The sequence below is a fragment of the Desmodus rotundus genome, chromosome 8 (assembly GCF_022682495.2).
Source record: "Desmodus rotundus isolate HL8 chromosome 8, HLdesRot8A.1, whole genome shotgun sequence".
Classification (NCBI taxonomy): domain Eukaryota; kingdom Metazoa; phylum Chordata; class Mammalia; order Chiroptera; family Phyllostomidae; genus Desmodus; species Desmodus rotundus.
This window is the reverse complement of record NC_071394.1, coordinates 37952767-38024855: the sequence shown is the minus strand read 5'-3', so window position 1 is coordinate 38024855 and position 72089 is coordinate 37952767. Positions and strand designations below refer to the sequence as shown.

The window sequence follows — 72089 nt, the reverse complement described above, 5'->3', positions numbered from 1 at the left end:
ATGTTTGTTCTATATCTGTGAAATATGTCATTGGTACTTTAATAGGGATTGCATTGAATCTATAAATTGCTTTGGGTAATATGGCCATTTTGATGATGTTAATTCTCCCAATCCATGAGCATGGTACATGCTTCCATTTGTTTGTGTCTTCCTTAATTTCTTTCTTCAGTGTTGTGTAGTTTTCTGAGTACAGGTCTTTTACCTCCTTGGTTAGGTTTATTCCTAGGTACTTGATTTTTCTTGTTGCTATATCAAATGGGGTTTTTTTCCTGATTTCTCTTTCCGATATTTCATTGTTGGTGTACAGGAATGCCTATGATTTCTGAGTATTGATTTTGTATCTGGCTGTTGTGCCAAATTCATTTTTATTAAGTCAAGTAGTTTTTTGGTGGAGTCTATAGGACTTTCCATGTACACTATCATGTCATCTGCAAATAATGACAGTTTCATTTCCTCCTTTCCAATTTGGATATCTTTTATTTCTTTTTCTTGTCTGATTGCTGTGGCCAGGACTTCCAATACTATGTTGAATAGGAGTGGTGAGAGAGGGGATCCTTGTCTTGTTCCTGATCTTAGTGGGAAAGCTCTAAGTTTTTGTCCATTGAGTATGATATTGGCTGTAGGTCTCTCATATATGGCATTTATTATGCTGAGGAATGCTCCCTCTATTCCCACTTTGCTGAGTGTTTTTATCATAAGTGGGTGCTGTACCTTATCAAATGCTTTTTCCACATCTATTGATATGATCATGTGATTTTTGTCTTTGCTTTTGTTTATGTGGTGTATTATTGCAGTATTCTTTCATAGGGAACTAAAGGTCCCCTTCCAAAATACTTTTACACCTTTGTATGTTAAACAATTTAACACACTGGTATTTGGAGGTCACTTTCCAAATGAAACCTACTAAATGACAAGTCCTTCACAAACACCCAGAGCTTCTGGTCAATATTTCATTGCCTCCTTTTTAAGCAAGAATGAACAGCCAAAGATTTAAAACACTTAAGGAAAGTTTGCAACATGAGAGAAAACCCAAAGCAAACAAAAGGGAAAAGGAGACTGGAGAAAACACAGCAATAGGAAAATGAAACAAATGCTTTTAAATCTTATAATCATTTTCAAAACAATAAGAGCATCCATCACGGTCATAAAGCAAAACTGAAATGTTCTAGAAAAGGAAGCATCAGAGAATAAGAAAGTTCTGCTAGAAGTCAGTATTATAACCAAAGGGAAATTTTAGTTGAAGTGTCAAAAGAAGAAAATCTCCAAAAATAATTAAAAATGGACTAAAAGAGAATGAATTGTAAATAAAGACTAAAAAAAAGAAAAGAAGAAGAACCAGGGAATCAGTCCAGAAAGTCCACAACCAATAGATGTTTCCAAAAAGAAAATGATGGGAAGGAAATTGTCAAAGAAAGAATATAAGACAAATGTCCAGTATTGGATATAGATTTACCAGAGAGTATATAGCACAATGAATTTGTAAAATCTATAAAACAGCTCATCATCATGAAATTTTCAGAACATCAAGAATAGATAGGGGGAGGGAGGGGGGTTCGGCTGGGGTGGGGTGGAGGGATGGGGAGAAAAGGCATACAACTGCAATTAAATAACAATAAATCTTTTAAACCCAAAGAATAGATAATAGTTCTACACAAAGTCACATTCAGAGTAATGGAATCATCAACATTTCATTAGAATCTCAATATCAACACTGGATGTTAGAAGAAAATGGGGGGAAATAATTCAGAGTTCTGAGAGACAATCATTTCTAATCTAGAAGTATATATCCAGGCCAACCACAATATAAATGTAAGGTTAAAGACATTTTAAAGTAAATACTCAAAAACATTATGTCTCATGGATCCTTTCTTGGGAAGCAAGAGAAGTAGGGGCTTCTGCAGCTTAAGGGAGATCCAAAATTAAAAATTAAAAAATGCGGATATGGTGTCTAATGCAGGAAAATTGCAATGGAAGTCCCAGGCTGACTGGTACACCAGTCAGATCTGGTAGACCAGATCTAGAGAACATCAGTCCTAGTCAGAGCAAGAGGCCAGAGGACTGAACCACCTGGCCTGGGCCAAAAATAATTTCTTAAAGAACTAGGATGGTATCCAACCAAAGGAAAAGAAAGAAGGGGGGAGAAAAACAACAGCAGATGAGAGATTTCAACATTTATGGAAGACAGAAATCAGGCAGAAAGTAACTCTTAAAAGAGTAGATGATGAGGCCTTGAGGGAGAGATGGAACTAGTATATTATCTGATATGTTGGAGATTTTAGAAAATCTATTGCTTAGTCAGATACATATAATACTTGGAGGAGAAGAGGCAGAAAGAGCCATAAGAAAACTAAGCAAGTGAAAGACTTTAAAAAATATATTAGAGAAACAAAACCATCATTGTTTAAGAAAAGAAAAACAATTGGAGAACTTTTCTTGGCTTAACAGTAAATAATTTTACATAATAATAATAATGTAAAACTGAATCTTTAATCCAAAAATATGATATTGAGAGGTTAGGGGCAGGGAAATTAAGTGATCATAGTATAAGACAGCTAAGTACTCAGCCACCAAAACAAGAAACCAATAAATCAATAAATAACATGATAAATGTATTATTTTAAAATATGAAGGAAAAAAAACAAGATATAACAAAGTAAAAGACTGAAAATGGTTGACTCTGGAAAGTAGACTAGGGAATTGAGGAAGAAAGAACAAAAGACTTCATAAAGAAGTATGTCTTTTAGTTTTATTTCATGTTTTAATTATTCATGGACTATTTTAATAAAATAAAATTTAACATTATACAAATAAATAATATGATCCTTCAGTCAATAGGCTTATTTTATGCTTTGTGGATAAAAATTACAAAAATACATTTTGTGCTCATTCCATATGTCCTCTGTCAATTCAGGACTTTGTCTGATGAAACAACCATCATCTTGAATGCTTCTGATCCCCATACCAGAAGCAAAGAGAGAGGAGGGTCTAGTATCAACAATGAAATGTTCCTGTTTTAAAGTGGCACAGATCATTTTTGCTCGCAGCTTACTGGCAAGAGCCACTAAAAGGCCAGTGATGGCAATTCTACCATGTAATCAGAAAGGAGGAAGAACTCATAGACTTGATGAATTGTACCAATCTCAGTCAAACAGAGTGATGGAGATGGTCTAAATCAGTGGTTTCCACACTTGCTTATGCATCTGGATCACCTGGGGAGTTTTGGTTCTAGTACAAATTCCCAGATCCCACCCCATATCCACAAAATTGAAATATCCAGAGCAAAGACTGGGAATAGGTAAACCTGTTGCAGCCAGCCTGAAACCAACCAACCTAAAGCTGTGTACCTGCAAATCACAATACTAGAATACCTCAGGATTCCTTCAAAAAATGTATGCTATAAAACAGAACACAGATTGTGGTGGAGCAAATTGTTTTGCATATGTGAATTTTATTTTATTAATAAAACTTTAAGTGTTTTAGTCTCTTTTATTAAATCCTTCTAAAACATATTTGGCCTTTATATAAACTAAACCTTTCCTTGTTGACCCTCAATGATCATTCAGTTGGCCAAAAATTCCTATCTTCACTCCAGCACTTTACTAATGGTATTGGGATGCCAGAATTTAGATCTTAAGTGATGAGCCAAGAACAACAAGAGATGAAAGTTTATAAATATAACTATAAATTTCTACACTCACATCCAAAAAAGAAACCATACAAGTATAATTTGGAAGGCATATCCTAATAAGAGCATATATTTTAAGAACCAAGGGTTTGATTGTCATCAGCATAATGTTCTTGTCAAAGGACTAATGAGATCTTGTCTACATTCTCAGAAGCAAATTCTCCAACATAAAGGGAGAATTTGGAGCAAAGCAAATGGACACATGGACAAAACCAAGGCGGGGGTGGAATCAGGGGGGGAAAGTGGGGATGGCTGGATTGGGGGGGGAGATGGGGGGAAAGGCAGACAACTGTACTTGAACAACAATAAAATTTAAAAAATGAAAATAAAAATAATAGAATCCCTTAAAAAAAAAGAACTAGGACCAAAAAGTCCAAGTTATAGGTAGACAAATGGTTTTTAACTCAACACAGGAAGAACTGTTCAATGAACAGTTGAAAAGCTGCTGCCACACAAAGTGGTAAGCTTCGCAGCAGCTAAAAGTTCTACAACCACCTTGAGAATGTATGACTCTGTAAAAATCTCCTACTGCTCCTCTACTGTGTGGAGCCTCTCTCTGGATATCTCATCAACTTACCATCCACTTCAAGGTTGCAAAAGTCTAACGTCCAAGGCCCTGTATGTATTTCTAAGTTCTAGGATCAACTCAGTTTTGATCTCTTGCCCTATCTTCCCTGTGCCAATTGCTCTTTTCTCTTCTCAATGGAAACTAACCCAAACTGAAATAATCAAAGATGCTCCACATTTGAGCAAAGACTGAGAAGAAGCCATACTCACAAAATAAGATGATCACCTCCTCCAATATCTAGCCCAAACAAAGCCCAGTTTCCTTCCAGATGAATTTCATCCCATTCTATACAAACCTTTAACCTCCAGCCCAGTCGCACTTAAATAATTCATAGGAAGCCTATCATTTTTACTGTTGTCAGCATATTATACTTTCATTTATCCAGAGAGTGAAGTAGGAATCAGAAAATAGAACTTTTATGGTATCAATTTTTAATTTAACAAAAGAAAGAATTTTTTTAACCATTATTGCTGTATAGTAATGAGGTGGCTGTCTCTAGAGACAGTGATGGTCTTGTCGGTAAAGTTGTTAGATCTGAGGTTACATAAGTATGGGGTGAGGAGTGAGGAGGGGTGAAACTAGACTACCTTTAAAGTCCATTCCAAACATAAGAATCTATACTTCTAAGCATATAATGTTGTGGTAATTTCAAATGCAATCAAGGAAGAATAATCACCTAAGTATACAAATAAATGAATCCAGGTTGAAATGGCACACTGACACACCTGTACTTGCTATAAACATTTTAATTTTAAAAATAAAACACATACTCTGGTTTCCCTTCAGAACGCACAAATCTTTCACCTTTTAAAAATAAAACAAAATCTCCCATTTCAAATACCTTTGTTGCTATTTTTTCACCAAAGGTTAGTATGTTTTAGTGATTAATGCTTGTAGTACATTGCAATGAAATAAGGAATTTACTAAGAATAGACACATAAATGACAAACAAAAAGCTTAGTCCATAAAACTTGAAGTGATATCCCAACATGGCAATTATATAAGGTCCTCTGAAAGTGTGTAACAAGGTTTTTGACCTTGGTTCCTGATTCCCCTTTCAGATCATGAAAAGAAATCACTCAGGAGGGTATGAAATTAATGCATAGAACATAGGTGAACACAAAAACATAGGTAGAAAAGAACCTACCACCAGATCATCCCAAAACTGTTCTTATAGTTAAAACTCTGCCTTTCTGACTCTTACAAGGTCACTGAATAATTCACTCTTTCAATGTCCTCAGGCACTTATGTGAAGATGAATGTGGAGGCTTTTGACACACTTCCTTCATATTGCTAAGAGTATACACCACCTCCAGAGAATATTCATTCTCTTTCTTAACAAAGACTGTAAGAGTCTCAACCTCTGGCATTTCCTCTTAAATAAACAGGGGACTGGTAAATGGGCTGAAAAATGTCATTAAACATGCTCCCTTTACTCATTCAGTAATTTAGTTGCCATGGTAATCTTTGATAACTTGAAAAGAGTACTTTGGAGTGGTCATTTCTAATGCTTGTTTTTAAAATTTCTAGAACTTCTAAAAGTCCTAGAGGATAAAGAAGCCGAAAATGCTTTTTTCTTCAATTTCTAACCATGGACTCATTAAATGGAGCACAGCTATTCACAATATGACATCCATTACACCTCTGACAATGATCACTTCATCATTTTCCACCTCAAGACATTCTTAGAGACTGCCCATATCTTCCCAACTGAATGAAAAGCATTAATCCAGGTCTCTGTGGCAGTGAAGAGAATTAATTCATGAAATAAGCACTTTCCCATAATAGTCCTCAAAGCTCACAACTGAGCACTGTCATTTTGGCCTTCTATCAATAACAGGGTGGCAAAGTACATTTTGAAGCAGTTTAACAAAGAACCATCAGATAACTTGGGACTTGAACACATCCAGGCTGCTACCCAAGGAAACGTTATCGGACAGGAGGCTCTGATGATTCACATCTGTAACCCACTCTGTTCATCAACTATGTCAGGGCTCAAAAGGTTGCAGGAAACACTGTCTGGAAGACTTTTTTTTGGCTAATAGCTACATTTGACAACTGACCTTTAATCTTTATTTCACACTATCATCCTCTCATTAACCAAGGATAATACACGAACATTTTTCAAATATGATTTCATGGACTGAAGATGTTCTAAAGACTTTTCATCCAAAGAAAGACACTATTAATAGTTTTACCTGACTCTGACTACATCCTGAATTTTTCCAAAGAACCTGAAAAAGAAAAAATAATGGTTTCATTAAAGTTAAATAAGCAGTCACACACAATTTGTTTCATTCTTTTCTACAGGGCTCTCTTGGTCATGTTAGAATAGGATACAACTCATGAACTAAAGCAGTGTAGGCTGTTATGGTAGAAGGAGTAGTGACCTGGAAGATAAGAGCCTGCTTTGCTCTTAAGCAAACCTACATGCTATCCCTGAGTCTATTGCCTCATCTGTAATCTATGAGGATTGAGCTAAATAGAGCATGTGTTCCATTCAGTGTGTAGGTGGAACCCAGAGAGAAAAGTAATGCATAGATAAGGAAAAATGAGGTGTGGTCAGGGTAGGCATGGGCCAGGCTCTGCCTTGTAGGTCTTCTCAAAGAGTCTGGTATTTACCCCAAGAGCAGTAAACTAAAATCCACTGAATTTAAATGAGGGGGTAAAGTGATCAGAAATGTATTTTGGAAATCTCACTGCAGAGTTTGGATTGGAGATCAGAGCAGAGACATGGAAATCGGTAAGCAAACTACTTCAGTAGCCCAAGTGTTTGATAGTGAGTGCTTAGAGTGATGGCAATGAACATGAAAATAAGGGGATAAATTTGAGAGATGCTTGGGAGGTAAAATCACCAGGATTTTGTAGTGGATGGTAGGAAAAAGCACTTGTCAAGAATGGCTTGGGGGAGGCCCCCCCAGCATCAAAAGTTCAGGGGTTTGATTCCCATTCAGGGCACATACCTAGGTTGTAGCTCAGTCCCCATCGGGGTGCATATGAGAGGAAAACTATTGATGTTTTCTCTCTTATATTGATGTCTGTCTCTTTCTCTCTCACATAAATCAATAAATGTAAAAAAAAAAAAGAATGGTTCAAGCAGGAACACCTTGTATTCAGTATATAATTGGCTAACTATTATGCTGTGCAACTGAAACTAATAAAAAATAACATTGAATATAAACTGTAATTTTTTTAATTAAAAAAATGTATTGGAATTTACTGAATTAACAATATTTTTTTTAATGGCTTGGAAGAAGCAGTTGGTTTGTGATGCCATTGGCTTCACCTGAAGAGAACCAGCTTGAGAGAAACCACTCAATTTTTACAAGTTCAATTTTGGACAAATTGAGTTAGAGGTTCTTTAAAATATCCTCTAAAATATTCTCTAAAATATCCAAATGGGGATGTCAAAGCAGTAGATGAGTCTAGAGCTTAGAGAAGGGACCTGAGCTGGAGATTTACATTTGAAAGTTGTCACCCTATGGGTGTCAATTGAAGCCATAATATGGAGTAAATACAGAGCTAGGAAAGAAGAGGCCCTAGGGCCAAACTCTCAGAATCTCCAACAATTTGACCTCAGAGTATAGAAGTAAGAATTATGAACAAGACTGGGAAGGGAGAAGCCATGTAACTAAGAGGAAAACCATAACGTAGCATTACCGAAGACAAGGGAAACAGTATTTTTTTGGAGGCACTGTTCAATACTAAATTTAGTGACTGGACATCAGCTGATCCCAGTGAAATTGTGATGAGTTCAGAAGCAAGATTACAATGAGGGTTTATGTCTTTAAAACTTTATTTACACATAACAATTTATCCTAAAAGAATGTTAGATAAAGAAGAGTAACAAAAAGCATACTTGAATGAATCATGTTTAAAAAGAAAAAAACTTTGGATTTTGAGCAGAGTTGTTCTATTAAAGACCCAAATACTCTGTAAATAAAGCTACAGTGCATTTCTGCACCACCAGGTACAGTACCCTCAGTGGAGAATTCATATTCCATTTGAGTACAGGACAGGCATCCATGACTTACAGTCCCAACAAACCCTAAAGGCTTACTACATCAGGTTCTCAGGAGTCTGGGTAAGGAAACTAATTACATGAAATTGCCTTACTGCAAGGACTCTTGGCACTTAGTCACCATCACAGACATTTGTAGAACATATTCTATGTCCAAGGAACTAAGCTGGGTGTTAAAGCAGAAAGAAAATGTCTGTAGATCAGTTAAAACCTCTGGAGGGACTATCCTGGGGGCCTTTCCTAGGTATGACTATACAATTATTCCCTCCCAATTCATAGTACAGGCCCAATGGGAGATAATTATGGTGGTGGGGGGTTTTTTGGTTTGTTTCTTTGGGTTTTTTTGGAGGCATTGAATTTTGGTTCAGTCAGCTCCTTGAATAGCATTAAATGATCTTGGAGATAACACCACCTTTCTCTCTCAAGTCTTCTTTGGCAACTATGCTCATTCATTAATCACTCTCCATGATTCCACTATGTATCATACTCTAGAACCAGCACTGGTGATTCAGTGGTGAGCAAGGTGGGCATGATCCTTGGCCCTGTGAAAGTTACTGGATAGAGGACGTCCCTGTTCTGGATGTATTGGCCTGAACAAAGCTGAGTGGTCAGCACTTAGGACAGATGGGATGAGGCTATCAGCCTTTTATAGATGGCTATGTTTAGGAGCAGGGTCCCTCTCCAGCCATTAGGGGAACTGTTTGGGAGGAGACTGAGAAAGCCTCTGAGGATCCATGGGGTGATTGGGGGTGGAGGGGGGTGGTGAGCTGTATGGTACAATACCTGTAGATGTCCAGTGAACCCCTGATAAACATCTTACCAGTAGCACTTTATTTTCAGACTTATAGATGCTGTGATTTGGAAGGGACCTTTGATGTCATGTAATCCACAATTCCCCCAACACAGGGCTCCTCTCTTCTTTGTACTCTGTACCCACCTTGGTTTACAAGGCAGCAGGTGTCTTGCTGAACATTAGTGTTAGGATGTCTAGCACTCACCTCCACCACTCTCCTTGGTCCTGGGATAATCTTCTTATGTCCCTGCCCCTGTGGCAGAGGCCACTTTGTACGTAGTAGATCCAGCCCTGCCCTCAATGCTCAACTAATTCTTCTAAATAAAGATCATAATCCCACCTTCACTGGCTTGTTAAAAATTGCCCAGAACAGTGCTTTGTCAAGCTGCCTGCTGTCTTGTTCCCCATTCTCCCTGCCCTGGCACCAGGGTCTTCTGGATATGGGATCTTGGGGTGTATGTTTGCTACCAGGGTCCTTATAAAGACTCAAGACCCATCACCAAATCCTAGTTTCCTCTGCTTGTTCCAATAGAGCTTCTCCCCCACCCCCCCGGCCCCAAAGCAGGGCAATGCTCTGCATCCCTGTTAGAACGTGCACCTGTTTGGTCTTAAGAGTCAGGAGTCCTAAACCCCCAGTCCCCATTTTCATACTTCCTGGCTATGTGAGCTCCAACAGGTTGCTTACTGTTCTGTCCTCATCTGTAAAAAGTAAGGTAATAATGCCTATCTCATACTGGGGGCAGGATGGTCAAATGAGATCACTTATTGAAAGCACTTTGGAAATCATGAAGCATTCTGCATATCCTAGAACTCCTTGCATTCTCCATTCCTGAGCCAATCATACTGCAGGCTCTGGACCTTCCAGCCTATTCTCCTGTGGATGGACTCTGGTATGGTATGGACCCTGTTCTACCCTTAGGAGCACACTGAGTAAATCGCCCCCTTCTTCTACTACACAAAACCACCATATCACCATCAGATGATGGCCCCGCTTGAAGGCCCTCCTTTGCTTCTCTGAAATACTCTTCCCCCCGCCCCCAGTAATGTCATTTTCTCTCACTACGAACTTCAGTTTTCATCAGATTGCTCCCTTTAATCCTCCTCTACAATTTTTCAGTTAACTATTCTAGTCTAGACTTCTAAGAAATGTGAGAGTAGGAAGGCAGGAGTCCCATAACAGTTCCCTGAACCCATGTGCCATGAGGAGAGTAGCTGCTGCTTGAACAAATCAGTTTTCCAGATGCCTCTGTGTGTGTGCCTTTCTATTGACAGTGATCGTGCAAGTGTGACATTTGTTTTAATGAGCATGTCAGGTGTGCTTTGCTGTTATATAGGATAGACTGTGGCATTTTGGTGACAACTGTTTAAGAATATGTGGAATTGTCTTTGCTTTTTTTATGTGGTGTATTATGTTTATTGATTTACAAATATTGTACCATCCTTTCATCCCTGGGATGAATCCCACTTGATCATGGTGTATGATCCTTTTAATGTATTGCTGGATGTGGTTTGCCAATATTTTGTTGAGGATGTATGGTACATTTACACAATGGAATTCTACGCAGCAGAGAGAAAGAAGGTGCTTATACCCTTAGCAATGGCATGGATGGAACTGGAGAGCATTATGCTAAGTGAAATAAGCCAGGCGGTGAGGGACAAATACCATATGATCTCACCTTTAACTGGAACATAATCAACAAAAGAAAAAAGCAAACAAAATTTAACCAGAGACATTGAAGTTAAGAACATTGTAACAATAGCCACAGGGGAGTGGGGAGGGGATAGTGGGGAGAGGGGTCTATAGGAGCTACTATAAAGGACACAAGGACAAAATCAAGGGGGAGGGTAGAGTTGGGGGAGGGAGGTGGGACTGGCTGAGGTGGGGTAGAGGGAAGGGGAGAAAATACAGACAATTGTAACTGAATAAAAATAAATAAATAAATTTTAAAAGAAAAAAAAGAATATGTGGAACTGTAAAAACAGAGGTCTGTTAAACTTCTAACAGTGGCACAATCTCTGCAGGACAATAGGAGCTTAAATTTCCTGTAAATCTATTCCCACTACGTGTCAAAATTTCAGATGTTCAGGGCCCTTAACTAGTGATCTTTTCTGCCAAACTCCTTTGGGGGCACAAAAGTGGCCTGGGACTACAGCCAGACCGTCAGTAATCTCAGTCTGTTTTCAGACCGTATGTGGACTTTTTCAAGAGCTGTCAGGATTAGAGGAAGAGCACACTTTATTCTGGAGACGCGCAATGGCAGAATGCTTTTACAGTCAGATCACACCTGAGTATGAATTCAGGTTTCTGCCTTTTTTGCCACATAATCTTAGCAAAGTAACTCTCTGTGGATTTTGGTTTTCTTATTTGTAGAGCTACAGGATAATGCCTACTTCGTGGGGTATTTTAAGAATTGAATGAGGTGCTAGCTGCAAAGCACTTAGCATAGTATATATGCCTGTGATAATATTTTTAAAGGCTAAGACTGCCAAGGCATTAGCCTCCTATTCACTGTCCTAATGTTGATGTTACTTGACCCTGGATTTGTCCTTACATATTTTTCTCCCACTTCTAGCCCCAATTCCCTGACTGCCTCTCTACCTTCTTCAGAGGGATACATGTACATGACGAGAACAATGGGAACTACTGATTCCTCCTCTCACTGGGCTCTGGCCGTTGTCTGGCAGGATCAGGAGAGGAAGAGGTCACTGACAAGAAGGTTCTCCTACTTCAGCTTCTGCTCTTTCATTACACATGGTTGGATAGGGAGAAAAGGTGGCCCACTTGCTACAGAAAGAGCCCCCATCATTCACTGGGACACAAACAGGGAAATCAGCACATCAAAACCGAGTCAGTCACCAAGACAACTTTTAACCAAAATCTATTGTTAGGTCTTTGATTTCACCAAATTACCTATAATTATTGCTCTGGTCCTTACTATCACAACAAACACTTGAACATATTTCACCCAAATCAGTAAGGCTGGTAGTGAAGGGCCAAACATAATGGACCACAACTTGGTTATTTTATCTTCATACTCCTGAATCTAGATAAGTGTGTGATGGGAAATACCCAAACAACAACAACAAAATTGATGAAATATTTCCATAATTGTGACAAATTGTGGCAACTATGAAGACTTCTGAATTTCCTGTTATCATAAAGGCAAAAACTTATTTTATTATCTAGAAAATATGCACATCAACAAATGTAACAACCACTTATCTGATACGTGGTTTGCAAATATTTTCTCCCATTCCATAGGTTTTCTTTTCATCTTGTTGATGGTTTCCTTTGCTGTGCAAAAGCTTTTTAGTTTGATGGAGTTCCACTTGCTTATTTTTGCTTTTGTTGCTTGTGCTTTTGGTATCATATCCAAAACAATCATTGCAAAGACCCATGCCAAGGAGCTTCTTCACTATGTTTTTTTCCTAGGAGTTAGGAAAATAGGATATTGAAGAAATATGTGCACTCCCATGTTCATCGCAGCATTATTCACAATAGCCAAGATATGGAAACAACCTAAGTGTCCACCAGCAGATGAATGGATAAAGATTTGATACATACATACATATACAGCGAAATATTATGCAACCATGAGAAGGAAGAAAACCCCGCCATTTGCAACAATATAGATGGACCTTAAGGGCATTATGCTATGTGAAATAAGTCAGACAGAGACAAATGAATACTATATGATACCACACGTATGGGGAATCCAAAAAGGCTAAACTTGTAAAAACAGAGAGTGGAACAGTGGTAACCAGGGGCTGAGAGATGGGGGAATTGGGGTGATGTTTAAGTGTACAAACTTACAACTAATAAATAAATATTGGAGATTTAGCACATGACATAGTGATTATAGTCAACAATTCTATATTATAAACTTCAAAGTTGCTAAGACACTAGATCTTAATTGTTGTCACCATAAAAAAGAAATAATAATTAATTTTAAAATAAGGGCAACAAGTCTGACCTTTAGGCTTTTTCGCTTTCCGACAGTACCCAAGTCCTTTTTAACTTTGGGACAGTAATGGTAACACTCTGTTCTCTTCAACTTCTTCTAGATAATTCCTGCTCACTTCACTCTTCTTAAAATGTCAAATTCTTCATTCACACACACACACAATGGTTTTGCCTTATGAACTAAGGTCCTCTATTTCCTGTGCCATCAGTGGACCTACACAGTTTCAGGACTTAATCAGCTACAGCTGGGTATGAATTTAATCTGTACTGTCCTTAGGTTTCCAAACTATATTCTTAAGTTTTATTATAAAACAAATTTACTCATTTCAAATATTGGAGGCATTTGGGAAATTGAAATATCTGAAATTTTTAGAATAACTTGGCTTTAAGATACACAAATAATCCAAAACCCTTTTAATAATTAAAGACCTCAACTTTCTCCCTCATGAAAAATTTAACCAGAATTCCTAATGAACTAAAGTGATTTGAACTTTAATTCAAGTAACTTAGGATTAAATGTTTCCTAACTAGGTTGCTCAAAAAGCCCCAGAAGGCCTAAATAATTCATTGATAGTCAAGAATTGGGTATCATTTCCAAACTCCAAGAATGGGGTCAAGCTGAATGAACAGAGAAATGGTGTATAAAATTAGGCAGCTTTGTAAGGCCTCCCCAAACAGGCAACACAGTGATACCTCACACCTCACAGCTCAAATAGCAATTCATCATCATATGCTACTATCTTTTTAATTTAAGAATAGCATTTAACAAGCTCATTTTAGAATCTGATTCATTATCATTTTTAGGAAATTTAAAAGCCTTAAATCTTCTCTATACTGTGTGTGATTACACCTAATTAAAGTTCACATCTTTCGCAGAAAGGTGGAACATCAGTTCTAATTTTATACACTAGTGTGATCAAGAGCATAAAGCATCAGATTGCAAGTCAGGAGACCCAGGTTCTATTTCTGACTTGGTCACTGCTTTTCTTAAATGCCTCAGCTTTTCCATTCATGATACATGGGCGGAGTTCATCAGAACTTGTCAGAGTTCATTAGAACGAATTATGTCATCAACATTCAGTTTTGAACTATTGAGCCCATACTGTGGGCTGGATACCATGCTATTTGCTAGTATATGTGTGAACAAGAAAGGCATGATTCCTAATTTCATAGAGATTCCATTTATTCCAAATATTTTTACTACTACTGACACTAATATGATACTCCCAGGATCCACTGAGGATACAGGAAGTCAGTAAGTCATAAGTGAACAAATATTTGTTGAATATTTACAATGCACAAGGCATTGTTCTAGATGAATGAAGGAAAATGTCCCTCATTAGACCTACACTAATAGCAAGAGGCTAGAGGTCATGTTCATCATTGTACTCTGTGTCCCCAAAGTCTATCATAGAGTCTGTCTGGTACTCAGTAGGGCTCAATATATAACTGTTGTGTGACCAAATGAGTGAGTTTTTGAGTGAAAAACATATAATTCCTGTCAAGGGATTAGAATCTAACAAAGAATTTAAAGCATCTGTGCATCTGTGTATCAACTACAATAAATCACAGCTTGTTATAAAAAGACATAGAGGATACAAAAGAATTAAAACCAGGAACTCAGATACTTATATCAAAGGTCATAGCAACATTATTCACAATAGCAGAAAGGTAGAAACAACCCAAATGTTCAACAAATGAATGAATAAACTAAATGTGGTATATCCATACAATGGATATTTTTCAGCCTTAAAAAGGAAGAAAATTTTGACACATGCCATGATATGGATTAATCTTGAAGACTTTATGCTAACTGAAATAAGCGAGACACAAAAGGACAAATATTGTATGATTCCACTGACATGAGGTACTTAGAATAGGCAAATTTATAGAGAGAGAAAGTAGAGTGGTGGTTACGAGACTAGGGGAGCAAGAAATGAGGAGCTAGCATTTAACAGGTACAGAGTTTCTGTTTGGGATGAGGAAAAAGTTCTGGAAATGGCTATGATGGTTGCACAACAATGTGAACGTACCTAATGCCACTGAGCAGTGTACCCTAAAAATAATTAAAATGGCAAATATGTTATATATGTTTTGCCACAATAAAAATAATGATAGTTATAAAAATACGTGAAAGAAGTTGAGAGGCAGTAACGTTGTTCCTGGCTTAATCTAGGTGGGGGATCCTGGAAATGGTATCATTGGAGCTTGCACGTCTATAAATGCCTAAAAAGTTTTCACTGTTAACAATGAGAAGCACACATTTGTCTTCATATGGTTCACCAGCTTCATATGACTCCTTCTACAAGAAACTGATAAACGTGGTTGCTTCTAGGGGAGGCACTGGAATTCTACTGGTTTGGGGATCTAATGGCCTAGGATACAAAATGACTTCTCACTGTACTTTTATTCCTTTTTATTTAAAATACCAATATTCAAATAAATTTAGAAACAAAGGACTCCTGATCCTCTTTATAAAGATTCTCTAAATGTGATCTGAAAGACAGACCAATTATCTTCGTTTCCTACACTCCTTTTATTCAAAGGACATAAAAATAGTCAATATTCCATGTCAGAAGCATTAATCAGACAACTACCAAAGCACCTTTTCGATTTGAAATGCTAACCATCTCTTCTAAGGACATTGGTTTTATAATTTTGAAATCTCCCTCCCTGCTAATCACCCCTGAACACATAAATATAAGGAACTAATGATATCAAAGTAACATTTTAACCACCAACCCTTTCCCCCAGGCCTGGTCTGACTCTTTAATGCTCTGTGTTTTAATCTTGGGCCCTCTTCTAACAAATTCCAATTTGTTCCTTTATTCCTATGGCAGAGTAATTTCAGTGGCAATGTCTTAGGTTAAAAGACCCATTTCCTTAGACTGCTTTGCAGCTAGGTATGGCCAGGCAACTAAGTTCCAGCCCATGAGAAGTACTGTATCCTTTTCTGAGAGATTCCTCAACCAGGAGATGCACTCTTTGTCCTTCTTGGAAGTGACTTTTGAGGATGGAAGGCATATGCCGGAGATGGTAGAACAGAGAGAGAGGATGCTGGGTCTCTGATGGGATCCTGAAGTCGCCATCCAACACCTGGCTCCCTCCTGTGGATTTTTCATTTGGGAGAATAAACCACCGTGTGGTTAAGCCATTATTATTCGGAGCTGCTGTTATACGCTGTTTACATAACTTTCTTTCTCTCCCCCACCCCACATTCTTTCTTCTTCATGCTCACTTTTCTGTAATCCCTGTACTTTGGTACATTGTAATATACTCTCTCTGTTTCGGAAGTGTTAGCTTCCCTGCACACCACTGCGCGTTTTGCCTAGAGCCACTGCCGGGTTCTCCTCTGTCAGCCCCCTGTGCTGTCCTCCACACAAAGTGCCGCACACTCTGCAGTTCTGCTCTCTTGCAGTTTGCTCCCGCTAGGAACATCAGCTTCAAGGAGGGGCTGTCCTGTCTATTCACAACTGTATTCCTAGAACTTAAAATAGCATTTGCCTTGTAATAACTACTCCAGAAATATTGCATTGAGTTTATTGAGCACCCTTCTAAGCATGGAAAACAACTCAGTTAACAAAATAGATTAAAACCCCTTTTCGGTGACACTCAAACTCTAGTGTGGAAAAAAGAAAAATAAACAATAAACATTAAATCAATGAATCATTCAATGAAAAGATGATAAACTAATCCGGTATGTTACCAGGGGAGAGGTGCTGTGGAAAACCAGAGCAGAGCAAAGCAGGTTGGGGGGATCATGGTAGAGAAAATGTGCAGAAGGGGGAAATGGTCACAGTGTTAAATAAATAAATGAGGAAGAGTTGGCCCTTGGTGAAGGCAACATTTTAGTGAAGATTTAAAGGTGGTGAGGAAGGGAGCCATTCAGGTATCTCGGGGAAGAGCATTTTAAGCAACTAGTACAATGAGGGAACAGCTAGTGCAAAGGCCCTGTGGCTTCAAGGAATATTGCTGAAGATACTGAGCCTAGAGAAAAGTGAGCAGGTGGGAGAGAGGTGTAAGAAGAGGTCAGAGATCTTGTACCTTGTAGGTCAATCTTAGTTCTTTGGCTATTACTCTGAGTGACACGGGGAACCGTGTCAGAAGAGGGACAGGATGTTTAATTTTAGAAGAACACTCTGGCTGCTGTGTTGAGGACAGGTGGTAAAGGAAGAAGAATGGACGCAGGGAGACCAGTAAAGAGACCTGAAATAATTCAGGCGAGAGATGGTTAAAACCGTGGATGAGGATGTAGCAAGAAGTAGGGGGAAATGATCAGATTCTAAATATACTTTGAATGCCTCTAGAGGCTAGGGGATTTGTCAGGCAATTGGATATGGGGAATGACAGAAATAATAAAAGAATTCCTTGAATGACTCCAAGATTTTTGGCAAAGGCAACTGGAAGAATGATGTTGTATTAACTGAAATAGAACTGGATGTGGAGCAGGCTCAGGGGTGATTTGAGTGTGGCTGTGTGAGGTGGGAGAAGTCTATCAAACAGTCGAGTAGAGGTGTCCACCAGACAGTTGGATCTATTCACTTGCAGGTCAAAGAAAAGTTCTGGGTTAGGGGTATAAACTTTGGAGTCATCATGAATATATGAAAAAAGGGCCCTGAACAATGATAAAACATATTTACCTTTACTTAAGGAACGTTAACATTATGTAGCTGAAGAAATGGCTTCCAGAGAGTGAACAAGACCATTTATCAAGAAAACAGGTCAAAACCTCTATGATGCTTCCAAAACTTTCTCAAAACATGGTCTGCATATCCCCTGAATCAGGTTAAACCCATCCTTTGTCATTAAGTACTGTTAGTGATTCTCACACATATTCAAATCTGAAAATCATCCACTCTGTGTGTGTAACTCTGTGGCACAGAGTGTCATTTGCGAGTTTCTACTTTCATACTTACAATCGCATCTGAGTGTGGGTTACACATCATGGGCACAGCCTAAGGGCAGAGTCACTAGAAGTCATTGATATCCAATTTGTTTTATAATTGCTACAGACTGACACATGTTGCATGGGATTTATCAATATTCAAGGAAATATACTTCTGGGCAATCTTCTGAATGATTGCCTGCATCATCTCCATAGCAACCCTGATAATTTGTCTTTAAGATGGATCTCTGTTGCTATGAGTAATAACAACTTGGGTTCAGATGGGCGTGATATTTCAGGAAAGAGGCCGCTGTTTCTCAGCCATATATGATTCTCTGGGGTCAACATTTAAAAACCCACAACTTCAGTTCTTTGTAATCTTTACTTTTGTTCTTTTACTATTTTTTGCTTCTGGTGGAAGTTTAAGAGCACAAGAGATTATATTATAGTCTGATGAACTGGAAAATCCTTACAAAGTAATTGATTACTCAGAGAAACACAGCAGACATGTGAAAGGATTACCCAGGTACCCTTTCGGGGAAATGCTAGTTTCAGAAGACTATGCAAACACACTTAACAGGTTTCTTGAGTAATCATTTTTACTCAAAGAAGACAGGATCCAGATTAACCCATAGTAACTAAGTAATATTTTCAAGTTTTCTAGACCAGGGAAGCTATAGATCAAATATCTCTTCAAATAGTTTTTCAGAATGTGTGGAAGTTGTGGGCTTCATTCATACATTTCCTTCTTGGTCCTTTTGCGTACTGGCGTTACCATCCTTAACATAGATATTGTTCTCATGGGTTCAAGATCCTGAAGCTACTTTTTTGATCTACTATATCAAAAAGAAACAGAAAAAGCCACTTGGTTCAGTATGCTATGGAGAAGCTGGTATTAAAGAATCTTTAGAAAGCACTTGGGTCATTTTTAAATCATAAAACACAAACTTGTGATATCTCAAAGTTTTGTTTTCCAAAATTCTAGGTATTTCTGACTTCAGGTCTGCTGGACAAAAGGTTTACATTTTGAATTATAGTTGTCACTTTCATTTGTGTCAATTTTAAAATAATATATTTTTATAATTTTGTTGCATAAAACAGTAATAAATTTGATTGATATGTTGCACCTAAATTCAGTAACAGTGCCCGAGGACTGAGTCTGGAACATAAATTAGAGACCATAAGGAATCACATTCATGTGGTTCTGAGAAAGCCTAAGTTGGTGGTCACTAGCCCACAGCATCTCAGAACTGACATTTGAAACCCGAAGAAGACAGGACTCGGGAGGGGGGAGGGCAAATGGTGCAGTTGGACAGTGATGACTCTCTGGCACCATCCTAAGCACCCGTTCTGGCCTGGACTCTGAAAGTGGAAGGACAAGAGCAGGATGGAAGCCCCAATCCAGAGACAGTAGTGGGAGGACAGGGTTCCCTGGGGAAGTCACCCTGCCTCTCTGAATATAAACCAGAAGGAGCAGCAGCATCCAATAAAGAACCATTGACTTTTCCTCATTAAACTCATGAGCTATGACTTGGCAGACAGCAAGTCTGTAAGTTATATTTACATTATTTTTTCATTTACCAATGATTACTAGTAAACAACTCAGAAAGGACTTCATGAATATTAAGATATTCCTTCAAACTTTTATCCTCCACTTTACTCAGATGACACTTCATTCAAATCTTGTTTCCTCCTGGGAGGCACTGGATCTTATTCCAAAATATTAAGCTACATGACTTCCCTTCTCTTTCTGCACATGGTAAGTAGGAAAGCACATGGCTAAGAAAAGCACTGGGACTGGTACTAAGGTATGATGGGAAGGGAGCAAATACCTGTGCCAGGGTACATTACAATGTCTGGGAAGTTCTGCCACACTTTGTATATGCCTTCCCAGGATGGCATTTTCGCCTCAGTTACACTAACAGTCCTTGCAGTACAGGCATCCTGTTGTCTTTCTATAGCACTTGGAGTCTGTTGCATTAGGCATACACCAAGTATTGGCTGACTCATGATCTATGCAAACTTAAAAGAAAAAAATTAAAGTATCCTATCATGTGTCCATTTTCAAGACTGCAAATAGCATGAGATGCTGCCACAAAGGCTTAGTAGCAAAGCTGTAGTGTACTTATGTATCTGGCTAACCTGGGAGCTGTAAACAGGAAGAAAAATATAATGTAACAAAATGTTCTCATCATGCACTTGCTTAGAAGAAATTACCATTAGGAAGATATCAATAGTGCCTGCTAAATCATCTGTTATTGAATATATTGTCAAGAGAATAAATCCTTTTGTTGTGTATTGTAAGAAAACAGCTTTATACAAGATTCCAATAGGAAATAAAGAAAAGGGAAAGAACATTTGGTAAAATATCCTTTGTTCAAGTAGCAGTTCCCATTTCCCCTTTATTTTTATAGCTGTTAGAGATGATGACAACAAAAACTAATAGTCTCTAAATATTTCAATTTATATATATATATATATATACTATACATAAAATTATACATTGTCTATACAGCAATACAATGATAATCTAGCAATTATTTTTACAACAGCTATATGAGATAATTCACAGAACTGTCTCAAAGGGATCTCTAAATGCTCTAGTAAAAACTTAGAAAATAATTGAATTCCTTCACAGGAGTGTTTCCAATAAATCAATTATGATGAACTAGGATGTTAGTGAGACTTAGTGTGGCCATCGTTTTATAATATATACAAATATTTTTTGTATGACTGAAATTAGTATAATATTATATATCAATTATATCTCAATTTAAAAAAAGAAAGAAAACTCAATCAAGCTAATACAATGCAGTAGCAGAGAAAAATAGGTATAGAAAAGACTAGGTAAATGGAAAGCATAAAATAAGATAGAAATAAAATATCAGTAACCAAAACAACTATAGTCTAAATGTATTCATTAAAAGTTATAGATTGTCAGATTTGACTTAAAAAAACAAACCACCAACAAATCCAGCTGTACACTCTTATATGAGACATATCTAAGGCAAAAGAACAGATGCAGTTTGGAAATGAAAAATGGAAAAATATAAACCAAATACTAATTAAAAGTGGCAATATAGCTACAGTACTATGAAAGAATGATTAAGGATATGATCACTATGTTATGATAAAAAATAAAAAAAATTCACCAGGAGGATTTAGTAAATCATTCATTTTCTTTAATAACATAATATCAAAATATGTAATGAAAATTTGGTATAATTATACAATGATAAATCTATTATCAAAGTAGAAGACCTCAACACACCTCTCAATAATTGATAGATTAAAAAGAAAATTTTAGTTAGAATATGGAAGATGTAAATAATATAATTAAGAAAATACCATTTTGGTTACGTCTTCACTGGTTTAAAATCTTCCTCTGGCATCAAATCCTAAAAGTATTCCACATTTGGTACTGGCCTACCAATCTAGCCAAGCTTATGTCCTACCTCCCAATACAAACCATCTATCCTGAGCAAACCAAACCAGTAATGGACCAAGGAGAGGAAGCTCTGGGGTATAGTGCTCATGTGCCTGTGTTGGTGTACTACGAAGGTGCAAATCCCTGTTCTACCATTTACTAACTTGATGACCTTAGACAAGTTACTTAACCCTTATGATTTTCAGTCTTCCCATTTATAAAATGAAGATGCTGGTAATATCAACCTCCTAGGCCTATTTTGAGGATTCATAAAGAAAATCAGTGCCTGATACATTGTATTTCCTCCATAAATACTGGCTACAGGTCTTTATCCATATTGTTACTATCCTGGAACACCTCTCTTCCTCCTCCCATCTACACAAACTCTATCCAAGGCCATTTTTCAGATGGGATAATGATCCCTTGGGGAATTTTTCCCAGGGGAATCAGGCCAGAAATCACCAAGACTCATTCTCAGAATGTTAATTACTAAACATACCAGAAATGCTATTATATTTTATTCTACTTTACCTTCTGTGTCTTGAAATTCTCTCATTAGTTTTCTCCAAAGCAACACCAAACTAGGGAAACACAAAACTGCCCCAATTTTATAATCTGAGGGAAGTTAACTTTGAAGCTTTCTTTAATACTTTACTATAAATGTAATAATCAAAGAATATCATCAGTTCTACATCTTGGTCCAGGAAAGACACAGATAAAGCCAATTCACAATCTTTCATTCTCAGACCTAACCTTGTAAAATATAAATATTTCATAAATATCTTTTACCTTTTCCCCTATAAGACACTTTTCCAGAACCACTAATAGTAAAATGAAAGCTCATTCTCTACCTACCTTCCAATTCTCAAAGTAGTTTAATGGTTCAGCAAAGAAAAAAGAAAAGCATCATGAATAACCCACAAAACACAATAATCAGCCTCCATGTTATTGAAAGCTGATTAGCACTGTGACTATACTGTGTGCAGGAAGCTGTTTCACTATGCAGAGTCAAATAGCCAGCCTTGGAATGAGATAAATGGCTCAGGAAGAGGGAGAGGTTTGTAAAATGAGATATAGCAGCCAAAACCTTTAATCAACAACCAGGAGCCCTGGCCAGGTAACTCAGTTGGTTAGAATGCCATCCCAATACACCAAGGTTGTGGGTTTGATCCCCAGTCAGGGCACATACAAGAATAAACCAATGAGTGCATCAATAAGTGGAACAACAATCAATGTTTCTCTCTCTCCTTTCCTCTCTCTCTCCCTCAAATAAGTAAATTTTTTTAAAAAACCCAGAAAAGAAAGCACTTTATAAGAAAACAGTATTGGAACACCTGAAGAGCTTAGATTTTTAACAAAAGGATCACAGAGATGAATCACAAAGGCCACCTTGTCAAAACCTTTTATTTTCCAGATAATAAACTGAAGCCTGAGACCTAAACTGTATTTCCTTTGCAAACCATAGGCTTTCCAGAGAAGGGAACTCAAGACCTACCATAATTAAGTCAGCTTCCCCAACTGAAATTCAACACTATCTTAGATAATGAGGCAAGTGAAATAAATACTGGAAAATACAAGGAACATTACTTATACATTCTAAATAACAAGTTCTACTGAGACCTTGCAGGAAAGTACACACTCCTCAAGCACCTAGATCTTGGTCATTACCAAGTGGCTCGAGGAGCTGGATGAGACTTCAGTGCACTCTTGGATGCCAACAAGGACACAATGACACACACCCTTGCCACTAAGAGGCGCTTTTTTCTGCTGTCTTCCTTTGGCAAGTAAAAATACCTAGGAAAAAAAGTGGTTTTGCTACAGAATTTACCAGATATGCAGTCATATTTTTAGTATTTCTATTCATATTTTTCATAGATGTGTTCTAAAAAATAATGGATCAATAATGTTTAGAAACAATTTTGGTTAAGAGAGGCCAAGAATTAATGTTTATTTGGCACAGTAGTAACTTACTGCATATTATTAATATTGCTTATTTGAGAAGTTTAGAAGAAAAACAACATATATTTACACATGGTCTATGATTACAAAGATAAATTAGACAAATTGATGGCTGTGTGACAATAAAGTTGCTTTCCTGAGGGGAAAGGCATTTATGACTCAGTTGCCTAATCTAGAATAAATCACTCTAAAGTTATTTGTAAAAACTGTTTATAATTTATTGACTAAGAATACACAAATAATTTCTTATTCATTGGAATTTTACTTTCAAAAACCAAAATATAATAGAAAAGGATAATCTAAGAAATAGATCTACATTTTCTGTTATTAGATTCTTTGAGTACAAATATCCCTTAAATTCTGAAACTTCAGTTTTCCTTTTTATATCAATCTTTCATTCTTAATTGAATTCCTTATAGAAGTAAAATCGGAAGCCTAACATCAATCTCATTCCCTTGGGATTTGGTGATAAACTTTTATGAATGAAAACAATCAGCCAGTGGTGCTTACCACTAGTGACAACATTTTGGCACATAAAGATAACTGCCTTTGCCCTGGCCGGTGTGGCTCAGTAGGTTGAAGTGTTGTCTCGTAAACCAAAAGATCACGGGTTTGATTCCTAGTCAGGGCATATGCCTGAGTTACAGGTTCAATCCCCAGTACAAGAGGGCAACCAATCAATGTTTCTCTGTCTCTTTCTCTCCTTCCCTCTGTCCCTCCCTCCCTCTCTTACGCTCTCTCTAAAAGCAATGAAAAAAATGTCCTGAGGTAACATTAAAAAAATAAAAACTAAAGAAAACTGCATTTGCCAATTTTCAAAAATCATTGTGTATTTTACAGCGAGCAAAACAAGTTGTTGACTCCAAAATGCTACCATTATTTTTACTATCCTAAAATCCAAAGTACTTTGTAGGCAAATTAGACTGTTTGGTAGGCTTTTTTTAATATGCTTCTATACTAACTGCACAAAATTTTAATACTATAACGTTTTTGTTCCTTTTTAAATTAAGGACATTTTTGTACAGGTTTCTGACTAAACTGAGGCACATTAATACACAGATTTTTGTCTATAAGAAATTTTCAAAATTAAATTTTCCCCTCAAGTACTTCTAAATTAAAATTATAAATCAGTAAAGATGAACTATGAGTAACATAAGCATTTTAAGGACCCTTTTCTACTATTTAATCAAATTACTGGCACATTGAATTTCCTACATAAAAATACTCAAAATAACTATGTTCAAAGAATGGTTGAATCATCCTTAAAAATTTCCACTAACAAAAAGGAGCAGCTCAAAAACATTTAGAAAGTAAATCTAAGTTAATACTGTATCAAAAGAATGAGGACATTGCTTACAAAAAATGTTTTACTGGCCAATGATGTTATGTTTTAAGGGAAGGTAAAAGGTGTTACTTTCATGTCTTTAAACTTCTTGTCCCTGGTTGAAGGTAAGGGGGGGGGTAAAATCTCCCCATAGTTTACCTTAGTTAATGAAAACCTTCTTAATAGTTGCTACAAAAATGTAATTGTTGCTTCTTCTTTCCTGCACCTCATTTTTGTCCTTTTTTGAGGACTGTTCTTAAGGTTGTAGAAAGACAGCTAAGATGAAAAATAAGAATGGGGAAGAAATATTTGGAAAATAATCATAAGGAGCACTATCATCCATGTGAATAAAGAGTTGGTTGGGGCCCAATAATGAACATTCAACACCAAAAACAACCGTATTTTATTGGGTAGAGAAAGGAATTTTTGGATAGAGTGATTTGGCAAAATCTGTGGTACATGAATCTTCAGGACTGACCTGTAGAGAGACCAGAGGCAGAAAACTGTAAGGATGCTTCTGGGATAGCTCCCTGGGTATCAGTCAGGGTCCTGGAAGGAAAAACATAGAAGTCAAGCTGGGTAATTTAAGAAAAACTCACTAAGGGAATATTACAAAGATGTGGGCATAGCTTAAGAAAACTCAAAATAGAAGACTGCTACAACGACAAGAGCCATAACCACTCCCAGGCCTACAGGAGCAGAGGAGCAGTCACAGGAGCCAAGAGAGGGTGGCTGCATAGAGACAGCTGCCTGATTGGAGCTATGGCCATTTAGAAGAATCCTCCAAAACTTCCAGTCAAGATATAGCATAGGTAAATGCGGTATTCGCACCCTCCCACAACCACATCAAAATTACAACTAAACAACCATCATTCAGAACCACCTGAAATCTGGCTGAATGGGAGTCCTACAATTATGCAATTAAAGAAGACATATTGAGACTAGTAGGAGGGGCAGAGACGTGGATAGGGCTGGTCCCACACCCACGTGTGGTGGATAAAAATCCAGAGGCATATCTCAACTGCAGAGGTCCAAGCCCCACACCTGGCCCCCCAGCCCAGGGTTCCAGTGCCAGGAAGATAAATCCACATAACTTACGGCTATAAAGACCAGCAGGGATTGAGGCTGAGGGAGATGAAGTGTTTCTGGAGTCCCAGGCAGCTCCTCTTACAGTGCTGGCACAGGGACTTACTTGGACTTACTCCTTCTGAGTTCCAGTGCAGAGGTAGTAGCTTCAAAGGCACCAGAGCCATACAAGGAAGAATTAAATTGTCTGGCATCAGGGTGAGAGCTACAGGGGAGCTTTCTCCCAGATAGAAGTACTGGCGTGGGCCATTGCTCCTTTTCTGAGCCCTCCCCTCTCAGAACCCGTAGGCATATCTGAGTCTCCATCAACCTGCCTCACACTGATTGCCCCATGCTGTTGATTCCCTGAGGCCCAGCCCCACCCAAATTTCAGGCCCATGCAAGCTGTCTCCAGTGGCTTTTCTATATGAATGGCCTATCTTGGCTCATGCTTCAGACTTTCCTAAAATCTCTCAAACAAGCAGCATCTGGCTTCAGCAGGCTCTCTCATCAAGTGGTCCCAGGCTTGGCACTAGAGGCAGTGGGCCTTGGTTCACCACTTGGTCTCTCCTGGGCACCTCCAAGCCTAGCACAAGTAGCAGCCATCTCAGATTGCTTTGTAGCTCATGCTGGTGGCCCCACATAGGACACATGTGGCAGCTGACCTAGGCCTGCACCTCCCCAGTGCACCCAGTGGACAGCTTCAGACCACATCTAAGTGCTATCTCCACAAGTGGCACACTCAAGGGGTGGAATCAGCAGGCACCAGAACCCTGCCAAAGTAAGTCCTGCTCTGTGGGGTGGGCCTCTGTACAGCTGATCTTCCACAGAGGTCAGAGGTCAGTGATTAGTGGTCACATCCAGTCCTTGCAGCTGACCAGTGTGGGGGTAAATCCCTCCCATTGACATGCCAATGACTATGAAGGCTCAATAAGAAGAGGGTATACACAGCCCACACAGGAGGCTCACCTCAAGTGCCCAGCTTGGGTGACTGGAGAGGCTGTGCCACTGGAATCTATATAACAACAACTACATTAGGCCACTCTACCAAGCCAGAGAGATGTAGCAGCTTTACCTAATACACAGAAAAAAACACAGTGAGACTACCAAAATGAGAAGACAAAGAAACATGTCCCAAATGAAAGAACAAAACAAAACTCCAGAAAAAGAATGAAACATAACAGAGACAAGCAATCTACTAGTGCAGAACTCAAAACAATGGTTATAAGGATGCTCAATGAACTTCGGGAGAGAGTAGGTGAACTTGGTAAGAAGTTCAACAAAGAGACATGAAACAAAAATGGAGATAGAACATCATAAGTCAGAAATGAAGAATACATTAATTGAAATGAAGAATACATTATAGGGCATCAACACTGAAGTAGATGAAGCTGAGGATCAAACCAGAGATTTGGAAGATAAGGAAGCAAAAAACACCCAATCACAACAGCAAAAAGAAAAAAAAAATTTAAAAATGGGGATAGTGTAAGAAGCCTCAGGAATGACTTCAAGTATGCTAACATTTGCATCATGGGAGTGCCAGAAGGAGGAGAGAGAACAAGAAATTGAAAACCTATTTGAAAAAATAATGACACAAAACTTCCTTAACTTGGTGAAGGAAATAGACATACAAGTCCAGGAAACACAGAGAGTCCCCAACAAGATGAACCCAAAGAGGCCCACACCAAGACACATCATAATTAAAATGCTAAAGGTTAAAGGCAATCTTAAAACAGCAAGAGAAAAGCAGTTAATTACCTACAAGGGAGCTCCCATAAGACTGTCAGCTGATATCTCAGAAGAAACTTTGCAGGCCAGAAGGAAGGAGCAAGAAATATTCAAAGTAATGAAAAGCAAGGACTACACCCAAGATTACTCTAGCCTGCAATGCTATCATTAAGATCAAAGGACATATAAAGAGCTTCCCAGGCAAGAAAAAGCTAAAGGAGTTCATCACCACCAAACCAGTATTATATGAAATGTTAAAGGGAAGAAGAAGGAGGAGGAGGAGGGGCAGGAGAAAGAAGAGGGAGAGGGGAGAGGAGGAAGTAGGAAGGAGGAGAAGAAGAAGAAGAAGATCCCTGACCGGTGTGGTTAAGTGGGTTGAGCATGGTCCCACAAACTGAAAGGTCCACTGGTTCAATTCCCAGTCAAGGAACATCGCTTGGGTTGTGGGCCATATCTCTGCTTGCGGGCATGCAAGGGGCAACTGGTTGATGTTTTTCTCGCACATCAGTGTTTCTCTCCCTCTCTTCCTCCCTCCCTACCCCTCTCTCTAAAAATAAACAAATAAAATCTTTTTCTAAAAAAGACCAAAAATAGGAACAATAAAATGGCAATAAATACATATCTACTAACAATTAAATCTAAAAAACAAACAAGCAGAACAGAAACAGACTCATAGATACAGAGAACATTTTGATGATTGCCAGATGGGAGGGGGTTTGAGAAGATGGTGAAAAAGGTAAAGGGATTAAGAAGTACAAATTTGTTGTTACAGAATAGTCATGGGGATGTAAATTACAGCATAGAGAATATAATCAATAACATTCTAATAACTATGTATGGTGTCACATGGGTGTGAGATTTATCAGGATGATCTCTTAGTAAGTTATGTAATGTCTAGTCACTGGGGTGTACACCTGAAACATATAATAATGTATGTCAACTGCAATTGAAAAATTAAAAAAATGTATTAAAAGTTAAAAAGAAAAAGAAGAAAAGCCAGCCAACCCACAGCAATCTGCAGAGGACTAGAGGCATACATACCTTCACCTTACTCTCTTCACACCCTCTGACCTTCTGTCATCACCCCCTGCTAGCTGCACCCAGCTGGATGCCAGGGGCATAGAGCGAAGTGGAGGGAGGATCTAGAGAAGCAAATGGAAGAGACCCTGTCCAGGGGTAAGGTCATGGCAGTGGAAATGGAAAGGGTAAAACGCAAGACAAATTTAACAGGATTTTCTGCCTGAGTGGATTTGGAGATGGAAAGAGAAAAATCAAGGATGACATCATAGTTTCAAGCCTGAGTTACTAGACTAAAATGAGAATAACATCAACTGAGCCTATTTTTACCAAACATTGTATTCCCAATGCATAGCATTGTACCTTGGGCATAAAAGGCCTTCTGTAAACATTGTTGGAGAAAAAAAAGTGTATGGATGGATAGATGTATGTATGTATGGATGGATGGATGGATGGATGGATGATGGAAAAAACAAATTTGAGAGAAGATGATGTGTTATGTCACCTTACACATACTGAGTTTAGAGTATGGTGAAAGAACCCAGCAGGAGATTTGAGCCTAAAGCTCTGAAAAGGAAAGAAATAAAGACATACTCTACAAACCACCTGCACAGTACATTAACACAATGAAATACTATGTAGCTGTAAACAAGAAGGAACTCTTATCCTTTGTGACGGCATGGATAGACCTGGAGATTATTATGCTAAGCAAAATAAACCAGTCAGAGAAATACAAATACCATATGATCTCACTCATATGTATAATCTAAAAACAGAATAAAATGACAAACAAAATAAAACCAGAGGCATGGATACATGGAACAGAATGACAGATCTCCAAGGGGAGGTGGTTGGGGGGACTGGAAGACATTAGCCAAAGAACACATGTGGGAGTATGCATAGCCCATGGACACAGACAACAATGTGGTGAAGGCTGGAGCAGGGGATCTGGGTGGAAGGAGGCAAAAGTGGGGGAAATTGGGGACATCTCTAATAGTGTTGACAGTTAAAAAAAAGAACCATCTGCACGAATATCAGCTGACACCACAAGAGTGGGTGAAATTCATAAAAAGCAAGTATAAAGAGAAAAGGAGGAGGGCCTAATGACCAAACTTGAGAGCTCTGTCTTATGAGACAAAGGGAAGAAGGGAAACCAACATAGAGAAAAGACAAAGGGAAAAGATAACATATGCAATCATTTGTTGTACTGTTAAAATAATTTCACATCTATCTGCACATCACTAGCAGGTTTTCTTCTTCTTGACACTGCAGCCTTGCCTAACATATATATGACACAAATGCAAGCTGGAGACCACCACTCACCGCCTTGCCTCAATCGGATGCTCTAATACCCCATCTTCCCAGTTTTGCTCACCTAGAATCTAACAGAGTCAACATTAATCCTTTTATAATTAAGAAAAGTCTCAGGACTTCCAGGAAAGATGGCAGCCTAGGTAAACACAACTTGCCTCCTCACACAACAACGTCAAATTACAACTAAAATACAGAACCACCACCACTCAGAACTGTCAGAAATTGAGTTGAATGGAAAACTGAAAACTACAGAATTACAGAAACCACATCCATCCAGGCTGGTGGGAGGGGCACAGATGCAGAATGGGCTGGCGAAACATTCCCATATGTGGTGGATAAAAATTTGGGAGGGGTATCTCAGGAGCAAGGAGTCCCAGCCTCACACCAGGCCCCCCAGCCCAGGGTCCCAGTGCCAGGGAAGTTAAGTCCCCATAACTTCTGGCTGCAAAAACCAGCAGAGATTGAATTGGTGGAAGAAACTTCTGGAGTCCCAAGAAGTTCCCCTCAAAGAACCAAGACTTAGACTCACTCCAAGTTCCAGCACTAGGGTAGCAGCTTGAAAGGCAGGCACCGTGGCACACAGGGAGAAACTGAAGTGTCTGGAAAAAAAGCAAGAGCTGAGACAGAGGGGCAGGCAGAGGCCATTGTCCCTTTTCTGAGCCCTTCCCCTACAGAGCCACAGAGCTGGCAGGCTGGTGCCATACCTGAGTCTCCATCAGCCTGGCTAACACTGTTTGCCCCACCCTGGAGATCCCCAGAGCCTCCATCCCACCCAACTTACAGGCTTTTCCACATGAATGTCTGCTCTTGTCTCATGCTTCACAACTTCATAAATTCTCTCAAACAAGCAACAGCCAGCCTCAGTGAGCCCCCATCCCCTGTACCTCTGATGGCTGCCAGATGGGAGTGGGGTGGGTGAGAATGGGTGAAGAAGTGAGGGTGTTAAGAAGTACAAATAGGTAGTTACAGAATAGCCATGGGGATATAAAATACAGTATAGGGAATGGAGAAGCCAAAGAACTTACACACATGACCCATGGACATGAACAAAGGTGTGGGGATTGCCTGTAGGACTGGAGGGGGGGTGATGGGTAGAGGGGGACCAAGGGGGGAAAACTGGGACAACTGTAATAGCATAATCAATAAAATATAATTTTAAAAAAGAAAAGTCTGTTTACTAGGCTTATTCTTTCAAGCCTCATGTATTTAATACCTATTTTGCATTCAGCACTACACTCAACAACATGGAAGTAAAAATAAGTCTCCAGCCATCGTGGAAATTAAAATCCACTTGGACTACAAAACCATTGAGCATAAAACAACTAGAATTCAATTAGAAGTTGACTTGTACGATTCAAACCAAATACCATTTTCAACCAGTGAGACTGCATACCACTCAGCACCTGTTCACAACTCCCCCCTGCCCCCACTAACTCAGGTTGATAGAGGAGATGGATCCTACATAGTTGTGCTTCCTATTAAATGCCTAATCATGCCCTATGGTAAATTTCTCTTTACCTTTCTTTCTTCTCCACTGTTCCATAAGGTCTCAATTATCTTTGCAGCTATTGTCTAAAACATGGAAAGCATTCAAATGTTTGTTAAATGTATGTATGAATCAGAAGCTAAGCCAATTCCAGAGCAGCTGCCAATGTCCTTAACTCTTTCCTTCAGCAAATCTCAAGAGCTTTAAGGTTAAAAGCTGTTACCTAATATGGCCATTGACCAAGACTTGGTCCAGAGGATGACTGGATTTGGTGCTGAGTGTTCAGGTAAAAAGGCTCAGGAAAACTCTGGCAAATCCTAAAATGCTTTTAGAAAGGAGGAAGAAAGGAGATTCTAATACAATGCCTGAAGTATAAAGTGTGTTCAGTAAATATTTTATGAGTGAATGAACAAAGAATAGCTGAGGAAAGACGGTGAGTTCAAAAAGAGACCAAACTCAGGGGACGGGTGTGACAGATGGGGCTGCATCTAAAGCTTTGTCTAGCAGAAACTTAACTAAGTCTATTTCCTAATGGCTATTATGTCCATTTCTATACGTTAATTTTCCAGCATAACCCCCTCTTATTACTCCCAAACTCCTTTTAAAGGAAAACAAAACCTCTTTCACCGCACAGGCAGCAGTGCCTCCCCAACTTGACTGTACACACTCATCACCTGGAGATCGTGTTAAAATGAAGGTTCTGAATTATTATGTCTGGGGTAGGGCCAGAAATTTTGCATTTCTAACAAACTCCCAGCTGGGGCTATTGACGCTGGTCCAGAGACCACACTTGTAAAGTATCAAGAGCCTAGAGAACATTTTACAGAGAATATTTAAGTAGTCGTAAAGCTGTGAGTAAGCTTCCTCCTGTTCCCAGATTTCCTAGTTATGTAACATTCGACAAGTCACTTTACCTCTCTGAGCCTTCCTTTGTCGTCAGAGTAATATGGTGAATAACCACAGCCAAGACTTACTGAGCGCTTACCATGTACCATAAACTGTATCATATTTATCACCTTATAAATAGGACTTACGTTAAACAACCTGTCCCAGGTAGGTACAGTACACCTGGATCTGGTTCTAGGCAGTCTGACTCAAGAACACGGCGTTTAATTAGCGCGGAAGACTGCCCCTTCGGCCGAGCTCCTGGAGCTTTTACCAACATTAACTAACACCTGGTGTGTAGCACTTACAAATTCCAGGCTCTACTCTAAGCTCCCTTGGGGGCACATTAGCTCATCTATATAACAACCCTGGAAGGCTACAGGTTTTACAATAGGCCCAAATAAGTTAAAGCTGAAGGTCAAACAGAGGCGCAGCAGGACTGGAATCCAGGCAGTCTAACTGCAGGACCCGGCGCTCTTTTGCAACCTGAGAGGAGGCGGCGGGGACTCCGGGCTACCAGCGCTCAGCAATCTGCGGCGGGCGCGCGCCACTCCGGGCGGTCTGGAAGCCGTGCTGGCGCCCAAAGCAAACCAAGTGTCTTACACTTAGCTTCGAGTTATGGGTGGAAAGAGTCTTTCTTGGCCCACACCCAGGACCCCCCACCCCCACGCACGGGTCAGCGTTCTGGTGAAATATAACTTGACCGGTCCCCAAAACGGCTAACTGGCTAAATATCTTGAGAACACATTTTCACTTTGTGACAGGGTCTCTCCGGATCCCCGCAACACGTAGCCCCAGGAACTTGCGCCGCCCACCTGCGCCGTCACCTCCTGAGAGACGCAGTCCCACTTAGACTCTGCAATTTGTAGTCTGGGCTCTTCCCGCCAGTTCCACCTCCTTCGCGGCTGGAGCCAAAAGGGTCGCTTCGAATACCATCTGCTGTCCAACACCGCCCTCTGCCGGCCTCTTCTCGAGTTGCCCGGGTTATGAACCAGTTCCGGTTGCTCCGGAAGTGAAGCTTACTTTTCCGGGACGCGCTTGTGATCGCTCGCACGTGGTTGTGTTTCCCAGGCTTGAGCCGGTACTGGCGGGGAAGTAATTTAAACTGTCTTCCCGGGGTTTGTGAGCCGAGCCGGAGCTATGGACGGCCAGAGCGTGGAGGAGCTGCTGGCAAAGGCGGAGCAGGACGAAGCCGAGAAGCTGCAGCGCATCACGGTGCACAAGGAGCTGGAACTGGAGTTCGACCTGGGTAACCTGCTGGCCTCGGACCGGAACCCCCCCACGGGCCTGCGGCGCGGAGGACCCACACCGGAGGCCGAGCTGAGGGCTTTGGCGCGGGACAACACGCAGCTGCTCATCAACCAGCTGTGGCAGCTGCCGACGGAGCGCGTGGAGGAGGCGGTGGTGGCGCAGCTGCCGGAACCCACCACTCGCCTGCCGCGCGAGAAGCCAGTTCCCCGGCCGCGGCCACTGACACGCTGGCAGCAGTTCGCGCGCCTTAAGGGCATCCGTCCCAAGAAGAAGACCAATTTGGTGTGGGACGAGGTGAGCGGCCAGTGGCGGCGCCGCTGGGGATACCAGCGCGCCCGCGACGATACCAAAGAGTGGCTGATCGAAGTGCCGGGCAATGCCGACCCCTTGGAGGACCAGTTCGCCAAGCGGATTCAGGCTAAAAAGGAACGGGTGGCCAAGAACGAGCTGAACCGGCTGCGTAACTTAGCCCGCGCGCACAAGGTGCAGCTGCCTAGCTCGGCCGGCATGCACCCAACGGGACACCAGAGTAAGGAGGAGCTGGGCCGCGCCTTGCAAGTGGCCAAGGTCTCCACGGCTTCTGTGGGGCGCTTCCAGGAGCGTCTGCCCAAGGAGAAGGCACCCCGGGGCTCCGGCAAGAAAAGAAAGTTTCAGCCCCTGTTTGGGGACTTTGCAGCGGAGAAAAAGAGCCAGTTGGAGATGCTGCGAGTCATGAACAGCAAAAAGCCTCAGCTGGACGTGACAAGGGCCGCCAATAAGCAGATGAGGGAGGAGGACCAGGAAGAGGCTGCCAAGAGGAGGAAAATGAGCCAAAAGGGCAAGAGAAAGGGGGGCCGTCAGGGTCCTGGAGGCAAGAGGAAAGGGGGTCCACCCAGCCAGGGGGGGAAGAGTAAAGGAGGCTTGGGAGGCAAGATGAATTCCGGGCCGCCTGGCTGGGGTAGCAAGAGGAAAGGAGGGCAACGCCAAGGAGGAAAGAGGAGGAAGTAAAGTTCACCCTCCAACCGCCTGCCTGTAAACTAAGAACTATTCTAAATGTTGAGGTCCAAGTCCTGTAGGGAGATAAAGAAGGCCGCTGACTTCATTGAACTTGAGGTTGTAGGGATGGGAATGCCCTCCCCTCAAGAAGTATGTAAATATTGGACTTCACAGATTAATGTTTTTTTTCTAACAACCAGGCCTTTGGCTGGAAATTTAAAGGATGTATTTGAGGACATAAGAATTAGGGAAAGAATTTGGTCAAAACAGCCTTTTTTTTTTTTAACTTTGGATGTGGTGTGAGGGAGAATTGTTAGGCATTATTTTTATAACAAGCTTGTGTGTTTATCAAAGAGGGGGCACAAAGATCACATTTTCAGAACTGGCCTTAAAAGTAATTGTGAAGTTATTTAATAAAAGTGTGTCCGTAACTAATACTGCTTTTAACTCTTTGGCTATTGTTAGAAATTTTAAGTAAACCCAGTGACCTGAATATCTGGTGCAGATAATTTTCATTTACTTTGTAAAAAACACAAAGCAGCTAAATGTTATTTCAGCAACACCACTGTAAAAAAATCATACTTCTTTCAGTATCAGTTATAATATAGAAGGTGTAGTATAACTGGTGTTTCTGAAAAAAGATTTCCTGCTTTTGAACACTGAAAACATTGATTTGCTATAAAAGATAAATTTGAGCCTACTTAAATAATGGTAATAATCGTCCTTAATCCAGAAAATACTCAAATCTTTCAACATTTATGTTCCCAATTTATTTAGTCTCAAGTAGGGTCTGCTTTGGGGAGACAGAAAACCTGCACGTTTCTTAATTGGAACATTATCTTATTATCTTTTGATTATTTTGTCAAATTGACCTGAGCTGGTTTGTTTAGGTGGTAAAATGTTTATAGCTATTCTGGGTCTCTTTCCTATTTGATCTCACTAACTTATCCTTGTAAAACTAAGTATCTCCTGAAAAAGATTCATAGTAGATCTAGAATCGGGGAGGGGGGGTGGGGGGGGTGCTGCTGTTACAGAGCTGAGAGTCACTTTACTCTGCAGTTTGATCTGACAATTGATAGGAAATTAAAATGGGGAATTCATTCTTTTCACTGTTCTCATTTTCATTAGGTTACTTTTGGAAATTGCTATGAAAGAAAACTGATTTCTTACAGGATATTTAAGATACATGCTCTATCATTACGTAGGATACTTTCTAAGTTAAAGTTGAACTTTGCCAAGGTGATCATTGATCAGCTTTTCCACTTGGACATGGATGAACTTGGGGCTGCTGTGCCCTCTCAGAGAATATAGCCTAATCATGGAAAGTTTTAAGTGCTCATGAAACCATTTAATGGAATCCTGAACAACTTCATCAAAAGCCAAGCCATTCACAGATCATTTAACATTTAACTTTTAAAATCTCAACGAGGTGGTGGTGGAGGGGAGTGGTCATGTTGCTGTTTTCTTTGGGTATGTTTGCACTTACACTTGCATGATTTAGCAGTTGAACACAACGCAGACCCTTAAAAAGGGGCCCTCGGGCTATTTGCAGGTTTCTTGTTTGTTTTAACAGTTTAGTGTCTTAATTTTTCCTGAAAGTACTTTAAGAAGTCAGAATAGCATTTTTAAAAAATTAGTGGGAAAAGGAGGATCTTGCTTTTCCCGTTCCCCTCATGTGAATCAGAGGGTTTCAAGTAGAGGGACTTAAGTATCCAAGACCCTACCGAGCAGTTTCTTTTACACCAATTTCTAAGATGGATGGGGAGACAGCCGCTGAGGCGGTTGAGGTTTGGACTGGTGGGAAAGTGGTCCTGAGCCCCGAAGGTTGACGCTGGGGGCTGACCCACGGAGGCTGGTGGGCGGGCCCAGTGGGCGGGAGGAGGAGGGCGCTGCAGGAATTGGCTGGTGTGGGGGGTGGGGGGGGTGGGGCCACGGGGAGTCAACCACGCAGTCATGGCCGCTGCCTCCCGCTCCCGGGTCGCGCACTTGCTGAGGCAACTGCAGCACGCAGCGTGAGTGCGGGGCCCGGTGGGCGGGCAGGGGACCCCAGGGTGCCATCGTGATCACGCAGCCCCTCTGGGCATGATGCTCCTGGGCCCCACGCATTCTTCCTCTGGTTACTTTCATTAATTTGGGGAAGGGGCTGCCGCTTTACGCTGGGCGAGACAGCCTTATCACAGTGTGCCATGCAATCAGCACGGCTTTTACCCCGTTCTCTATACAGTTAAGGAAACAGGCACAGAGAGGACAGTGCCTGGTCCCACATCGTGTCAGCGCATGACTTGGCACAGTGACCGAGACAAATTCGTGTATCCAATCAATGCATTTATACTGGGTGCACATTACGTGCCAAAAACTATTCTAGGAGCTGGGGATACGGAGATAAAAGACACTGGAGCACTGTAAAGTCTAGTAGGATACGGGATTGCGGGGTTAGGGTTTGTAAAACGGGTCTAGGCTGAATGCAGCGGACAGAGGGTGGAGAAGAGAAAGATGGAGCTGAGAAGTCACCCGAAGGGTCACTCCCTGGCGTGTGCAGCGCGTTAAGATCTTATGACGTGTGTGACGACTCCTCTGTTAAGAAAAAAATGCAAGGTACATAAGCAGCCGCCTGATAAAATACTTGTTGGATGTGCTGGTACGATCGATACTGGGCCTGGACAAATTCAAACAAACAGGTGGAGAAAAATAAGGGGCTAGGGGGCACTAGAGAGAAATTTCAGGCCAAAGGAAGAGAAGCACCAGAGGCCAGAGAAGTAGAAAGTCTGCATCCTCCAGCCCCTTCATAGGAGAAGACAGATGGTGAAAGACCATGAATAGAAAATAGAACTTACTGGGCACTTACCATGTGCCAGGCACTGTCCTACACACTTTACACATGCTGTTAATAGTAACAGTAATCCTTACAAAAACCCTCTGCAATACTGTATTATATCCTCATGTTACAGGCAAAGAAATAAAGGCATGGAGAAAAAGAATTTGTCCGGTGTCACACAGCTAAGCAAATGGCACTGCCATAATATGAACTCATATATTCTGGTTTCACAGTTCTTGTTCTCATCTAAGGAGTTTGAATTGTGTCGTGTGGACAATAGAAAATTGTGGAAGCAATAATTCTCACTGTGAAACACAAATACCTTGAAATGCCCCGTGATGAAAGAACTCCATGGCCAGCTAGACTTGGGAAACTGCTCACTGCAGCGTAGCTCTCTTGGAGAGTCAGGATGTATGCGAAGGGCTCTGAGAAGTCATGCAAGGGGAGCAAATGGTCAGTTGTATTTAAACTCTCCCTTCTCAACCTGTGTCATCGTAGACCTTTTCACCAGGCAACACCATTCCTATGCCCTGGAAGTGTCATGTAGATATGTTTTTAGAATGGTTGCATGAGAAAGGCATGCGGCATAATTAGAATTAGGTTAGAGCTTTCTGGTGGCACTGGAGAGTGGAGAAGAAATTCTACAGGTAGTTGTAGAGTGCTCCGGCTCGAAGGGGACGGCTTCAGACGCCAAGGAGAGGCAGCCGGTACAAGAGGTAGATATGAGAAATATTGAGGAGTTGGTTAGAATCAGCAGGATGTTGTCTGTTTTTAGTGAGACAAGGAGAAATTGAGGTTTCTGGCTGGGGCGTCAGGTAAACAGTGGGGACTTTTGCCAAAATCAAGACTATGAGAGAGTTCAGTTTAGGAGGAAGATGATGACTTAAGTCCTGGGCATTTTGAGTTGGACATGACTCAGGTATATCCAGATGAAGACCCCCAGCTGGGAATTGAATATATTGTTCTGGAGTTCAGGAGCAAGGTGAGAACACATGTGACTGTGGCAGCAAAGGCCTTGGCAAACTGTAAGCTTGGAAGAAAAGGGCTGAGAGTGAAGTCCTGGGGAGCAGCACTGTTAAAGCCCGAGTAGTAAAATGGTGCTTTACTTGTTCTACACATTTTTACTAAGGTAAGCATTTAGAAGTGGGAGATTTCAAATAAAAAACCTTGGAAAACTGGGAAATGACATGATGGGGCCCACATCTGGGGGAAGTCTGCAGGGGCTGAGACGGTCGCCACCCCCTTTGGACAGGGGAACACTCCAGCTTCCTGAGAGACCCAGCACAGCCCTCTACTCTCTCCACACAGCAGCTGCTCTGATGTGCTCTGGCCCTTTATTTATATTACCTGCTGGCCTCCTTAGCTATCTGGATTTGCAAATAATTTGCACTTTTGAATGGAGGAAAAGGAACCAGCATTAGAGGACCAGGAGTCCTGGCCAAAGACATGGGAGAAAGCCCAGGAGGGAAAGACATCTCAATAACTGCAGATTTACAGTGTTCTCATCCCCTGGGGTACACGGGGGACAAAATAGCCCAACATCCCTGGCATTTAATTGTGTGCTTGGGGCAGGTGGAGCAGACAATAAACTAGTAAGTTTAGAGTAAATTAGATGTTGATGAACAAGATAAAGTGAAGGGAAATTGGATGTTAGAGAAGGGGATGCAATTTTAGAAAAGATGGTCAGAGAAGACCTCACTATTTCATCTTACTGCTGTCACAGATTATTGTGAATGCAGTGGCTGAAAACAACACATTTATTCTCTTGCAGTTCTGAAGTTTGGGAAGTCTAAAATCAGTTTTACTGGGCCAAAATGAAGGCCACACTCCCTTCAGAGGCTCTAGGGGAGAACCCCAAGAGCAAGATAGAGTCTTGCTCTATCTAGCTTCTAGAGCTGTGCTCCTTAAATTCCTCTGCTTGTGGCCCCTTTCTCCAGCTTCACAGCCAGCAGTGTAGAATCTTGTTTCAATAGTCACATGGCCTGCTGTGTCAAATCTCCCTCTGACTCCCTTATAAGGATGCTTGTGATTACATTTAGGGCCCAGCCAGATAATCCAGGATAACCTCTCCATCTCATAATCCTTAATTTAACCACACCAGCAGACGTGCTTTATAAAGGAACAGATTCCAAGGATTAGGACCTGGGATATCTTCGGGGGCTCAGCTGACAACACTCACTGAGAATTAACTGTTGCAGAAAGACCAATGGAGGGAGGGAGTGAACTGTGTGGGTCTCTGGGAAGGTGCCCGGAGGTGGAGCATACCTGGTGTGTTTTCAGAACATGGTGTCTAGAGGAAAGTGCATGAGGGGGAGACAAGATCAGAGACATTGGGGGCCAGGTGGGTGGCCAAGGATGACCCCAATATTTTTTACCTGAACAACTGGAAAAATGAAGTTGCCATTAAGCTGGGGTGGGGAGGAGGCTTTGAGGGAACACCAGGAGCTGAGTCTTAGGCAGGGAAACTGAGATGCCTAATAAATATTCAAGTGCAGTTGAATCTGGAATTCAGGTGAGAGGTCTAAACTAGAAGATAAATGTGGAAGTCATCAGCAGAGAAGGTATTCAAGGCCATGAGACCAGGTAAGGTCACTCAGGGAGTGAGTGTGGAAAGAGAAGCATCTATGGGCTGCACCCTAGGACCCTCCAGCATTCAGACTCAAGAGCATGAAAAGCAATTGGTCAAGGAGCAAGCAGCCGATGTGGGAGGGAGAAAACCAGAGTGTGGTGACCAGGAAGCCAAGGGAAGAAAGTGTTTCCAGGGAGAAGGTCAAGACAAGAGAACAAGACAAGGACAAGATGATGCTGTTGACAGGTCAGGTAAGGTGAGAACTGAACTGAGAAGTGAGACTCCTATTAGCAAGGTGAGGGTTTTAGTGACCTTGTTAGTGGAATCGTAGGGCAAAGGCCAATTGGAAGAAGTTCCAGAGATAATAGGAGAAGAGAAATTGGAGAGAGAAAGTATAGTCAGCTGAAGGCAAGGAGAGAGGTGGGGGCAGCATCAGGAGAGGGAAGAGGAACAAGAGAAGGTTATTGTTTGCTTTGGGGGGGGTGGGGAGATAACACCATTTTACTGAGGGCCTTTGGGGGAGGATGAAGGGCTAGGAGGACAAGGAGACCTGAGGTCCTCTACCCAGCTGGTATTTCCTGTTTCACAGCTGCTGAAAGCTGTTTGCTTTCTAATACAATATGGGAAAAGATCTACTGGGAGGGAAATTTTGATGAAGAGGAGAGAGAAGGAGGAACAACTAGTAATGCCCTTGAGTGGGGCTGAGATGTAGTGCACAGTGAGGGGCAGGCATTTGCTAAAGCATGGCCAGTTTATTAGTGATGCAAGGAAGGAAGCCAGATGGTTGGGCCAGACCCAGGAGCTGGGTGGGTGAGGGGCTTCCTCTAACTGGGGTTTCCTCTGCTTCTCTTGGGAGCCAAGAAGCTCATCAGTGGCTTCAGGCCATTCTAAGAAGGTAGGGGAGCTCCCAGTCTATTCTCCCTTCCCCAGGTCAGGTTCTGTGTCTTTGCATACCAGGAAAAGAGAGGTCAGGGGATTTAAAATGTCTTCATTCAATCAGTATAAAGGGCTTACTGTGTGCCTGGCACTATGCTAGCCACTGCAGATAAAGTTGTGAAAAATGTTAGCTCTTGCCTTGTTATCACAAAATTTACATTCTCGAGGCAAATGGAAACAGGAAAAGGGCACCAACAACAAAGTGTGGTAACAGTTTTAATGGGAAGGGAAGTACAGGGATCACAGACAAAGGGTGTCTACCGTGGCCCCCAGGCCTTAGGGAAGACTGCCCAGGTGAACTGACATCAGAACTGCAACAGAAAAGAACACTAGTTACCCAGAAGAGGGTGGTAAGTAAGTTCCAGGCAGAGGAAACAACAAGGACAAAGTTCTGGAGGCAAGAGCATGCGTGGTTGATCAAAAGAAAAGAACCAAGTTTATTTTCCAAGAGCTCAGCCCCAGAGATGGAGGGTGATGAGGAGCCAGGCTGGAGAGGTTAGCAGGGCCTCATCTGAACTTTATCCTAAGAGCCATGAGGAACCATCAAAGTACTTTTAAACAAGGGAGTGACATCATTGGAAACATACCCCTGGCCACAGTGTGGCAAAGGTGGACTGAAGAGAAGCATGTTAGGAACTTCACAGTAAGCCAGATGAGAGAAGACACTGGAACCAGAGAGTGGCAGAGGGCCCCAGAGTAGTGGATGGATTTGGGTAGAGAAATATTGGGGGCCTTGATGCATGGTTGGTTGCAAAGGGTGAGGGGTGAGCCCAGGACAGCAGCCAACATTTAAGCAGTGGGCAGAGTGGAAAAGAAGCCACAAGGAGAATAATTGCAGGTGAGCAGGGAGTCCTAGAAGCCAAGAGCATTTCAGCCACCCCGGGAGGGGTGGCCCACAGTGTCCGGTGCTATGAGAGCAAGGTGCTGGGAGGAGGTATGAGGAATGAGGATACAGTAGGAAAACTGAGACTTGTGAAGACAGCAGCTGATTTTAGGGGGCCAATGAATGGATGGGAGGCAAGGAGATGGGGCCAGCAGATGTAGGTCAGTAGTGCAGAACCAGAGAATGAGCAAGCCGGAAGGGACATGAGGCTGAGAGTTCTAAGCATGAAACTCTTAAACATGATAGGACAAGGATCAAGTAAGGGGGAGAACTAGTAAATACAGGACAGGTGGAGGTCCTGATAAGGGAAAAGGGGATGGGATTCAAAGCACAAATAAGGAGTAGAAATAATGAATTGAGATAGCCTCAGAGCCTGAAAAACATAGAATAAAAAGAGAAGGGAGGTGAGTGGCATTGGAAAGCTTTGCGTGTGATTTTTTTTCTTCCTTTTGCACCTCTTTTCTTGTCCTTGGAGGGCAATAAACCCACCTGTGAAGGAGAGAACACCTAGGCCTTGCCTACTTTCATTTCTCGTGCGGGAGCCTGCAGCTGGATCAGACCAGCTGGGATGCTCCTGGGAAACCCAAGGCACCTGTCGTACTCAACTTCGCCCACGAGATGGCAGCGGTGACTCACGGTAGCGCTCACACTGGCTTCCCCCGTGGTTTTGACTTTCAGTTTTTGAGATCTTGACTACCACTGAATTCAACCCTTTTCTTTCTTTCTCCTTCCCATTCAGATGTTTTCATTACAAATTTGAATGGGGAAGGTTATACACTCACGTATCTATAGGAACACCACTATGACAAAGTCCTCTGGGCAATAAATATAAACAAAACCCTTTCTCAACACTCAAACATAATGAGCAGGACAAAAGGAAGCCAGAGAAGGGGACTGTCCACGAACAAGGATGCCACCGGGACAGGGAAGGGATACGGAAGGTAAGGGTAGAGGAGCAGGTGTGAGCACAATTCAAGCGGAAGTAGACAAGCACGGGGAATCTGTCCATGGTAATTTCGGATTTTTTTTCTATGTTTGATGTTTGCCAATAACTACTATTTTGTTAGCATCTTAAGACTGCAGAGCAAGTTACTTTGTCTTCTTATCTTTGGATTTTCTAGTTTCACTTTACAATTTTTCCTTTCCCCCCCTTCTCCCTAGATGCCAGTGCCCAACTCATTCTCATACTTACTCCCAAGGTAATAATACATTTTGTGTTTTAAACTGGCCACAATTTCCCTTTCCACATTTGGCACTCCAGTGCATTTGGGCAAAGGGGAAAGCAAACAAATCAAGGGATGTGAGAAGGAGGTGGATGAAAATGGTTGCCTTTTCACTTGAAATTGGTAATATGTAGTTCTAACTACACAAAGTTAGCTGACTGTACGCTGCTGATTGTGTGTTTGGCTCTAATATATTTTTAATGCTATTTATAATGTTTTCTGTTTTTAATAGAATTATTTGCAAAGCTAAAAATGATGCCATGGAGAGACTCTTGAGATTGTCTGAGTCATCAAACAATAAAGATGAAATCTTTTGACGGTTCTAATACAACTCAAAAAGAAAGACGCTGAAGAGCAAAGTGGTTCCTAGAATGAAAAAATTTGTGCATTAATTTTTAAAATAATATTCTATTAAAAATAAAATAAAATAACATTCTATTTCTTAATAATTAAAAATAATGACAAGTTTTCATTTCTCACAAACGTCTTAATCCTTACCCACTCCATTGTCCACAGACCAGCAGGAAGCTCATTTGTAGCTTCAGCGAGTCGTCAGAATGTCACATGAATTACTGGCACAAACACTGATTTCACCTCTTGGAAGGAAAGGTCAAATATAAACAGCAAGGCAAGGAGAGGAATGAAAAGTAAGGGGACTGGCCAAAAGGACCCTAAGCAGAAACCCCCAGAGAGGCCACTGGGAGTGGAACAGAGATCGAAAAACTGAGTGCTTTGCCGGCTGGTGGAGTGACTCACACTTCAGGACAAGCCAAGGGACCTCCCATTCATTAATGGCCATCTACCAAACAGAAGGCCTTCAGGTCCTCATGAAACTGTGCAGAACTTTGTCTTCAGCTGATTTTCTCCAGCTCTTACTGGATTTCAACAAAGAATCAGGAATTTCCTATTTGGGTGAATAAAATCAGTAATTTAGAGAAAGTTAACTTCAAAGTTTAATAGGATCCATTTTATGTCATTTCCTAAACTTTAGTCACAAGAGCAATAGATTAGTCTAACCAGGAATGATTTAAAAGTAAGTAGATAAAAACAAGGACATTTCGTGGGGCCCTCTTGTTGTTCCAACATGGCAGGAAATAATTTTTGCCCTACCTACAAATGTTGCAAAGAAGTATCAATTTATAAAATTTTTAAATTAGATTTGACAAAGAAAACTAAAATTTTTATATTTATAAGCTTGAAAAATAGAAATATCTTACTGTGCTAAGTAACCTCCATGGAAAAAATATTAATTGAAACAAATGATCACAGTTGCTATAAGAAGTGTGAGCAAGATTCTAATTAATGAATCTACTAATAATTGTTCTCTAACAATAGCCCAACTCTAGAGCCTAGAAGATATATTTTTCTAAAAGACTTTTTTACACATTATGTTTTCAAAAGTATACTTTAATTTCAATGGGGAAGGTATTTTATGTAACTTTATTTTCACACAATCAGATCAAGTTAGCATTACATTCCCTTGAAATACAGGTTTTAATTTTAATTTGATATGTAACAATGAAACCTGAAAAATACATTTTAGGTAAGGCTCCAAGGAAGATGCTTATGCTCACTGCTAGAATACTAATTTACTATCAAATAACGATATTTTGCTTTGTTTTTGAGATCTACTCTGATACTAAGTTTTACATTTCTAGCTCCTGGGCTTTCACCTTCTGGAAAAACAACAGATTATGCCTTTGAGGTAAATTTGTCAGCCATTCTTTCTTTTATGAATGATCTAAAAAATACAACTAGAGTATTTTGCTTATGCATTACTATCTCATTTGAAGTCTGCTATTAATTGGTGTCCTTTAATCTCAATATTTGATCAGGCCCTATTTAGCAAAATAGCTTGTTAGGGTAATGGACTATAAACCTTCTGATAACATGAGTAATGACTAGAATACCATCGTGTGTACAGCCATTAAAATAGGACAAATTCCCAGTTCTACAAACTTTCCAGTTTATATATGTTGTATGGTAAATCTTCTTTAGTTTTGTAAGTATAACAATCCCCAAAGAGGTCCAAGTAATCTTTTGACACAAGAATAAAGAAACAACTCATTCCCATGAATCTTTATCACACTGTACTTACATAATTAGTTGTTTAGACCCATGTCTTCTCCTAGTTCAGGACTTACAAATTAAATGTCACCGGGGCCGACAGTCAGCCAGCCCACCAACAGGCTGGGTGAGGGCAGTGCTGACCGTCTGAAGGCTGGCCTCCCCTCAGCCGCACGGGATCGCGGCCACCCAGCAATGCAGGCCCGTGCTTCACAGTTATTCCAGAGAGACTGGACAGTCACACTGGATATTTTTATCCCAATTTTAAGAGTTATGAGCTAATTCAATAAAGAAGAAATCTAAACATACTGTGGATCAAATGAAACACGTCTTTTGGCCAATAGTGACTACTCATCCATCAGTATAAAAGCTCTTAGCTGTAAACTTTATGAGACTGTTTCTCCTGTTCATAGTTGTACAACCAGAGCCTGGCACAGTACCTGGAGCATAGCAGGCACTCAGTAGCATGGGGTGGGTGGAAAAACAGGTGGACGATTGGATGGATGGATGCACGTGTGCACGCAAGGGTAGTTGGATAGATGAATGCTTGGATGAGTGAATGAAAAGGTGAAAATATGTGAGGAATTAACAACATTTAAACTGAAAAATAAGAAATTTGAGAGGCAACTTAGTTGTGGAGACAAGGAAAGGCAGGCATTTCAAGCTGAGGAAAGAATTGTGTTGATGTACCTGGAAAAAGATAAGTCATTTCAGTGTGGCTAGAGCCCAGGCTTGCTTAAAGAAGTATGGCGAGTCTGAGGCCAGACAGAGGGAACGAGAAGGCAGTGCTACGGAACATACGCTTCATTCTCTAGGCAATGAGGAAATATTTTAGGCTTTTAGAAATGAAGTGGTTAATCTCTCATACAGCCATCACCAAAATCTTTTTTTTCTTTTCAGATGGCCGTTTCAAACATTAGATATGGAGTAGGAGTTACAAAGGAAGTGGGAATGGCAAGTATTTAAGATTTCTGGAGTCTACTGTAGAGGTTACATATCTTTTAAAACAAGTGCAAGTGGACAAAAATTGAGTCCTTTGTTTTAAAAAAAAAAAAAAGTTTAATGTTAAGTTGGCCAGAAGTGTCTATTACATTTCTAGTGTAATCAGACCTAACTTATAAATTATTTTTGTTATTGTAGGACCTACAAAACATGGGTGCTAAAAACGTTTGTATGATGACAGACAAGAACCTCTCCCAGCTCCCTCCTGTACAAATAGTTATGGATTCCCTAGTGAAGAATGGTATAAACTTTAAGGTTTATGACAATGTGAGGGTGGAACCAACCGATAGAAGGTACTTTTTTTATTGTTGTTGTTTTCTTACTTTAAGTGGAAGCCCACACGTATCACTGTTCCTTGAAGCTTGATTACTTACTGACATGTCAGTCTATTTCTGAAAAATATTACATAATGGCTTTTCTTTTCCTTTCTCACAGCTTCATGGAAGCTATTGAGTTTGCCAAAAAGGGAGCTTTTGATGCCTATGTTGCTGTGGGTGGTGGTTCCACCATGGACACCTGTAAAGCCGCTAATCTGTATGCGTCCAGCCCTCACTCTGATTTCCTAGATTATGTCAGTGCCCCCATTGGGAAGGGAAAGCCTGTTTCTGTGCCTCTTAAGCCTCTGATTGCAGGTAAAGACTGTTTGTTTGCTTGTTTCTTCATTTGTTTTGTTTTGCAATTGGCAAAAGGCCTTAGGAAAGATGAAAGCCAGGAATTCTAGGGTACGTGTTTCTAAAGCTTTCTGATTTCTTCATTTCAGTATAGTACCTTGTTTAGAGATCAAAACAGAGAGCAATTCATTTATGTTTACAATGCTGATCTTCGTTATTGCACAGATAGAAACAGTTTGGGGCAGTGGTAGGAAAGTTTGCAGATTTAAGCTATGAAGTCACTATGTGAAGGAGGAGGGAAGGCCATCGTTTACATATCATTAGATCCCTCTATAGGTAGGTTTGTCTTCTAAGCCCCTCTCTGTTTTGTCCCATTTTGCCAGCCACTGTGGAGTTTAAGTGGAACATTCACTATTATTTTTCTGATGTTGACTCAACCCTTTCCTTTACATAATGGCTCTTCGGCTGACCTGAGGCTTTGACACGCTGCCCTAGGACATGTGGCCAGCATGGCCACATAGCTCTGGGAGACATCTGCTCTGTGGCTGAAAGGAGCAGAGACATGCAAATGCAAATCAGAATAGCTTGTCTGTTTCACACAGACCTTAGCAGCTTTCTGTTTTCAATTCCCTCTCATTTTATAACTGTTAGCATATTACCGTTTAAAGTTTTATAGCTAAAATGCACTAACCGGTCACTGGAAAATACCAGTTTAAAGTCTTATCTTCTCTCTTCTGCCCCCCATTGTTAACAGGCCTGTGGGGGAGATAGGAGTGAGGTGGTGGCAGATGAACTGCTTTGATGGGAATGAGCAATCAGCAGGGAGCAGCATAATTGATGTCTGGCAAATGGAACCCTCTGGTGAAACTGTGTGGGCATCACACAGAGGGGTGATTAGTAAAGTTTAGAAACTTGACAGAACTACAGAGCCAAGCCCAGCAGAGGCAGAGCATTACTGTGCTTGCTGCCAAGAGGGAATAAAGACATCTTTTAGAGAGGCAAATACAAGTTTTCCTCCTGGAGTAGCCCAGCAGCCTGCATTTGAATATCCAACTGCAGCTGCTTCAACTCTGGCGCTAGAGAAGCTTGAGGTTCCCAGAGCTCCTCACTGTTAATACAGAAAAAGACACCATACATGCATGTTAAACCTACATGTGGTTAATACAGACGTGAACATCATTCATACATGGTAGCACAGATAAACACATCACATACGTGCCGACTTGCACATGCACATAACACACATGCATGTTAATACAGGCACAAACATTATGCATGCTAATGCAGGCACAGGCACACACATGTATGCCTGTGAATAGAGATATGCACATCAGACAAGCAACAGGGGCAGCAAAGCTTCCTTCTCTTTGTTCCTTATTTCCTAAGGCTGAATTAAGTATGTCCACAGACCTTTATTTAGATGCTTTATTAATATTAATATTATTTTGTTCAAGTCCCAACTACCTCAGGAACTGGGAGTGAAACTACTGGAGTTGCCATTTTTGACTATGAGCCCTTGAAAGTAAAAATTGGTAAGAGCCTGTGCCCATTAACTTTTCAAAAAAAATTCTCTGTTTTACCTTTCAAACCTAGCCCCTTTTATTTAATTCTAATATTTAGCAATCAAGGAGTTATAGAGTTAAGGGAAGGGTATGTACATATATATTTTTTTTCTTTTTCTAAGTAGATATAAAAATATGAAACAGTCTAATAAAGTTTTTTTTGAGAATTACCTACAAATGTGTATTGAAAAACCTTGAGTCTTGATTGGCCATTTTTCTGCCAAAGTTAGTGATGGCATGTCAGTAATAAAGGGTTATTCCTTTTCTTGGACATCTTTTTTACATTTTAAATCAATTTCATTGAGATGTAATTTTTATATAATAAAATTCACACATTTTAAGAGCCTGGTTTGATGGATTTGACAAATATAGATAGACACCCATTTAACTACCAGCCCGACCAAGATGCAAAGCATCACCATCACTCCAGAACAATCCCCCCAGTCCCATTCCCAGTAACCACTGTTCTGCTTTCCATTTTCCTTGTCATTTTTATCCTGTCTTCTTCTCTGACTCTCAGCTAAGCGAGTGGAAATGTCCCTCTCTTTGAGTCTGGCTCAATATTCTTCTTTCAGGCCTGTGTAGCAGAATAAATTGACATTCAACCACACATTTATAGTAACTTCTCTTTTTAAAATTAAATTACATTATCCTTTGACATCAAGGAATAATAATAGTACCAACACTTAAATTTTATCTTACATTTTTTACAAATTATCTGACAAATGTTTTAAAGACTTTCCCATAATTTTATCTAGTGTGATCCTTACAACAGCTCTGTGAGGGACAGAGGCGCTGTGATTGTATAGTCTAATCTCATAGAGAACTCAGGGAGGCTAAGTGACTTGCCCAAAGACACGTGATCAGTTGCAGAGCGAAGACCCAAACCAGGGGTGAGCTAGTGAACCAGCTCTCTAACATTTACTAAACAAATAACCCCTGATTTGTATAGCATTTGCCAATTCCTGTGTTGTAAATACTCCCACCATAGCCAATGACGTCACTCAGCCTGCCTTTGGGAAGAGATGCACATACTTGGCTCCTGCAAACTGAAAAGAGCTTCTGCTCCACTGAAAAACTCAGGTTTCTGACTCCGAACTCTTTCCATGTTCCTTGCTGCTTCCCTACGTGAGAATAACTCTTATCTCATGTTTTTAATTTTTTAGGATAATTTGTTATCCTAAAGTTATTCAATGTTTGTAAATGAAGTCCATACCTATAGCCTCTATTGAAAATCCCTGTCCTAGGCATTGGTTCCCGAGCCATCAAACCCACGCTGGGACTGATTGACCCGCTGCACACCCTGCATATGCCTGACCGGGTGGTCGCCAACAGTGGCTTCGATGTGCTTTGGTAGGTACCTGGAGGGGCATTTTCAGTATCTGGATCTATGGACAGTATTTTCTTTTCTTTCTCTTTCTTCCTTTTTTTTTTTTTCCTGAACAATGAAAACCTTTATTACATGAGCTGAGATAGGAGGGAGGAGGATTTATTTGCCTTTCCGGGCCTTAATGTGCCTCAGAACTCCAGCTCCTTGCCCTGGAGCACAAGGCCATCTGCTCGGCCACGTTGGCCTGGTCTTGGTGCGATGCGTGCAGGAAGCTTGCCCTGCTGGAACTGCTCCTCTAGAAAATGGCTGACTAGGCATTCTTTTTCCTTTCTTCATATTTCTCCTGAATTTTCTTTGATCGCTTTGTGTTTAAATCTCTTTTTCCCTCAGGAGTCAGCTTGGCCCTTGTCTTGTGGCCCAGGGCAGTGCATAGTGGGACTCACACCACTGTCGGTACAATGTGCTGTCAGTGAGCACCATGCAGTTCTTTACTAGGGTCTTGGTACAGACCAGTTCATTGTTGAACGCATTGTCGACAACATCAATGATCCTTGCTTTGTGCTTACAACACTCTGAGCCCCAGGAGAAGTTGCCCATGTCCAACCTCAAGGCTCGGTACTTCCTACTGCCTCCCTGCATGCGGACTGCGTGTTTGAGGCAACAGCCAATCAGTATTGGTAGCAGGGAGTCCCAGCTCATATTTCCACTTCTTGTGGCAGGGCTTTCTCTTGCCCTCAGTCTTGTGGCACTTGTGCCAATTGTTCTGAGAGATGCCCATGGCTGGGTGCCAACTGGAAGAGCACGGTATTTTCTTAGTGAGAGTACTTACTAAGCATTCACTGATTAGCTCTCCACAGCAACCTCAGCTTAGATTGTCATTATCCCCTTTCCTAAATGAAAATAAGGATGCTGTTAGTGAGTGGGATAGTGAATAGGTGAGGCTCTGGGTGAGCCACAAACCTGCTGTTCAGGATGGACCACCCTAGCTGCAGCTGTGGCCACAGGGACAGGCAAAAGGAGCAGTTGAAGCTGGCATGCCTCTGTGGCTACACTAACCAGAGAACGCCCAGGGCTGCCACAATACAGAAGAGGGCAGGGGAGGGAGTTGACATTCCCTGAGCTGGACTGTGCACACCATGTCAGCACTTCATACTCATTATCGCTTCACCACAGCTCTGTGCCAGATGAAAAAGAGAACTCTCTTTGACATGTTTAGTAACTTGCCTAGAGTTGTACTGTGAGCTCCGAGCTTTGGTTCCCTTGTGCAATGGCTCCCTAATCAGTGGCTTTTACCACAGACCTCAGCGCTGAGCTCCAGGCCATTCATTCCAGTGGCTTCACAGAGGTCCCATGGGCACTTCACACCCAGCACATCCCAAACTACCGTATTTCATCCATTTGCACATGCACATTTTTTCATGTTCTAACATCTCAAATCAGAACATATCTTAAAATCTGTGGCATGGCCTAAGGTTGTCTTCCCTGGTGGTACAGATTTTTAAATGGTATATTTTATAATGCACAGCATCTTAACTTTGATGAAATCTGATTAATTTCCACCTCCCTCCCCACCCTGCACCCCAGCCAACATACCACACAACTTCTCTGAGTCTCTTACCTTAGTGAGCAACAGTACTCAGTAGGGACGCCTCCTTTCTCTCATGCCCACACTAGCCATCAGGTCCTCTACCTTGTCCTCTCAGATCTGCTCCCTCCTCAATGCTCCTGCCTTGGTTTAGGCCTAACCAGCTCTTGCCTGTATGGTTGCAGTAGTCTCCTCATCAGTCAGCTTGCTTCCATCCCATAGTCCTTCTGTCTTTCCTCCATGCAGGCTTCACCAGACTTGAAGAATGCAAGATGACCATCAATACACACACACATATATACACCTCTACCTTACAAGTCTTTCAGTGGCTTTCCATGCCTAATGTCCAAAGGTCAGATTTCTTTGGCCCTGGGATATCCACAATGCTCTGCTCTTTATCTGCTTGTATAACTGATCTTTTGGTTCCACTGGAGCATTCTCTCCTTCATGGAGCCTTTGCTGACCCTGCCCTCCTCTCTCCTCAAGAACAGCTGATCATTCCATCCTTTGCACTTCCCCACTGGGGGGCCCTACATTGCTTCTGAGACACCTCTCTCTTCACATACCTGTCTCCTCAATGCACTGTGACCTTGGTGAGGATGACACCATCTTACTCACTTACCTATCCCTGCCCCTTGGCACATTAACTGTCACATCATAGCTGTTGAATGAAGTTCACACAAGCGGGAGGCAGCAGAGTTAGGATTCAATTCCAGGCCTATCCAAGTCTATGGTCTGCTTTTCTCCCTACATTATTCTGCCCGCCAAAAAACTGGAGAAAATTGTTTTCGACTCTATCCTGGCCAAAGTCATCAGTACTTTGAAGAGTTGTCCCCTAACAACTTGGAAATAAGGGAAATAAGATTATCCTCCCTACCTGGAAGCTACCTAATAAATATATAATGGACCAAAGAAGTCACCCTTAAGTGAATGACTCACAAGCCGAAAGACTTCACTGTCAATCAAAAAGGGGTGGGGGTGGGTTCAGAAGAAAAAATTATGGTACTTGCTCTTCCAAGTACTTTCTGAAGAAGAGAAACCCTGGCCTGAGGTCTCTACCACTGGTCCACGTGGCCAGTTCTGAAGATGGACTCACCCATGTATTTAACCTTAGAGGCAATTCCCTTTGTTAGGACTTCATGGTCCTTCTGATCTTGAACTAACATCCATAGGACCTGCCAATGGGGAGAAAAGGTGCCCTCTAGAAGACTCAGGTGTCTGTACCCCTCAGCAGTTATATTTCTCTTTATAAATTTAATTGGACTTTCATATTTTATACATAGTTTCTCTGAGCTCAGCTTGGTGAGACAGAGCTGCTCTTGGGTCCAGAATAAAGATACATGCAGAGTGCCTCAGTGAACCTCTCCACCCTGTCCTCTTCTCATGGACACCTTATTCTTGCATTGCCCTCAGAGTCCCTGTTTAGAAACACAAAGCCATAGCACCTGTCTATCAACTAATTTTTTAAAAGTTCTAATGCTTTGTTCAAAGATGTTATCTGCTTCTCAAGTGTAGAAAAAAGGAAATTCTCCATTCTAAGACTTAAAACTGTAATTCATGCAAAAAATAGTTCATGTTATATTGTGTTCCCAATGCATCATTGAGCTGGATGGTTATGTTTATTCTTACCTGCAGCAGTGGATTCGCCAGAATTGGTGCCCAGCCAGCAGTTGCTGGAAACTCTGAAGCTTGGGTGTTGAAATAGCCAGCCCTGAATTTAGGGCATTTAAGGAAGAATTGGATTTTTTTTCAGGACAAGAATTAATAATAATGGTGAATGATAAGTTTTACAACGTGCTGGTACCATGTGCTAAGTACTTTACATAAGTCAACTCAACTCAACTCAACAGTGGCTCCAGGAAAATGTTGCACTTTATTCCCATCTTAGAATCACAAGGAGGTGGTGACAACCCCCCAACCCAACCTGCAGTGGGAAGGTCCAGTGCTAGGATTTACACCTGGGCAGGTGACCCCAGGGTCAGTGTGTTCACTCCCTGCATGTACTCTTAATGGAAGGCTAGTGTAATTATGACCCTACTTGCATAATATAGTATTTGGTTAATGCAAAGTATAAAACTGTAAACTTGCTTTAGAAGGAAATAATTTTTTTTAGATTCAGTGCTTTTCTTCAAGACTTAAATGTTTAAAAATTCAACATGGTAAAGATTTGTTTGCACTAGAAGGGGTTAAAAACACTGCAGTGCTGTTCATGGAAGCTTCGCTGTGTTAATTTCTATAGCAAGCAGTGACTGCTGTGGGCAAGAGTTGACCAGTGGAATGTATTGTGGTTATCACTGCCACATAGCATATCCACAGTGGAGTGAATACATTTGTAATCCTAATGTTGGGAAGGAGGAAGACCACACTTCCAATCTGTGTATTTTAAATATTTCTTGTTAGCCATGCCCTGGAGTCCTACACTGCCCTTCCCTACCACATGAGGAGTCCCTGCCCTTCAAATCCCATCTCTCGGCCAGCCTACCAGGGCAGCAACCCAATCAGTGACATTTGGGCAGTCCACGCCCTACGGATCGTCGCTAAGTATCTAAAGAGGTATGCCACCCAGAAGGGATAAAAATAGAAGAGAAAAACCACATTCCACCTTTACATAAAAGTAGCATGTCAGATCCCGACATGTCTTGAGTAAGTCTCTTCACCAAAAGGTCAGTCAGTGGGTGCAAAAAGCATCAGCAAACTTCTGGGAGCGTGAAGTGGGGGAGTAAGGGGGACATGTGATGACAGATGAAAACTAGGTCCTTTAGTCTAAAAAGTCAAAGACTAAAAGGGGGCAAAATAGGAGCCTCTAATTTATGAAGGCGGCAGATAGAAGGTTTATTCACTGAAGCCCCAAAACCAAAGCTAAGATGAGGGGAGATGTCCTTTGAGATTTGGCTACCAAGAGCAGACAAGAGAACCACAGAGGCAGATGTTGGCTGTGCCCATCTGGACCCTTGGCAAAGGCATACTCAGATGAGCTATATTTAAGAATTAAATGTGTGGACTTGTCTGTTCCAGGAGATATAAAAGGCTTCCTAAAAGGTTATGCAAGATTTATGAATGACATAACCATAATAGGCCCCTGGGTGAGCAAATATATACTTAGAGGTGAAAGCTGATCCCTGAGACATGAAGACATCCACAAAGTCAGACTCACTTTTGTATTTACGCATAAGGCAGGGGAAGAACATGGCAAGTTAGGCCTTGTTGTGAGTATGGTGCCTCCTCTGGCCCTGAGCTGGAAGCGGAGGAGAGTCTCCTGAAGAAGAGACTGGACTACATTTGTGGCAGAGCCAGGGGAAGGGACACGGAACTATTTCAGACTTGTGGGGACCACTGGGGAGCACGGTAGCATTTGACTTGGTAGAAGCAGATACAGATGACTGTCAGCCAGTGTGTTCTGGCAGGAGCAGAAGGTTTGGCAGAGTAGCAGTGGACAGAGGAAAGGCTGAAGCCCCATCATCAACTCTTTCACCTTGTTATTCAGGGAACACAGAGCAAACCCCGGGTTTTGGAAAGGAGACTCAAGTACTCAGCCATTTCAAATGAAAGGGGGAAAAGGCCGTGGCACTCTTATTTCGTAACAGGAACCCTTAACTCCAGGCAAATCGCAAGCAAGTGAGAAGTGGTGTGCTTGCCAGTCTCAGGCTTCCTCCCCAGGGCAGGCTTTCCACACAGTGTGTGCAGGAAGGCTGAGCTGCTTCTGAAAGGGGCCTTTGAGGATTTGCTTTTCCGAAGTGGCACTGGGGACGAATAGAGCAAGCAAACGTTGGTCCTACAATAACATCCCACTTCCACAATAATAAAGATTAAAATAACATGCGCAATTTCCACAGATAACATAAGAAGCCTCCAGTGGGTCCGACTGGGGCAGTGTCACAGAAAGAAAGATGGCTGGGCGGGCTGCATGTAGCCTGCGGGTAGCCCCAGGCGACAGGGACTCACTCCAGTAAACCCATCTGGGCCTTGTGCATTCTGAGTGTATGTTTACTCTAAGGCCATTCACAGCTGCAGTCAAGGTCATTGACAAATGAAGAAGAAGAATGAGTCTCAGGGCACTTTGCTAGAGCAGCTCTCACAATCCAAGGGTCAGTGCTCTGCTTCCCCTGGCACTTTTATCACACGAGCAGCCTGACAGCATATTTATTATGCCTTTGCTGAGACCATTGATGAGAAAATGTTTACCCTCAGTTTTCCTTTGGAAGACAAGATGTCGTTTGAATAAGTTGCCTAATTTTTCTTCCTACCAAATAGCGTTTCTTTTTTTTCCAGATTTTTCCCCAAGGCGGCTCTTTATTTAGTAGGAAATGCCAATGCTGATGTGTTATTGTTAGGTATTTATATCACCCACAGGGCTGTCAGAAATGCTGACGATCTGGAAGCAAGGTCCAATATGCACTTGGCAAGTGCTTTTGCTGGCATTGGCTTTGGAAATGCTGGTGTTCATCTGTGGTGAGCAAATTTAAGGTTTTATTTCTTCACCTAAGCTATAGTTTTTAAATTTTTAAAATGTTTATAACTTAGGACAGGTGGTAAGATTTCAACATGTTATAGAAAGAAGATATTTAACTTAGGGTCCTGGAATATTTTCTTAATTCAAATGTAGTTTATTGGCTATAGATTTTGGGGGTAACAATTTTATTAAAATATAATTCCTATACTATATAATTCACCCATTTAAAATGTATAATTCAGGGGGGTTGGATATATTCATAGAGTTACCATTACCACAATCAATTTTAGAACATTTTATCACCCAAAAGAAAAATTCCATACCCCTTAGCTGTCACCTGCCAATCCTCCTATACCCCCAGTCTTAAGCAACTACTAATCTACTTTCTGTCTATGGATTTGTCTCTTCTGGACATGTCGTATGAATAGGATCATATAATATCTGGCCTTTCGTGTCTGGCCTCTTTAACTTAGCATAGTGTTTGCATGGTTCGTTCATGCATGTATTAGTACTTCGCTCCGTTTTATTGCCAAGTAACATCCCGTTCTATGAGTATAACACATTTTATTTACTCATTCACCAGTTGACAGACATTTGAGGTGTTTCCACTTTTTGGCTATTGTGTATAACACTGCTATGAGCATTCAAGCACAGGTTTTTATGTGGGCATATCTTTTCATTTGATTCTATAGCTGAGAGTGGACTTTCTGGTAATTTTATGTTTTAATTTTAAGAAACTTCCAGGCTGTTTTTCACAGCAGCTGTATCATTCTATGTCCTCACCAGCAGTGGCTGAGGGCTCTGACTTCTCCACATCCTCACCACATGTTGCGGATTTTTAAAATCCACAAAATGCAGAATATTTTCTTCTAATCTCTCACAAAGAGAGAGATCTGAATCTTTGCCATTTGCCCAGAATTAGTCTGCTTAATCAGAACTTTATTGGTATATTGCCTTAAAATTGAATACTAGTGAACATCGAGGATTAAGAATAGGCCTTTGCTAGGGAGGGAACAATAAAATAAAAGGTCACCCCTAAACTCTGCTACTTAGAAGAGCACAGATTATCACTCTTCCCAAAAAGCAAGTGGGCAAAATCTACCAAAGTTTGAAAAATATGTTTACCCTTTGTCCCACTAATTTTACTTCTAGAAATGTATCCAAAAAAAGTAATCATATGACCAAAGTGTTTTCTTATAAGGATAATCACCTGAGTGTTATTTATCATTGAAAAATTTGGAAACAACCTAAATTTCCAACAGTTTGGGAATGGTTAACTAAAGAGCAGTACTTAAAGAATAAAATAAGGCTATTAAAAATAATGTTTTAGGCCACAGCTGGTGTGATTCAGTTAGGCATTGTCCTGCAAACCGAAAGATTACTGGTTGATTCCTGGATGGGGCGCATGCCTGGGTTGTGGGTTCAGTCGCATATCGAGGCACCAACAGAAGGCAACCGATGGATGTTTCTCTGTCACATCGATGTTTCTCTCCCTCTCTCTCACCCACCCGTCCCCCTCTCTAAATCAAAATCAAAATCAAATTTAAAAATAATGCTTTAGAAGAATATAAAATGATATGGGAAAATGTTTACAAAGAATATTAAGTAACAAAAGCATTGTTTAAAACTGAGTGCACAGTAGGATCATATGTTAAAGATGTGCATAAAAAGACAAGAAGGAAATAATTCTATAACAGATATTTTGAGGAAATGGGATTATGGATTATATTAATTTTTTTACAAAGAACATATGTAGCTGTTAAAAGAAATAAACTGAAATATTGGCCACCATTGGAAAGGTGCCTTTGAAAGCTGCATGAACTCTCTCACATCATGGAAACACACTCAGCAATAATTTTCCAAATACTCTGGAGCCCGAGAGAGGTAAAACACACCCCGAAATACCCAACAAATCAGAGGACGCATAGCTTCTGATCTGCCTCGTGAAAGATGATAGGCAAAGGTGACCTTTTTTAAGGGGGATAGATAATTATATAGTTCACCAAAAATTTCATTTTCTGTGAAATGTAAATCTTTTGGTGAATAAGCACAAAGCTATCCAATAACCCATATTAATTGACTTACAGACCATTTTACTATTATAAAACATTTTACTTTTAATACATTAATTGTAACTTTACTAACATCTCACAATGTATATTTTGAGTCATCTGTTAAATGATAATATTATCCTATTTATTCATTAAGAATTCAAGAGGATATAAAAAGTTTTTCATTAAAGCAACCTTCACCCTCTCCCCAGACTCCCACAAATGAAAACCATGGTGCCATTTCTTGAAAGTCTTTTAGGCTAGAATAATCATTTATGATTCAACCCCCTTAGTATATAACATTCAGAAGGCTGTATCGATTATTGGTGGTACAGATCACTGGCAGGCTGAGCTTGCATGTCCAATGCAGCACATGGTGGTTCATAAAACTTCCCCCAGCACGGTCAGCCTGTGCAGGAACGCACTGCCAACATATTGCGGAGCAAGATAGAAATGCATGCCCTGAATCTTATTAAAGGAACTTCAAAGTGAATTCTCAATTTCTTCAAGATTATAAGGTTAACCAATGTATTTGGAGAGAATCTTCTGCATCAACACGTTTAATGGCATAGAATTTCATGAGCATTTGAATTTAAACATTTCAGAGCTTTTGTTAGGAATACCACCAAATATCAAGTGCATAACAATATATCCTTACAGCAAAGAAAACAGAATGTATAACTTTGTGAGACTGCCAAGGGCTCTCCCATACGAGATCTTTGTATTCACTTGAATTTCTGGGATCTGCATGTCGACATAAAGACTTTCTTTCTTTTCTAGCCATGGAATGTCTTACCCAATCTCAGGCTTAGTGAAGACATACAGAGCAAAGGATTATAATGTGGATCACCCATTGGTGGTAAAATCAGAACTTCTTTAATTAAATCTTACATCCCTTGCAATCTCTATAAATATATTTGTCAATTCTTGATTGCTTAGAGTAGAGGGTAAAGTAATTTAATATCTAACATGCAGATTTCATGAAGACCAGCTTGCCCAATAGGTCACCTGTCTTCTTTCTCCGCAGCCTCATGGCCTGTCTGTGGTGCTCACCTCCCCAGCCGTGTTCACTTTCACAGCACAGATGTTTCCTGAACGGCACCTGGAGGCCGCAGAAATACTGGGTATGAGCCATTACTCATAATTCTCTGACCCACATAGGTGGAGCATTTCCTGGGGTTCTTCTGAAGATAAACCATAAAAAGAAATACTAAAAAAAACGTTGCTTTGAGGTAGTTTAATAATAACTTGTCACTGACCTGCTCCAGGTCCCATCTAGCTCTAAAATTCTTTGAGTATCTAATAGTTGGTTACCAATGAAATGGAACCAAATATTGCTTAAGTCTAGAATAATCATATTTCCAGTTTTCATCTCCAAGGAAATGAAACTCTGTACATACTGCAAATGTTATAAATGGCTAAAGAAATAAACTGAAATATTGGCCATCATTGGAAAGGTACCTTTGAGAGCAGCATGAACCTTTTCACATCATGAAAACACACTCAGCAATATTTTCTGAGTACTCTGGAGCCCAAGAAAGGTAAAACACACCTCGAAATACCCAACATACTAACCATGTTAGTATGTTTAATAGGTAATGAAATGAATTTAATTCCCAATTGTAGAGAGTCTAAACAACTGGAAACCTTCTAAAAAGATCACCAAAGAAGACTATCTTGCTGCTCTGTCTATAATAAGGTGCCAACAGTGCCTTTTGAATCTTACAAGAAATAAAATATATTCAGGATAGCTTAGTTAGGTAAAATTTTGGTATTTTTCTATAACGAGAACTCTTTAAGTAGATGAGTGTTTTTTCTTAACTTTCCAAACATTTTATTCCTCTACTTGCATTTAGGGTAGGAAGGGAAAGGCTAAAAAGAAAACTTCATTATGCTCCCCTAGCACCAGGTGTTGGAGAGAGATTTCCAAGAAGGTAGGAATGACCACAGACGTCCTTCTGCGGGGCCGCTTCACTCTAGCTTCTCCCTGACACTCTGACACTGGTGCTTTTGCTGAGTTCCCATGCCAGGCTGGGGATGTTCACAAAAGAAGTCCAGGCCAGAGGAGTGGTGCTGGGGGCTTGGTTTTCCAACAAGTGCTGTCGGAAATGTGGTGCCAACTTTACCAAGGATCTTATGTCCCTTTTCCCTTTGGCACTAAGGATGTTGTTCACCCATTTGTTGAGACTCGGATGCCTTTGTTAATATGCAAACAGTATAAATAGGCAGGATCCCAAATAGTAGGCTAAATGGATGATAAATAGGAAAATCTGAGAGAACTTACAGCTAACATTCCAGACAACCAACAAAATTGCTGAAAAAAAAGCAATTTCTCTGTTAGACAAAACCCAGGCAGGAAGAACCCACCAATTCTTCTCGCATCAGAAATTTTGTTTAATATTATTCCACACTTAGCCATTAATATTTCGATTCCCTAAGTAATCTTATATTTTCTTAGCTTTATACCAATGTATTCTCTTTCTTTGCCCTCCCGTTTTCTCTAAAACACTTGATAGGAAACCCCAGGCGTTTTGATGGTGTGTTTTATGGCAGCAATCCAAGAAAATAGAAATCGCGTAACACTCATATCACGTGTCGCGTCTCCACCTACTCCATGTTTTAGCTGCCCCGTATAACATAGGCTGGTGTTGTCAGGCAAGGTTTATGCTCCCTCCAGCTGCTCCACCAGCCAGCCCTGTATCTGGTTCTATTTATCCTTCCCTGGATTACTAAAGCAGTTCCCACTGTCCTAGAAGAGAGAGGTTAAAACTGATTTAATAGTGTGCTTTAGTATGGGGGTGAACTGTACATTCTAGTCTCCTTTTGAACAATACAGAAAAAGTGGATTTGGATGGCAGCAGAGGCATTTGGGGTAGTAACTAATGCTACATTCCATCTGTAAATTCCCTCACTTCCAGGCAGTGAATGTATTCAACTAGAATAGATGGGGTCAGGGGTGCTAAGGTTTTGGGATCAGTTCCCTTCATCTGGGAACTTTTGCTGCCACCTTTCCTGAGGGCAGAACCCCTAGCTTTTCCAGATTGACGTCTCTATAATTTTGTGTATTAATCATTAATTATGTCTAAAATTCTGCCCTTTCAAATCTCCAACCCTTGGCAACCTTCTCTCCTTTCACCAATATCATTATCTACATATTAAAAACTGTTTTCTGAGAGTCTCCACACTCTTGGTTCTGTCTGACTAGTTCTGTAGTATTTATTTAGAGGAACCTGCTTTGCCCTTTGGTAACAAAGTCCAAAATAACAACTTTTATAGTTATAGAGAGGAAATGCTTCTTTTCCTGGTCACACATAATCCATTTTTGTCATTTTCTTCCTTTTTTGGCAGTTTATATTGGAATTTTTGTACTTATATATATCCTTGTCTCACAAAGTGTTTTTGCAGAGGGTTTGTCTTTTCCTTAGATGTTGCTGTGATAAAAGACATTGAATGTGTAAAACCTCTAGATGTCAGCAAATTGCAAGCCTTGAAAGTTACATAAGCTGTGTTTTCTGCTACAAACTCTCCTTCTTCCTCATCCAAACACCAGCCTTCTTTCTTGGTCTTCTTCCTGTGCCTCTTTTCTTGGCTCCGTTCCTCATCGTTCCACCCCACAAAGGGGGAGCAGCCCTTTGGAAAGGTGAGAGCCAGGTTAGCCGCCCCCACGACTTCTCTGCCCTGGCCTGGCCCATCCGTCTTATGTGGGACTGCCTGCTGGGCCAGCCTCCAGGTGGAGACACATTGGTGCCCTTGTGCTCCATGTGAGGGAGACAGCAGTAGGTTATATATCAGCTATCGTGTGACTGAATTACACCTAGGGCCAGCTTCCTCCTCTGTCTACAGTCAGCGCTTTGTGTCTTCTAGGAGCCGACACCCGCACTGCCAGGATCTCAGATGCTGGGCTTGTTTTAGCCGACACACTCCGGAAACTCTTATTCGATCTGGATGTGGATGATGGCCTAGCTGCCATTGGTTACTCCAAGGTCGATATCCCCGCATTAGTGAAAGGAACGCTGCCCCAGGTAAGAGACGCAGTGCATCCTCACTCCCTTCCAGAAGCTGCAGGAAAGATAGTCCATGTGGTGCTTGATGAGAGAGATGCAAACCCAGGTTCCTCCCATGGCTCTCAGGTCTCCTCCACCCCAGAGGGCAGCTCTCCCCTTCCCCAGGGGGATGGGGCCAAGGCTCCCTCACCTTTATATTCCTCCATAAAACCATGGCATGTGTGAAACTTTTATGATGTAACTGAAAGGAGCCTTTATAAAAATTCAAGGTATGAATTTTGAGGTATGGCAAAATTTCCTTTTTCTCCGTTTCTCCTCTTTTTGGAGTCTCCTATAGAACTATATGAAGCTGCTACAAAAGAGCCACTAATCCTGTTTTCCCTCATAAAGAATTACAGATTCCTACAATTTTGTGAAGAATAGACATGAGCTTTAAGACTACTCCAAAATCACTTTTTAACATATTTGGGAGATTGTATATTTTATACATATAAAATACATAACATACATATCTGTGTCACTTTGGGTCTTATTTCACTTATTTAAATGTTGCTAAAGAATTCATTTTTAAATTTTAAAAAATATTTTATTTATTTTTGGAGAGAGGGGAGGGGAGGGAGAAAGAGAGAGAGGGAGAGAAATATCACTGCATGGTATCCTCTCGCACATTCTCCAAATGGGGACCTGGCCCACAACCCAGGCATGTGCCCTGATTGGGAATTGAACTGGTGACCCTTTGTTTCCCATGCTGGCACTCAGTCCACTGAGCCAAACCAGCCAGGGCTAAATGTTGCTAAGGAATTTAAACTGAGCTGCCACCCTATATTTGGTAGAGGAAGCATAATATAAGCAGAGTTTCCCCTCTTGAGGTTCTCATGAAGGGAGTTTGTTCCCCATCAGATGTCGCTTCCATTTAGGATCAGATACCCTTGTGCTATAGCATCAGATCCAAAACCTTAAAATAGGGAGCCAGAGCCATGAGTGCTCAGTTGGCGGAACACACCATGCTCACCACACTGAGTGCTCGCTTAGTCCTCCTGTCCGGAATGGGAAAGGCAAGAGCACTTAAACATTATGAGGACATGAAGGTAAGGGTTGTCTGCCCAAAGGTATTCATACATCTATCCCTGAATTTTGAACAGAGTCAACAGGTGGAATATCCACTCACACAGTGTCCTGCTCACCCCTTTCCAGTTAAGCAGGGGCTTCACACTAGCTTCTTCCCCACTTAGCAAATGCTTAGAATGTTGAAGACCTCAGCTCATATAAAATAACATTTGTATGGGTTTATTCCTGTCCATGGGAACCAGGAGGTAACAGCAGTGAACAAAGTAATTTAAGGCAGTAGCAAGTGGTGGGGACTTTGATGAACTGGAAAGTACATGGCTTATTTCATTGGGTAAGCCTCTTTGCAGCTAAAATTTATTATCTTCAAGTAGAAATACAGATCCCAGTGTTGGTAGAACTTTCAGTTTTTAAGCAAAATCCACAATCTGAGTATTTGTGTTGAATTCCCTCATTTCCCAAAGCACAAATCATACATGGCCCATGGGTCATCAGTTTCCCTGATTTCGACTGAGGATCAGTCTAAATGGACTCCATTGCATCTAAAAATATAAATGAATGAGAAAAAGAGGAGTCTCAAAGTACAGCAAAGCTCCTAGGCTAACTCACAAACTTTTGGTCCTAACCCACAAGTCCCAAGGACTAAATGACCAAAAAACATGGCCATCCCAGTTATTCCATCCAAATCTACTAGACTGTAAGTCCCATGAAGGCCAGATCCCATCTCTTTTGGTCATCCATCCTCTGCTGCATCTAGCATGGGCTAGTAAACATGTTAAATGGACACATACCTGCAGCCCTCTCCTCCTAAACCTTCTGTCTAGGTGAGCTTAAGGGATGAATGGTGGTAACTTTTTGAGAAGTTTTCTTAGATTTAATAGGAATCAGCTAATGACAAGGAGCCATAAAAGCCTGTCCAGGGACACCAGAGACCAAATGGTCATCACGATTTTGATGTAGCTCTGGCTCTTATAGTGTGGTCCTGATAATAGTGTCCTTCTGCAAGGAGTCCTCTGAAAAGTTCTGCTTTTATAGCCCAGGAAAGTGTTCAGGAAAATGTGTTTGTCAACCTGTATGAATGGTATCCATGATTTTCAGATGAAACTGTGTGATTTTTTTTTTTTTGGCCATTTAATTGCTGGTGGCAATGTATCTTCTGGCCATCAGGGCACATTGACACGTGTTTACTGTTATAGTTCTGCTGTGCTCAGACTTCCACTTTCAGAAGCTGTTCCAGATTAACATTTGAGACCATCCACTAAAATAGCAAGTTGAGTAGGTATCATTCTGAATGCCACAGAGTACATGTCATACTGGGAAATACAGATAGCAAAACCTTGATTAGACAAAACTAATTTCTTTGCTTCACAAACTATGCTAGATAAATCGAATCTTTGGAATACATGTTATGTTCATGAAGTAGGATTCCCTCAGGCAGTCCCAACGGGTATGCTGCCTTTTTCCTTTTGATTATGTTAGAGACACAGTCAATTTGAATTAACTGTCACATTTGGAGTCAATGTCATATATATGATATGTGTATAGAGAGATAGATATATCGATATAGATATAGTTAAAGAGACAGAGAGATTCATAGGATGTTAGAAGGAATCTTAGAAACAAGCTTGTCTTGCAAATGAAGAACTACTATGGGTTTCTTGTTGGGCGGCAGTAAACATTTTACGGGAGTGCTACGGCAACTTCAGAATTTACACATGGAGCACACTAATCTTCACTTACTAGTATCTGCAGGATTGCAGGTAGTGAAGGGGATCTACTTATTCCTGCAAAAAAGGTTATTTCATGTAGTCAGCATCTGATAAAGCTTCTTTTATGTTCAGAGATGAGGGATTGGTTTTCTCTGGAAGGAACAACCAGGCCAGTATTCTTGACCAAACACCCGGCTCATACTGGCAGCGCCAAAGAGCAGTCCTGTGTGCAGAGTCTTCCAACGGCTGTAGCCAGGCTGCGAGGGGAGTGGGTGAGAATAAATTAATCTTCCAAGCTGGCTTTCTGAAACCTCTGGAAAGAAACATTTACATTTCAAATCAAAACATTTCATTACTGAGGAGAGCTGTCTACCAAAATGAGTACTTCCACTCCCTGGCAGGCAGACCAGCTGAAATGTTGTTATTTTATGCATGTATTAAAAGTAATAGTCTGGATTTATTTCAGTGCCCGTGTTAATCACTTGCCGTGTTAATCAGTTGTCTTTTGGTCTTATACGTTTATAAATAATAGCACATTGCAGAACACATCTTAATTTTAAGAGTTGAGCTTTTACTGGCATCGATGATAGGCATGAGGATATATCACAAACTTTACATCCTTGTCCCTGTTTAACCAGTCATTGGGGGTTAGAAATCTGAATGAGAAACTCAGTTCAGCTTGGCGCAAAGTACTTCTGAGAGTCCTGAACTACTTCACCAAAGATGAACTGCATCATTTTAAGGACCCTTTGCTCATCCAATAAGAGTCCATTATCAACAAAATAATGGCACAGCAATCTTTGGCCATAGCAAATGCTGAACTTCAGTTCTTGATCCTGCCACAAAGGTATACGTACATAGGTCACTGTGAACAAGCATCTGCCTTGCTATGGATTTTCAACATTCTTTGGTCTCTAAAAGATCAGCTGGGATGTACAATTGTATCTTGACTCCACCCATACTTATCAGCATTGTTCCCCCTCCTTCTCCCATCTATCCACCCATCCTTCTCTTTTTTAAGATTTATTTTCTTTATTTTTTAAAAGATTTTATTTATTTATTTTTAGAGAGAGGGGAAGGGAGGGAGAAAGTGAGGGAGAGAAACATCAATGATGTGCAAGAGATACATGTGTCGGTTGCCTCTTGCACATCCCCAACTGGGGCCCTGGCCCGTGACCAGGCATGTGCCCTGACCAGGAATCGAACCTGTGAACTGAGCCACACCAGCCAGGGCAACATTTATTTTTTTTAATTGTGGTAAAATATACCTAACAAAATCAACTATTTTAACCAAAATTAATGCTTTTTAACTAATTTAAAGCCATTAAGTGTATTTACAATCTTATGCAGCCATCACCACTGTCTATTTCCAGAACTGTTTAATCATCCCAAATAGAAGCTCTGTTCTGTTGTTTAATGGTAAATAGCATTACCATTGTCCCCTTTCTCCCCTTTCCCCAGCCCCTGGTAACCTCTGTTTTACTTTCTGTCTTTATGAATTTGCCTGTGCTAGGTACTTCACGTAAGTGGACTTATACAACATTTGCCTTACTGTTTTTGCCCTATTTCACTTAGCATAATGTCTTCAGTGTTTCAGAATTCCATTCCTTTTTATGGCCAACTAATATTCCTTTGTGTGGCTATACTGTATTTTGCTTATTCATTTATTTGCAGACAGACTCTTGGGTTGATTCCACCTCTCGGCTATTGTGTATAGTGCTGCTAAGAACACTGATTTAAAAGCATCTGTTTTAGTCCCTGATTGCAATTTATTTGGGTCTACCTACAAAAAGAATTGTTGGTTCTTCTAGGAACCAACAATTCTAACATGGTAATTCTACATTAACTTTTTGAGGAACTGCCCAACTTTTTTCTGCAATTGGCTGTTTTCCACAGTGGCTCTACCATTTTACTTTCCCACCAACAATGCACTAGGGTTCCAGTTTTTCCACATCTAACACTTGTTAAACACTTTTTCTTTTTCTTTTAAGTGTACCTTATTGATTATGCTATTACAGTTGGCCCATTCTTTTTTCTTCCCCCATTACCCCCTTCCACCTGCAATCCCTCCAGCATTCTTCCCACTTAGTTCATGCCCATAGGTCGTACATATAAGTTCTTTGGCTTCTACATTTCCTATACTATTCTTACCCTCCCCCTGTCTATTTTGTACCTACCCCACCCCCACTGATAACCTTCCGTGTGATCTCCATTTCTGTGATTCTGTTCCTGTTCTAGTTGTTGGCTTAGTTTGTTTTTGTTCTTGTTTTTAGGTTCAGTTGTTGATGGTTGTGAGTTTAAGAGACCTTTCAAGTAGAACAGAGGAGTGAAGAGGACTTAGATTTGGATTCTGGTGGAATGGGAAGTGGAAGCGGTCAGATCTGGGATTTATTTTTGTGGTTGGTCTGATAGACTTTGATGGATTTGACATGTAGGGAAAGGGAAAGAGGAATCAGAGATGACTGCTAGGTTTTTGCGCTAGTGACTGGGTGTCATTTCTGAGATAATGAAAATGGGTGAATTTTGACATGCCAATGTCCCCCCTCCCACCATCTTCATTAATTCAACAAATAACTGTTGAGGACCCAGTTACTGTGTGCTGAGCACTCTGGGAGGAGCTAAGCATGGAGTGAATATAGCCCTGCCCTCATGGAGCTTCTTTCTTCCACCAGTTGTGCTCCCAAACAAACTCTATTCACAAGAAAACAGACTGAGAGACCCATGAAAATGGAACCCGCCAAACTGCTTCATGTCTTAATTTTATTTAGGCCCAGAAATTTGGACATAGTCATTATAGTATCTTTTAATCCCTTGTCCCAGAGGCATCAAGGAGCCACTGGGACAGGGGATTATACAGGAGTTTAAATAGCAAAAGCATGTGTTGGCTAGCTTTGCTGACTTGACTTAGTAATCATTGGAAAAATTAAGCAAGTCACCAAATGCGGTTGGGAAGTTAAAGATAAAACCTTAGTTAACATTTTAAAAGGAGCCACTTGTTGCCTGTAGCCTGAAAGTTATGTCATAATGAAATTCTTTTGAATATACCTGAAGTCCAAGTTGCAAAATATACAGTCTTTGAAGTCAGGGACAACTGGTTCTGTGTCCTTTGGCTGCACATGCTGTGCCTGGGACAAGGCTCTCTGCACATGGAAAACTGGCTGAGGTTGCTGACCAATGCTGTTTGGTCATTATAGGAGCTGTTTTTCCCAAGGTTGGTTTGCTTCTGTACATTTGGGCAGAAGACTATTGCCAGGGCATAAGGCAAAGACAAGAAGGCAAGGCATAAGGCTTTTGAAAGCTGCACAGCATGGGGAATGTAGTCAATAATAGTGTTATAACTGTGTATAGTATCAGGTGGGTACTTGAAATATTGGGGGGGATCACTTTGTAAAGTATATGATTATCTAACTACTATGCTGTACACTTGAAACTAATACAAAATAATAGTGAATATAAACTGTAATTGAAAAATGAAATTAAAAAAAGAAAGCTTCATGTGAAAGAGACATTTCTTTGATAAACTTCTGGGTTGGGAATCAGCTAGTGTGAAGCAAACAAGAAATAGGATTTTTAAAGATATAACTATTATCAAGTTATTGTTTCTTGTGCCCAAGTTCATTGCATAACCTAGTAACTTTTACAACCTGTCTTTCCAAGGCCCTGAGCAACTCCTTCTGTTTAATGTTTCAGGAAAGGGTGACCAAGCTTGCACCACGCCCTCAGTCGGAAGAGGATCTGTCTGCCCTGTTTGAAGCTTCAATGAAACTGTATTAATTTTCATTTTCACCAAAAGAATTACCATTGGCTATCATAGTTCTGAACTGAGAAGTTGTTCTAGCCAGAGCTTTGTCTTTTCATCTCCACACATAACTTATCTGTGACCAGGTAGAACGTGATAATAAATTTATGCTGAAGAAGATTCCAGGATGCACAGTCAAGCTACTTCCATGATGCAGGTTAGATAAATGGCCCCAGTGTTGGACCCTGGTTTGTGCTCCTGCCCTAAACTCTGCAGACCACCCCTGCTTCATATGTCAAATGGGTAAAAACCCAGTGTCTATCAAAAATGTTAATGTACGTATCCTATGCCCAGTAATCCGTGTCTAGAAATTTATACTATAAAAGTACTCACATGAGTGTATAAAGAAATACAGCAAGGATATTTCCAGCAGCACTTTTTCTAATAAAATTTGAAAGAACCTAAATATTCATTAGTAATATATTGATAAATAAGTTACAGTATATTAAATAATGGAATGCCATCATGCTATTGATAAGAATGAGGTAAAACTATTGGAAATATGTTTGTGATATACTGCTAAGTTGGAAAAAAGAAAGTTGCAGAATGATTATGTATTAGTATGGTCTGATTTTATGTTTTTAATTATAAATAAATATATGTGTATATATACATAGCAAAGGATACAATCAAAATATTAAAAGTTGTCACTGCAGAAATGGAATTTGGGGCATAGAGAATTAAAATATTCACTTTCTATTTTATACATTCACTTTTTGTTTTATGAACATCTATGTGGTTTGGATTTGTTACAGTAGCATAGATCTCATCTGAAAGGGGGGAAGAAAAGAAATAAAAATATCACTTTACACTTTTAGGTCAGAGTTATTTTATAAAATACTAGTAACATATCTTAAAGTTAAAAACAAATAGAAAGGAATTCAATATTGGAGACCTATCCTCTGGCAAATAAATTGTTCTTTTGCGAAAAACACTAACTTTTTCTTTGAACTGAGGAAACATCGGTTAACATATAAATTTCAGGTGTACAACATTACAATTAGATATCTGTGTACAGTTTAGCAGGCTCAGCACCTGAAGTCTAGTTTCCATCTGTCACCATACCTTTGACCTCCTGTAAGTACTTTGCCCTCTCCCCACCCCTTTCCCCCTCTGGTGACTACCAGTCTGTAGTCTGTATCTCTGAGTTTGTTCTTGTTTTGTTTTGTTTGTTCATTTGTTTCTTTTTTGTTTTGCATTCCACATATGAGTGAAATCATATGGTTTTTGTCCTTTTCCATCTGACTTGTTTCACTTACTTTAGCATAATACCTTCAAGATCCATCCATGTTGTCTCAAATGGCAATATTTCATCTTCTCTTATGGCTCAGCATTCCATTGTACTCATGTATTGTTATTTATATAATATGTACATATATATGCATACAAAATTACTGAAAGGACATATATCAAATTTTTAACAGTGGCTATCTTTTGGATGGTACAATATGAACAAATATTTTCCTTTGTGTTTATCCTTGCATGACCGGTTTTTGGTACTGAACATATTTTATGTTTGCAATTAGAGAAAACCCCCAATACACATTATTTAAATGTTATTTTCAGAATCTCAAGGAAATAAAGATCTTCATAGAGATGAAGTGGGTCTGAGAAGGTTGAATGGCCCAGCAATGCCCTACTCGTCCATTTTTTTAAATCCTGATGTAATTAAATATACATGACTTATTTGATGAAAACTTTAATTCAACTTAAAACATGAATAATTCCACAAGTACACTGGGATCTAGCCTCCAAAGCTTGAGCAGACAGACCTCATTGTGGAAACCTTTGTGAGGAAAGTGAGCCGTAGAAGTGTATGCAGGTCGGGAATAACAGGAGGCAGGCCATCATGCTCCTTAGTTCCACTGGCAAGGCTGAGCTGTGTGAACTACAAAACTGCTTGCTTGTGGATTAATTTATTCTGAGCACCAGAAGCATTTTTCCAAAGAGGAAATTCTCATGTAAAATGTTAGTGTTCTCTAATTTAAAAAGATATGTGCACCCCAATGTTCACTGCAGGATTACATACAATAGCTGAGACGTGGAAACTCCTCAGTGTTCATTGATGGGTGAATGGATAAAGATGTGGTACCTATGCATATATTTTTACTTAGAAATGGTATAGTTATAATTCCTACTGCACATACAAATTCATTATACCAAATGCCCAAAAAGTAAGTCTACGATAGCACCAACAGAATTCCAGCTATACCTTGCAGAACTAAATATCTGGTTGAAATTCCCTCCAGTTTTTTTTTTTATCATATCATGGATTCTAAGGGCAGAAGCTTCATGAACCACATAGAGAACAGTTAAACTCTCTGTCATTCTGAGATCCTTCAGAAGACTTCAGTAAAAATTGTTAAAGAATGTCTCAAAATACATTTGGCATAGCAAAAACATACAGGTGTTGCCCCCCGACAAAAAAATCCAGGGAAGCGTCAGAACTTTTGTAATATATTCTGCAAGGTGATGTGCACCCTTAGAACAATTGGACGAGGAGTCAAGGGCCCTGAGTTCACCTGTAGTCCCTTGGTCTGTCTGAGTCTTACTGTATTCGACCCAGGTCTCTTCCAGCTTGAAAATGCTATGACTAGATTTTATGTATTACCTAGTCTTTAATGAAAGATTTGGAGTATGGGAACTTTAATGTAAAATAATTTGAGCTATCAAAATGCTTTCTCTATCTCTCTTAAACGTTTGATGCCTTTATACCAGGAGCCAGATGTCTAAATGTGACTCACCAGGAGCAGTGTTTGCTGTTCTCACTGATGATGACTCTGAAGGAAGGATTTAAACGTCAATCATGGAGAAACAGATTTAGGAGGCCTTCATGTTTTTAATCTTAATACCCATCATTTTTGGTCCTCACAATTCGAGAATATAGAAAAGATATGTTTCTTGACTTACCAGCTATTAAAAGAGTGTGAAATAGGAGATTAGACCCATTTCCATAAACCAAACACTTTGATGTTTCTGAGACAATTGAGTGCATTTTTCTAAATCAAATCTTATGTTTTTCTATTGATTTAAAAATCAAAAAGGCCTTAGGACTCACAGTTCCATTTATATGGATTAATTTACTTGCTAAGTACAGCAAGGAACATTAAAGAACAATATTCAAAAGTTTGTGAAATGCTACTTTCTTAAAACTATCCTCTATGGTGACATTTTCACTTAAGATATAGGCACATCCCTAATTTATTTCATGATAAAAAATATTAATTTATTTCAAGTAAGTCATGTTTGTACAGTTATTGTCAAGTGCCACAATAAATAGCTGACTGGTTTTGCACTCCTGCCCCTCCTCGTGCATGGGGACTACTGTGTTGGGCTTGGCATTGTCTGCTTAGCTGTAGACCCAGCTGTGGGGTGTTTTCCCCATTGACAGTGGTTAATGAAGCAAGTCTGCTCTTATAAAATACAGACAAGTACAGTATCAAAATATATATAGAAAGAGAGGGAGAAAGAGTAAAAATTGCTTTTCTGGCCTTTGAACCCTGAGAAAGATTAATGGTTGTTTGGATTAGAAACTGTGCCCTAGTGAGGGACTGTTGCCTCCAGGGAGTGGGTATGAGAAAGGGGACCGGTCACCCCGGGTCAACACCGCACAGGCTGCTGCGTCTCCAATGACCAGTGACCCCAAGCTGAGCCGGCTGCAGGCTCCTCCATTAAACGCCTGATCCCCTGAGAGCTGTAAGGAGGCCAGGCCACATCCCAGCCATCACCATCACAATGGCTTGTGGGAGGCAGTCACCAGGAAAGGCCACATTTTGGGCAGAAATTGGTTTTTGAAGCCCTAGGTTGACTAACTGGCAGCTGGGGGAGGGAGGGTCTAGTATTTCAGGCTATTATTCCACTGTCTTTCCAACCACCCTAACAACTCTGAATAAATGCATAGGCCCCACAAATTGCAGTGACTGTGATTTTGTCTCATGTGAAATCCCTCCTGAAGCTATCAGGACAGCTACCTTTAAAATAACCTCATCCTATTCTTTCTGGCTTTAAATACTATTAGCTTTTTCATCTGGGTGCTTTTACTTGGTTTTCCAACTTATAAAATTGGAAACGAATTTAAATA

At 40.7% G+C, this 72089-nt stretch overlaps 2 protein-coding genes and 1 long non-coding RNA gene across 8 annotated transcripts; 2 read left to right on the top strand and 1 right to left on the bottom strand.

The window, feature by feature from the left end:
- Positions 1-12364: 12364 nt before the first annotated feature.
- LOC123477839 (uncharacterized) lies at positions 12365-32997 on the bottom strand. The gene is made up of 3 exons (XR_006652837.2): positions 32937-32997; positions 25105-25175; positions 12365-12496 (listed from the first exon to the last, which is right to left on the bottom strand). It is a non-coding gene; the product is annotated as an uncharacterized lncRNA (long non-coding RNA).
- Positions 32998-33156: 159 nt separating this feature from the next.
- Positions 33157-34782, top strand: RRS1 (ribosome biogenesis regulator 1 homolog). The gene has a single exon (XM_024572238.4). The coding sequence runs from the start codon at positions 33262-33264 to the stop codon at positions 34357-34359; it is 1098 nt and encodes a 365-aa protein (XP_024428006.1). The 5' UTR covers positions 33157-33261; the 3' UTR covers positions 34360-34782.
- A 1498-nt stretch (positions 34783-36280) lies between these two features.
- ADHFE1 (alcohol dehydrogenase iron containing 1) lies at positions 36281-68710 on the top strand. Of its 6 annotated transcripts, none has more exons than XM_024572332.3 (14): positions 36282-36359; positions 42712-42749; positions 44432-44478; positions 45741-45794; positions 45981-46135; positions 46278-46474; positions 47908-47985; positions 49263-49368; positions 53331-53483; positions 55281-55379; positions 58212-58290; positions 58459-58555; positions 61296-61453; positions 67900-68710. In XM_024572332.3, the coding sequence occupies exons 1-14, from the start codon at positions 36301-36303 to the stop codon at positions 67981-67983; spliced, it is 1404 nt and encodes a 467-aa protein (XP_024428100.2). In that variant the 5' UTR covers positions 36282-36300; the 3' UTR covers positions 67984-68710. The 6 variants fall into 6 exon arrangements, with proteins under 6 accessions (XP_045037631.2, XP_024428100.2, XP_071078351.1 ...); XM_045181695.2 differs by lacking the exon at positions 36282-36359 and adding an exon at positions 36379-36942; XM_045181696.2 differs by lacking the exon at positions 42712-42749 and having other exon boundaries at positions 36281-36359.
- The last annotated feature ends 3379 nt before the right edge of the window (positions 68711-72089 follow it).

Excerpts from the sequence above, each read along its gene's own strand:
- RRS1 (XM_024572238.4), top strand. The coding sequence starts at position 33,262 with ATGGACGGCCAGAGCGTGGAGGAGCTGCTGGCAAAGGCGGAGCAGGAC.
- ADHFE1 (XM_024572332.3), top strand. The coding sequence starts at position 36,301 with ATGGCCGCTGCCTCCCGCTCCCGGGTCGCGCACTTGCTGAGGCAACTG. Across the intron at positions 36,360-42,711 it reads AGGCAACTGCAGCACGCAGC|ATGCCAGTGCCCAACTCATT; the intron begins GTGAGTGCGGGG and ends CCTTCTCCCTAG. Across the intron at positions 46,475-47,907 it reads TCTTAAGCCTCTGATTGCAG|TCCCAACTACCTCAGGAACT; the intron begins GTAAAGACTGTT and ends ATTTTGTTCAAG.